Source organism: Trichechus manatus, unplaced genomic scaffold (assembly GCF_000243295.1).
Source record: "Trichechus manatus latirostris isolate Lorelei unplaced genomic scaffold, TriManLat1.0 scaffold00146, whole genome shotgun sequence".
NCBI classification, from domain to species: Eukaryota; Metazoa; Chordata; class Mammalia; order Sirenia; family Trichechidae; genus Trichechus; species Trichechus manatus.
In genome coordinates, this window is record NW_004444082.1 from 2854504 (window position 1) to 2918986 (window position 64483).

Genomic DNA, 64483 nt, shown 5'->3' on the forward strand with positions numbered 1-64483 from the left:
AACCAGGAAACAGAAAGAGAGATCAAGCTGCAATCCTGAAGATGGTACGGAGTGGTGGCAGTAGACACCCAGCAGCAGGAGACAGCGTGGTGGGCTTCCTGGCCCCTGGAGAGAGAAAGCTGAGTGCCTTTGGGCAGAGGTCTAGGGCCAGGGAGAGGCCTGCCTTTGAGCACAGTTGGAAAGAGGCTGTCCTGAAGGAAAAACTGTATCCTGGGTGTTCCTGAGCCTGAATTGTAACTGTTACTTCCGTAATAAACCCGTAATCGTGTGTATCGTCTGTGAGTTCTGTGTGGCCATTGCAATGAATTATCGAACCCAGCAGAGACTAGAGAGTGTTGTGGGAGGGACGGTTGGTGTCAGAATTGGTAAAGATGGCAGAGAGAGAAGGCATGTTTGACCCCTGCCTCATAGGAATCAGCCTTGGGCTGTTGATCTTGATTCTTCTTCCACTTGTTGAAGTTAGAGGAGGTCAGAAACTGACACCATGCTGTTTTTACACTGGGTCTCCTGCATGAAAGGTGAGAGTTTTACAACTGCTTCACCACTGCACTCTAGTGAGCCCATACCAAACTCTGTTGCCATCGAGTTGATTCCAATTCATAGTGACCCTATAGGGCAGAGTAAAACTGCCCCATAGGGTTTCCAAGGAGCTGCTGGTGGATTCAGACTGCTGAGCTTTTGGTTAGCAGCCAAGCTCTTAACCACTGTGCCACCAGGGCCCCCATTAACATCATAGAGTTAGGATTTACAACACATAGGAAAATTATATCAAATCACAAAATGGAGGACAATCACACACTACTGGGAATCATGGCCTAGCCAAGGTGACACACATTTTGTTGTTGTTTTAGGTGTCATCAAATCAGTGCCAACTCGTAGCGACCCTAAATACAACAGAACAAAACCCCGCCCGGTCCTGCGCCATCTTCACAATCATTGTTACGCTTGAGCCCATTGTTGCAGCCGCTGTGTCAATTCATCTCGTTGAGGGTCTTCCTCTTTTCCGCTCGCCCTCTATTTTACCAAGGATGATGTCCTTTTCCAGGGGCTGATCTCTCCTGCTAACATGTGAAAAGTATATAAGATGTAGTCTCGCCATCCTTGCTTCCAAGGAGCATTCTGGTTATACCTCTTCCAAGACAGATTTGTTCGTTCTTTTGGCAGTCCATGGTATATTCAATATTCTTTGCCAACACCACAATTCGAAGGGATCAATTCTTCAGTCTTCCTTATTCATCTTCCAGCTTTCGCATGCATATGAGGCAATTGAAAACATCACGACTTGGTTCAGGCGCACCTTAGTCTTCAAGGTGATATCTTTGCTTTTCGACACTGTAAAGAAGTCTTTTGCAGTAGATTTGCCCACTGCAATGAGTCTTTTGATTTCTTGACTGCTGCTTCCATGGGTGTTGATTATGGATCCCAGTAAAATGAAATCCTTGACAACTTCAATCTTTTCTCCGTTTATCATAACGTTGATTATTGGTCCAGTTGTGAGGATTTTTGTCTGCTTTATGTTGAGGTGTAATCAATAGTGAGGGCTGTGGTCTTTGATCTTCATCAGTAAGTGCTTCAAGTCCTCTTCACTTTCAGCAAGCAAGGTTGTGTCATCTGCATGACACAGGTTGTTAATGAGTCTTCCTCCAATCCTGATGACCCATTCTTCTTCATATAGTCCAGCTTCTTGGATTATTTGTTCAGCATACAGATTGAATAAGTATGGTGAAAGGATACAACCCTGACGCACAGCTTTCCTGACTTCAAACCATGCAGTATCCCCTTATTCTGTTCAAACAACTGCCTCTTGATCCATGTACAGGTTCCTCACAAGCACAATTAAGTGTTCTGTAATTCTTGTTGTTCGCAATGTTATCCGTAATTTGTTATGATCCACACAGTGGAATGCCTTTGCATTGTCAATAAAACACAGGTAAACATCTTTCTGGTATTCTCTACTTTCAGCCAAGATTCATCTGACATCAGCAATGATATCCCTAGTTCCACATCCTCTTCTGAATCCGGCTTGAATTTCTGGCAGTTCCCTGTCAATATGCACACATTTTGGGGAGACACAATTCAATCCGTAATAGGGGGTCACATAGGTCATGAATACCAGAAGGCGGGATCATTGAGGGACATCTTAGATATCTGCCTACCACAACGTCCTTACCACCTGGTTGTAGTAAGTGCTCAGTAATATTTGTTATTTTGAACGTTTATTATTCCTAAAACAGTAGGGCAAGTTGCAAAATTGCACTACAGTAAAAAAGAACAGCAGATTTCAGAGGGGCAGATGACATAATAGGAGAATTTGGGGTTGTGAATTCCATTCTCTTTAGTGGACAGATCCACCAAGGAACACAGTCATGTACTAGTGTCTAGACTGTGATCTCCCTGAAGGCAGCACTATAGGCTTTATGTCAATTTTTTCAACACTTAGTGCACCCTTCCCTGTCACATGAAAAGGAACTTAGCAAACATTGAACAGATTGAGGAATGGTCCAGTGAATGACAGACACATTGAACGATCTGTTATCTCAGTTCTAGAAAGTAGTCATGGAAAGGAGCCCTGGTGATGTTGTTGGTTAAAGTGATCAACTGCTAACCAAAACGTCGGCGGTTCAAAATCACCAGTGGCTCTGTGGGAGACAGATGTGGTAATCTGCTTCTGTAGAGATTTACAGCCTTGGAAACTCTGTGGAGTTGCTATGAGTCGGGTGGTGAGTAATCATGGAAAGGGGAAGTTTACTATTGCAGGAAGAAGGTACTAAATAAACATTTGATTAAATGAATGTAAACAAGGCATTCTCCATGCTGGCTCTGGGTATCTTCCTTTTCCAACAATACACTTTCAGAATGCTAATCTGCAGAAATGTATAATGTGGACAAATAGAAACTGCATTCGGTGAAATCTACACTTGCCGTTACAGGCTAAAGGAGTCTGCTGCATAGTCATGGGGCAAGTGGAATTTAGAATTCAGTTTTATCTAAAGAGGAGCCAGCAAGGTTGAGGGCTGCACAGACTCTGGTGAGCAGCAGCTCACACGGAGGTTTTAGCATTGGTGCTCAGCAGGAGGGTGAGTCCATGTAAAACCTAGTGCCAGCTTTTTTCTGCACAAGGCCAGCTTTACATTTTTGTAAGCCCTTAGAAGTCTAGGATTGCAGTGAGTTGTAAGAAAGTGTCCACTGTTTCATTATTTACATTGGACGAAACACTGATTACAAAAGAGAAAGCTCAATTATTCAGAGAAATTAATCCTTGATCTCAGAACTGATATACATCATTCTCTCTCTCCTCTCTCTCTCTCCATATGCTGTATATATATTTTTTCCTTTATTTCTTTTTCTCTGTCTCTTTCTTCCTTCTTTCCCTGCTTCCCTCTCTCCCTCTTTTTCTTTTTCCCTTTCCTTTCCTTCTATACACATATGTCCTACTTCACTGGAACATGTCATAAAAATAACAGAGCTTTTCTGACCCATTCTCTTATTTTAAGCCAAATCAAATGTTATGCATTGAACTGTGTCCTCCCAAAAGATCTGTTGAAGTCTTAACCCCTATATCTGTGAAAGTGACTTTGTTTAGGGAAATAGGGTTTTTATTTTGTTATCTGTTGGGTCAAATGAGGTCATATAGGAGTAGGGTGGGTCCTAGTCCTAATTCCTTCTTAGTGATGTCTTATAAAAAGGAAGTGACACACACGGGGAAAAGATGCCACGTGATGATGGAGGGAACTGCTTCTATAAGCAGCAAAGGAACGCTAAGGATTGCTGGCAGCCTAGAAGAGAAGGATTGCACAGAAGAAATCAATATAGCTGAGACCCTGATTTGGCCTTTTGGCCTTCAGAACTGTTAGATAACGAATTTCTGTTGTTTAAAGCCACCCACTTGTATTGTTGCTACAGCAGAACTAAATAACCAAGACATTAATATTCACAAAGATATCTTACCACAAATGCAGATTGAGTTTTAGTTGGAGTATATACTTTTTAATAAATTTTTAAATATTGCTTTTCATGACTCTTCTGATTTAAATATATCATGACACTGGTTGTTGCAGATTGAGGCCTTTAGTTGAACTTCAGATTTCTCCAACCACTATTCTTATTTTATTAAATGATGCTCACCCTGTTGTTGGTGGACAGGAGTAGGACTCTTGCCCATGAAGTCCACTCCAACTCATGGTGATCTGATGTACAACAGAATGAAATGTTGCCCAGTCCTGCATCATCCTCACAATCACCAGCATGTTCAAATTCATCACTGTGGCCATTATGCCAATCTATCTCACTGAGCACCTCTCATACTCTCCTTGGCCCTCTGCTTCACCAAACAATGTCTTTCCGTAGTGATTTATCCCTCCCGATGATGTGTCAAAAGCAAGCGAGTAGAACAATGTTCTGTTGTGATCCACAGGCTTTTCATTGGCTAATTTTTTGAAGTAGATCATCAGTCCTTTCTTCCTAGTCTGTCTTAGTCTGGAAGATCTGCCTCCTGTCCACCATGGATGACCCTACTGCTGTTTGAAATACCAGTGTTAAAGCTTCCAGCATCACAGCAACATGCAAGCCACCACAGTTTGACAAACTGACAGACAGGTGGTGGGATGCTAACCCTATCACTTTGCATTCCACTGCTTCACATACTATACTATATGCCTGCAGGGTTACATATAGTCAAACTGGCCTACGTGGTTTTCTTAGGAGGCAGCCTTTTGCACCCTTCTGCAGGTATGGTCCCTGAGAAAGTAAGGGCAGACTTGTGCATCTTTGATTAATTTGTTTATCATTTCCTCTATCTCAAGGAGGAGTTATTTCCTGGCTCTATACACTAAGATATTTATGGAAAGTCACAAACATTATGGTCAATTCAGCCCTCTCACTCTGTTTTGGGTGATTTAAACCACACATATTAATACTAACATTACTTAGATGATGATAGATGATTAAGAATCAGGTTGTGTACTTCGTAATAACCACAGGGGGTTCCCAAGAGCTACAAATTCTCCAAAACAAATCCCTTAAGTAAATAATGGAAAATGATAGTTTATTTTTAAGCCCTCTGAAAAGTTGAAAAATGATGCAAAAGGAAAGAGCTCATCTGTTCTTAGTCAGCTTTTGACCTTTGACTGTATAAACACAAGAAGTGCATGAGCTCGAGCCAGGAAACAGAGCAACCAAAACAAACCTACCCCTTACGTTCCACAGGGTGTCCTGCAGTACCATCCCACAGAGCATTAGGTTTAAAAATGCATTAATGAGGAAGGTAGTTGTTAAGATCTTAGCAATCTCAGCAACATTTTCTTTTATTTTTTTCTTTTTTTTAGTCTTTAAAATGAGGCGATTAGATCTAATGTTTTCTAACCTGTCCTGCTCTAAAATGCTGATGCCAGGACTAATCAAATGAGGTTATCTCAGAATCCGTGTAAAAATTCCTGTCCTTCCACTGCCCTGGTACTGCAGTGACTTTCCACTTGAAAATTCTATCACGCATCATCTTGTCCTTAACACACAATGACTGCGTTAGACAGAAGCACCGTGTTTCTATGAAGGACGAGGAAGGCCGGAGCACCAACATCAACTATGATGCACTGAAATCACCTGGCAGGAAGTAGGCCCCAGAGAAAGGATGGAAATGTCTCCTTCAACCTTTTTTATTAGCAGAAGCAGGTTAGGAGGTTAGTTATTTGCCACCTTGACCTTTTAGCAGCTCTCCAGTAATACATATCTTTTACTTCTTTCAGGTGAAAACTCATCTCCAAGAAATCCTATTTATGACAAATTCCTGCATAGACTTCAAGTGTCAGCACAAGAATCATAAACTCTGTGAAAGTTATTCTGACCACTCCGCCCGCCCAGTGAGACTTTGGCACCCTTTCCTCTAAGTTACCGTTTCGTCTTGCACATATACTCCGTACTGTAATTGTTCCCTGCAAAGCTGTAACGTCTTCCCAAGAAGGAACTACTTTCTTCCACCTTTCTGTCTCCAGTGCCCTCACGTCTGGCACACAGTAGCGGCTGGAAATGTTGCCGGGGTCTTCTGCCCAACCTGGGCAGCTCCTATGAGGTTCTTACCTTCTACCGACCAAGAATGACCAGGAGAGGCTCAAGTTTTCTGCACGAACAAAGCTTTATTGAGCAAAAGTAGCTCATGAGTGGAGACAAAGAGGGACGATGCAATGCTAGCCTTTGTCTCGCCAAATAAAGGATTGGCTAGGGCTTATAAAGATTTTTAGGCGGGAAAAGGCATCATCTTTATTCATGAAAGAGGAGGGGTTATGAAGATTAGGTGCAAGCGCAAGACATAATTCAAGATGGAACCCGTAACAAAGGCTCCTGGGACCGGATGGCAGGACTTATTATGGGGTGCCCCGCCTGCGCAGTGACCTCATGGTGCCGGCTTGATTCCTTTCATGGGTCTGTCGGTCACCTTGCGGATGTCTGCGCATGCTCCAGTGACAAGATCGGGCCGGTTCTTCTGAAAAACATCTTATCAAGGAAGTACATTGAGAGCCGGGTGGGTTGTTCTTTCATTATTGCCTGTTCCAAGAAAATGGGTTTTGTATCATTAGTTAAGTGCATGTTTTTAATTCAGGGTTCTTTGCGTAGGGGCTCAGTCCCTTTTTCCCCTCCCTATCTCAAAATCAGTTACTGACATGGTCCCAGAAATACCTTTTTAAATAAAGATACCCAGAGGAAACTAATAAACCGCTGTAGGTTTCCTTTACTCCTTGGTCTAAAGCAGAACTCCATGCAATTGTAAAGGAATTTCCTAACAGACACACAAAAGTTCACCCAGGAATTTAGCAATTAATAAATAAGCTAGTAAGACCAGAGAGGCTTTGAGATGGATGGAATAGACTATCTGGAAACACCAAGAAAGGTCATTAGCTATAAAAACCAATGCCTCCAGCACAGAACTAACGCATGGATTCTATCCACAAAGTCCCATGCCCCAGGTAAATAGGTTGGACCAAAGGATAATTATAGTGATCACTTGAGCAAACTTTTTTGCTGAACACTCAGACTTAAATCTAACAGAGTCCTGAGCTGAAATAGCTTTCAACTCCATATTTCTAAACAGACTTCCCTGAATTATCTGAGCTAATCAAACATCACAGACTAGACTGGGAAGCTGTTCCCCGCCCTGCTAGGAATTTGATTTGACTCCTGGAGACCAAAGTTTCAATGAATTCTTAACATCTTTAATAAATGAGTGGGGTACTGGTTTGGGGTTTACATTTAAAAACACTGTAAGCTGAATGTACTAGAAGTAATTTGGAATTCCAAATATAGCAATGACTGTGAGGATGACGCCGGACCAGGCAGTGTTTTGTTCTGTTACACATGGGGTTGCTATGAGTCAGAACCAACTCAATAGCACCTAGCAACCCAACAACAATTTGGAATTTCAGTGATCACTTTGGTAAAATGAGCTCCCATCTACTCTGTTCTTTTTTTCTCTTTTTACTTTTGGGAAAATGAGCTCCCATTTGTGTTGTTTTTCCTTTTATCTTTGGGAAACTTTTGTCTGGCACTCAGGTTTGTCAGAGAGTCTGAGAGTCCTTCATTTGAGGCTCTCGAAAGTTAATAAGTGTTATCTAGAACCTGTTTTTTTCCATCGAATTGAGTCAATCTTATCAAAAATTGCTATATAAACTTTAAGAAGAACTAGGTTCCCCATATGCTTGTTTTGTGCAGTATTGTATAAACCTAGTTTTTGAACTGGCCTCACAGACAAGTGAGTTTATGTGGTATTTCTGCCTCATTTTGTTCTAAAAGCTTGCTTCTGGTCTAGAGCATTGTGTCTGATTTTCTGTCTTGTACCAGGTTGGAGACCACAGCTGACAATTGCAGGTTGGAGGCCATGGCTGATAGTTGCTGTTTTTTATGAGGCTCTCTTAAAACCTCAGTTCTTTCCTTGTCCAAGAAAACTGCATCTCGCGTCTGTCTTATGATTTAGATTTTAGTAGCTACTTTGAAAAACTTTAATATAAATTGGTCTATTAGAAAAAGTGAACTTAAGAAAAAATGAATCATTTATTCTATTGGTACAACTGGGCCTTAAAGAGAGAAATTATTCTAAATTTCTTCTCCAAAAGATCCTATAAAGCATACAAAAAATAAGATTATAAAAATATAATATTTTCCTACCTCCAGATGGTATTATTAAAACTAAATTATAATATTCTTTATAAGTACTCTATTCTGGTTGGTTTAGTGATAAATAAGCACTTATATAACCGAATATTTCCAGGAATTAATGAAAGTGAATTCATTCTGACAAAGGTTTTTATATTCTGTACTAGGTCAAGCTTAAAAGCAAAACCTTTCTAAGTAATTTAAGCTAGATATTATATGAAATATGTTTTATTTAAAGAAAAGGGATAATTTTGTCTTAAAGTAAAAATAATAGTTCCAGAGTGGGGAAAAAAGAGGCATAGGACAATCCTAGAGGAGAAAGCAAACAACAAAACCAAAACCAAAAGGGATAACCAAGAACTAAGAGATTCATTTACAAATTTTTTAAAAAGCTTTGGTATTTACTGAGTAGAAAAAAGGTTGTGATAAAGAGAAAGCAAAACTTCTAATTAAGAGAATAATAAAAGGAAAGAATTTAATTATCTTTTCTTTCAAAATACCTAGCCAACTGAAACATATGTAAACAAATTTGAGATGACTAATTCTTGTCTCTAATCATGATAAACAGAGAAAATATTGACATTGTCAAGGATTTCATTTTATTTGGATCCACAATCAACACCCATGGAAACAACAGTCAAGAAAACAAATGCCGTATTGCACTGGGCAACTATTCTGGGCAAATATTGAAAAGCAAAGATGTCACTTTGAGGACTAAGATGTACCTGACCTAAGCCATGATATTGTCAATCTCCTCATATGCATGCAAATGCTGGGCAATGAATAAGGAAGACCAAAGAAGAACTGATGTCTTTGAATTATGATGTTGGTGAAGAATATTGACTATACCATGGACTGCCAGAAGAATGAATAAGTCTGTCTTGGAAGAAGTACAGCCAGAATGCTCCTTAGAAGCAACAATGGCAAGACTTTGTTTCTTATACTTCGGGCATGTTATTAGGGAGGCCAGTCCCTGGAGAAGGACTTCATGCTTGATAAAGTAGAGGGTCAGTAAAAAAGAGGAAGACCCTCCATGAGATGGATTGAAACAATGGCTGCAACAATGGGCTCAGACATAGCAAAGATTGTGAGGATGGCACAGGACCAGGCAGTGTTTCATTCTGTTGTGCATAGGGTCACTATAAGCCAGAACTGACTCGACAGCATCTAACAACAACAGCAAAAATCATGAGCCAAAAACAGGGACAGCAGGACAAGGTCAGTCCTCCTCAGCTCCCAGCTTCTGAGGTTATATAGCTCCAGGGAAGCTTTTTAAAGGCCCTTCCAACTAGATGGAGACTGTTCTAGACAAAAGAAAAATGTTGCCTTACTATAGTTACCATAAATTGGATGGATCCCAATCATAAAAGAACTGTAAACAAGCTCTCTATTGTAGAGGCATTTTAAGAAGCCAAAAGACAGAAATAACAATGAGGCACACCTGAAATGAACTGGGGAACTGTATCCACCACTAGCCAGAGACTTAAGGTTATATCCGTATTAATGAATTGGTCGCTTGAGCAGAGGCTTTCTGATTTCCAAAGTCAGCTGATAAAATCTTAAAAGGTAAAGTCAGATTGGGAAAACTATGGGAAGTGGTAAAAGCTTGAATTATAATTTAGAATATTTAAACACACTTTGTTTCAAGGTTAATTATGATTTGTGGTATCTAGGCTTAAGATAATTTTCAAGACCTTTAGGTAAATTACTAATATTAAGTTAATAGATATTCATAGTAATTTAAGTTTATATAATTTTATTCTTTATGCCACAGAGAAAGGATATATATTTGGGACTGCTAATGAGTGTGTGGAGCCCTAGTGGCACAGTGGTTAAGAGCTCGGCTGCTAACCAAAAGGTTGGCAGTTCAAATCCACCAGCCCCTCCCTGGAAACTCTATGAGGCATTTCTATTCATTCCTATTGGGTTGCTATGAGTTGGAATCGACTCAACAGCGACAGTTTGGCTAGTTGGTAATGAGTGTGTTCATTTCTTTTGCAACTTAAAGAATGGAATACATAGGAATCAAAACAACTACTTCTGTGGAAGGAGATGTTGGGAGAAGCTCAATATCAATCCGAACAAGGATAGGGGCCAACTGGGGAACAAACCATCTATTGCTCATATGCAAGTTCAAGTTGAAGCTGAAGAAAATTAAAACAAGTCCACAAGAGCCAAAATATGACCTTGAGTATATCCCACCTGAATTTACAGACTATCTCAAGAATAGATTTGATATATTGAACGTTAATGACTGAAGACGAGACAAGTTGTGGGATAACATCAAGGACAGCATACATGAAGAAAGCAAGGGGTCATTTAAAAAGACAGGAAAGAAAGAAAACACCAAAATGAATGTCAGAAGAAACTCTGAAATTTGCTCTTGAATGTAGAGCAGCTAAAGCAATGGAAGAAATGATGATGTAAAACAGTCGAACAGAATATTTCAAAGGGCAGCTCGAAAGACAAAGTAAAATATTATAAAGAAATGTGCAAAGACCTGGAGTTAGAAAGTCAAAAGGGAAGAAGATGCTTGCATTTCTCAAGCTGAAAGAACTGAAGAAAAAATTCAAGCCTCAAGTTGCAATTTTGAAGGATTCTATGGGCAAAATATTGAACGACTTGGAAGCATCAAAAGAAAATGGAAGGAATGCACAGTCACTGTAGCAAAAAGAATTGGTCGATGTTCAACCATTTCAGTAGGTACATATGATCAAAAACCAATGGTACTGAAGGAAGAAGTCCAAGCTGCACTGAAGGCATTGGTGAAAAACAAGGCTCCAGGAATTGACAGAATACCAACTGAGATGTTTCAACAAACAGATGCAACAATGGAAGTGTTCATTCATTTATGCCAAGAAATTTGGAAGAGAGCTACCTGGCCAACTGACTGGAAGAGATCTGTATTTGTGCCCATTCCAAAGAAAGGTGATCCAACAGAATGTGGAAATTATTGAACAATATCATTAATATCACACACAAGTAAAATTTTGCTGAAGATAATTTAAAAATGACTGCAGCAGTACATCGACAGAAATTCAAGCTGAATTCAGAAGAGGACGTGGAACAAGGGATATCATTGCTGATGTCAGATGGATCCTGGCTGAAAGCAGAGAATACCAGAAAGATGTTCATCTATGTTTTATTGACTATGCAAAGCATTCGACTACTGGGTCATAACAAATTATGGATAAAATTTCAAAAAATAGGAATTCCAGAATGCTTAATTGTCCTCTTGGGGAATCTGTACATAGACCAACAGACAGTCTTTCAAACAGAATAAGGGGATACTGCGTGGTTTAAAATCAGGAAAGCTATGTGTAAGGGTTGTATCCTTTCACGACACTTATTCAATCTCTATGCTGATCAGATAATCCAAGAAACTGGATTATATGAAGAAGAATGGGGCATCAGGATTGGAAGAAGACTCATTAACAACCTGTAATGTGCAGATGACACAACCTTACTTGCGAAAAGTGAAGAGGACTCGAAGCACTTACTGATGAAGATCAAAGACTATAGCCTTCAGTATGGATTACACTTCATCATAAAGAAAACAAAAATCCTCACAACTGGACCAATAAGCAACATCATGATAAATGGACACAATATTGAAGTTGTCAAGGATTTCATTTTACTTGGACCCACAATCAATGACTATGGAAGCAGCCGTCAAGACGTCAAACAATGCATTGCATTGGGCAAATCTGCTGCAAAAGACCTCTTTAAAGTGTTAAAAAGCAAAGATGTCACTTTAAGTACTAAGGTGTGCCTGACCCTAGCCATAATATTTTCAATCTCCTCACATGCATGGAAAAGCTGGACAATGAATAAGGAAGACCAAGGAAGAACTGATGCATTTGGATTATGGTGTTGGTGAAGAATATTGAATATACCATGGACTGCCAGAAGAAAGAACAAATCTGTCTTGGAAGAAGAACAGCCAGAATGCTCCTTAGACTCGAGGATGGAGAGACTTTTTCTCATGTACTTTGGATATGTTATCAGGAGAGACCAGTCCCTGGAGAAGGACATCATGCTTGGTAAAGTAGAGGGTCAGAGAAAGAGAGAAAGACCTTCAACAAGATGGATTGACACAGTGGCTTCAATGGTGGGCTCAAGCACAGCAACAATTATACGGATGGCGCAGGACCAGGCAGTGTTTCTTCCAGTTTTATTTAGAGTTGCTACGAATCAGAACCAACTCGATGGCACCTAACAACAAGTATAAGAGATATGCAACAAAGACAAAGTTTAAAAGGTTTATTAAAAAGGGAAATTTATTTGATACGGTGAAAGTTTTTATCTGCCTGGCTAAAGTTTGATGGGTGAATTTTTAAGAGATTTAATGTCAAACAGCATATAAAACAAAGAATTGGATTTCTCACTGTTAAAATAACAATATTTTCTTTGATTTCTGGATTGAAGAGTTAATTTTATCCTTTGTTCAATCTGCCTTGAAGGCAAGGATTCAAGAGAAAAAATTCCTAAGTGAAAAACCAAGTCATGTGCCTTTGAAAAAAGCTAAGGATTTTTCCTTTACGACTTTTAGTTTAATAACTTAAGTATTTGTCTTAGTTTCCTGTGATAAATTCTGGACAACTTTGAAACTTCATGGAAAAGCACATTTGTTCGTGTTTTCTTTTTTTTTTTTTAAAGTTTATATAATGTGTTATGAGTTATATGAAATGTGTCATCAAATCAAGAGAAGTGTCTGATTTTCTTTAGGTTAAATTTTGTGTGTTAGTATTTCCACTTATGTTTTTGCATGTAATAGACAACTAGCACATAATATTATATCATAATTTTATTGTATCAATTGCTAACTTAGCTACAAATTTTTTCTCTTGAATCTATCATCATCAAAACCAATGTTTTTAGCTGAGGAATTCACATCATTTACCCTAGGAGGTTTTTTTTTTTTTTTTTTTAATTCAGATGTTTAGAGACTTAATGATCTTGGTATATTCTTGGTATATCCTAACTATGTGGTATTATGTCTCAAGATTATCATGCGTTATACCTGAAACTCTTTGAAAATAAAATTAATCATTGTTTAGGGAGATTTTTGTCTTACTTTTTTAAAAATGGCTTTATTTGGCTTTGCATTACTTTTGTAATTAATTTCATCAGGTCTTTCACTTTTAAAAGTATTATTTTTATAAGTTAATCATGGCCATATTAAGTTTTGTCGTCTGCAGATAAGTTTTTACTTTGTTTACTTGCTGAAAACACTTGAGCAAAATATTTCAATGAAAAGATGGACTATATTGGACTTATGAGAAAGACTGTGATATTTTGAACATGTATACCACAAGACTAAATCAAGATTTCTGGAACTCTTATGTAGAAACTAATGTAGTTTTCAAACTGCTGTTGATCTAGAATTGCATGGAACCAAAGTTAACTACACAGGACTGAGTAAACTAAAAGAATTACTATAAGATTTATATGAGAATATTGCTGATGTTCAATGTTCTATTTTTAGTTATAAGAAATCTTTTTTTCTTTCTCTTTTCCCTCTTTTAATGTAAGAATATTGTTAATGTTGAATCTTAACAATCCTGTTCCTTCCTCAACTGATATTATAAGTAATTGATTTTCTTCTTGAGGCAGATGATGGAAAAAAATTGCTACCTTATTTTGTGATAAAATGCTATATCTGCCATATGTAATTCCCTTTCAAAGAATATTTTTCACACGTTAAAGTAGTCTTTGTCGGTCAGAAGTGAACATCCCAAAATATGTTTAACATTGCCCCAGTCTCTTGAGCCTTGATGGAAAGGCTCTTATTTATTTCTCCCTACCAATCCACGTGATGCTAATTTCAACTGAAGAAGGCCAGCATCAGCTGTAATTGGACTGTTGAACCTATTGATGAACTTAAGCTAGATGTAAACATTACAAATGTAACATGTAACACTTGGTGTAGACTGTTCTTCCTAAGACTCTGGAACAGGCTTGTAGCCAACCCACACCTAACACAAGCTTTTGAAATTGTTGGACATGTTTTAATGCTTATTGCTTTCTATTGACATTTTGCTATCATTTTCTTGCTTGCAGTTACCTTGTGTGTTTTTGTCCTACTGCTCAAATATTGTTGTCATTATCCTCTGTTAGTCATTCTGATTTGATGACCTGGTGAGGATTAGAATCATTGCTATACATTTTTTGTTCTGAGTATTTTGACTATTTTTCTGCTAATCATTTTCCTATGTACTCTGTATTCAGTTAGTCCTATGATGGTAACTGAAGAGGTTTATTTTGCAGTAGCCATCATTTTCTTGGTTTTTACATTCGTGTATTATGTTGGGGAAGTCTTCTTCCATTATGAAGCTTTCCTTAGGTTTTATTCTGCTGCAGTTCACCACTCCTCTTGAGGCTTGGAATGAAAATGCTTTGACCAAATTGTTCCAAGCAGTGGCTTAGGCCAGCAGCTTAACTAATTGTCAGATTTGCTACCCAACCCCTCCATCTAGACATGAGAACTCCGATTCTCTAGTTTATCCAGTTACAAATTAAATTTAGGAGTCCCCTTTGAAATTCATTCCTATTATGATAGCATACATTGGACCTATAACTTAAAATTACTGGAAAAAAGAAGAACCAAAAGAGCTGATGCTCAAGGAAGAATAAGTACCAAGACCTTAGCTAAAAGCCCAGGGAACAGATATTCTTCCTTGGAGAATTTTGCCCTGGTATGGAGTAACAGCTTTAGAACATGCTGTCTGTAACTTGTCTAATACTATGGAAAAGTTAGCAGGAAACATTGCTGATAGCATTGAAGCCCAAAAACTGTCTTTAAATTTCCTGGTTGAGGTTGTGTTGGATAATATAATTGTCCTGGATTTTCTTCTAGCCCAACAAGGAGGGTTATGTGCCATTACTAACACCTCTTTTTCTGCCTGGATAAACACATCAGGGGAAGTAGAACAAAATGTCAAAACAATTTGCCAGATGGCTACCTAGCTCCACATCTCTCCCCAACCTGACTCCCCTTTCTTAGACATATATAGTTCATTACCAAAAAGGAATATATCATGGATTAAGTCTAGCTTACTTGCTGGTTTAATAATACCAAAAAAAGAGAAAAGAAAAACCAAACCCGTTGCCATCGAGTCTATTTCGACTCTTAGCAACCCTATAGGACAGGGTAGAACTGAGGAGTGCCTGGCAGATTAGAACTGCTGACCTTTTGGTTAGCAGCTGTAGCTCTTAACCACTATGCCACCAGGGTTTCTGGTTTAATAATACTCATTGTAATTGCAATTACTGTTGGAACTATGAAATGTTGTCCTAATGAAAAGAATTATGTGCATTAAGAGTACTCATATTTCTGATGAACTCAAGGTCACTCCTTAAACCAGCCCCCTTTAAAGCCAGGTTACTCCTGATTTAGGATATAATATTGGAATTATGATTCCCTGACCTTGAGCATAAAGAATGTGACCCAGCTGGAGCTGGGCTCACAAGGGCTCACCAGGACTCACAAGGACACATCAACTGGGCCCTGAGGTATAAAGACAATAGCTAAGATAATCTTGGAAAATATCTTTTAGAGAAACTGTCACATAAAGCCAATCAAACAGAACACAAAAGACTTTCTACTCTTTTTCTATTAGCATTTAGTGAACAGAAATTTTTTGGACCAGTGAAGACCCTCCTGACTGTCATTACTGAAACCTGTACCAATGATTGTTAAGAAAGACAATTCAATATGTAGGATCACAGTTTCTAGCCAATCTGTGAAAAGGTGAAGCTTTCAATTGTTTTGTCCATTTGTGATGTTAATATATACTGATGACTGTGTAATGGTCTTTGGACTCTGGCAGACGTGGCTGTGGCAGCATGCTTGTCTGTTTTCCCACTCTTGCCTATTCTGTAATATTCTTTGGACTCAGGCACACATGGCTGTGGCAGCATGCTTGTCTGTTTTCCCACTTTTGTCTGTTCTGTGATATTTCCTTGGACTTGGGCAGACATGGCTCTGGCGGCATGGTTGTCCATTTCCCATTTTTGCCTTTTTGAATATATGCCGAATAAAACTTCCTTTTTGCTTTACTTTTTTACCCTACAACACTCGTCAATCTGGCCCACTCTATACATCATTCAAAGATTAACACTGCAGAAGTAGAAGCTCCAGCTATGGCATCGTGAAGATTTTAGATGGAGCCTGGCTATTTATAAATAGCATCTAAGGTCTTAAAGTCTTAGGATAGTAAGCAGCCATCTATAAGAACCTCTGAAAGACAGCAAAATGCTGTCCTACTGGGAGATACCAATCCAAGTCCATGCAGAAGAAAGCACTCTCCCCAAAATGGTGGTTGATAATGTGGTCAGAAACTCTTGATCGAAAGGAAGGAATGAATAAGAACTGCAGAACAGAGGTGCCTGGCATATCTAGGGTGGCTGGCCTAGCAGTAGGCCTGACTCCATTTTGTTTTACACTTCTGTTTTTGCTTTAAAACTATAACTCTTGTACTAATTTCAACAGTTCATTGAAAAGGCAATGTGGTTACGCTTAAACAAGTCCAGGTAAGCCCAGGCTATGCTTAGACAAGTCCAGATAAGCCCAGGGAGGGTCTGAGGAAATAATCCTCACCAGAACGTGGCCATGCCCAGGCAAGTCCAAGCAAGCCCAGGCAAGTCCAGGGAAGTCTGGGGAGGGTCAAGCAGTCAGAATCTTACAGGGAAGTTCTTGGTTCTGTCCTATAACTTTCCCTATGAAGCAGCCACCCTTAGATTCATTGGTTCTCACTTTGTGTGGGCTAACGTCTCCCCATTTGAGTGTTCCTTATGCTTTCAATAAATCGCTTTGTTCTGCTTTAACTGCATCTGAGAGCTTTTGCACTTCGACAGAGGTTATAATTTGGTGGTAATTGGGGTCAGTGTTATGAGATTGGAAGCAGGGAATAATTAGGGAAGGTATAATGAGAACTCATCTAGTCATAGAGTCAACATGAGTCAGAATCAACTGGATGGCAACTGATTAAATTTAGTCTGGAAGAACAGTTGCTGTTAGTTGACATCCAGTGAATTCCAACTCATGCAGACCACATTTGTGCAGAGTTGAACTGCTCCATTGGGTTTTCAAGGCTGTTACCTTTTGGAAGCAGATCACCAGGCCGATTTTCCAATGCATCTCTTGGTGAGTTCAAATCTCAAAACTTTTGATTAGTAGGTGAGCGCTCAACCTTTTGTGCTATACAGGACTCCCTGGGAGGACAGAGAAGGCCCTAACAGAATTCAGCATAGGCATGTATATTCAAGTAAATTTTCAAAAGCAAATTCCAAAAAGAATCCACACTGTAGCAATCAGTATCTTCTGTTTGCAAGTTTGTTTGTATTTAATTTGTGATATGTTTGGTTTTAGCTGTATAAGAGCTATAACTGCGTTATGTGTATAATAGTGTTGGGTGTATGTATATTTAGGTAATAGTATAATAAAATTCTTTAAATCAACATTGAGAGTCAGAATATTTTTCCTTTTTAAAGGGAAATACTGAAGACCATTTAGGCGAAGCAAACTAATATAAAAGATAAAGCAAAGAAATAGGAACCAAGGCATTTGGTGTCGATTCCTAGCTCACTGGGGACAGCCATCTGTGTCTTGAATCCCATAATTTGTAAAATATGATTTACAAGGGGTTGTAACAGAATATTTTAGAGGTTTTGAGCTAACGAAGGATAAAATTTAAAAATCCCCGTACTACTGAGAAAGTTCCAGAAATTATTCACGAGTTTATTATAGTAAAGAAAATGGAGAAAAGAAAGGGGGCAGGTACAGCACGTAACACTCAAGAAAACAAGGCACTGAAAGGAAAAATGAAGAGGCAGAAAGTGTCTGGTAAACTCTCCACAGCAGGAAACAGTACTGTGCATACAGCAGTTACTGAAGAAGTACTTGTTGGAATTTCCAAAGATGACCAAGCAAACATGAAAAAGGAAGTGGCTTTTTAAAAGTTTTATTATGGAAGATTTCTAACATGTACAAAAGTATGGAGAGTAGTATTAAGAACTCCCACGCAACTTCAATAGTCATCATCACACATGACCCGTCTTGCTTCCTTTCTCTCTACCCCTCCCCATTATTCTGAAACAAATTCCAGATACATCATTTCAACCCTAAAAATGTCAGCACACATCCCTAAAAGATTTTTTTTTTTTTAAGTAATCACAATAAAGAAGGAGGTGGTTAAGTTTTTTCACAAAGCTCTCCAGTAGGGAAGCTCGCCCCATAAATCCACACCCCAAGGAGCGAGAGGACCTCCCCCGCCCCCACCACTTCCTTTCAAGGCAGGGACCGCTGGACCTGCCTTTTAAGGCTGTGGCTGATCGTCGCCCCGCCCCTCTCCCCGGGAAGTTCCCGCCCACTGGGCTCCCGCCAACCTCGCGCGCCCCCGTCTACCAGCGCCGCCTCGGCGTAGGGAGGGGCGCGCCGCCTGCAAACGCTGGGCCCGGAGTCGGGAGCGCGCACGCCGTGCGTCTCGGGCGCGCTCTGCATTCTCGCCTGGCTCCGCCTGGGAAAGGCGAACGGTTTGGCCTGCCATGTTGTTCTCCGCGGCGCTGCGGGCCGGAGCGGCTGGCCTCACCGCCCCGTGGGTAAGGAGGCTCGGGATGAGCCCGAGCACTGCCGCCGCCTTTCTTCTTGTCTCCGTGCCTCCCTTTGTTGTGGGCACGGGAGAGCCCTGGGCTCCCGACGGGCGTTGCAGGCGAGGGCAAGGACACTGTGGCCTTCGCCTTGTCCTTAGGGAGGACACTGCCGCCCCATCACGAGTAGGGAGCGCCGAGCGAGGGTCGGCACGTGTGGCTGCGGCCGGCGCCTGGCCTCCCCTACAAAACTGGGGAGTTTACCTTAGTTTGTCAAGGAGAAGGTGAAGGAGGGCCGCTCGGTGGGCTGATTTTTGCCCTTTCGCTCTAGGGCGGGTCTGGCAGATCTGTTCCTCGTCCCCCATGGGCAGGCGTCTTGCATATCCAGCCCAGTGTACTTGTTGCTGTAAGGTCGCAGCATACTGGAGGGAACGCTTCAGGTTGTAGGCTCTGGCTTTCTTGGTGAAGGATTCCTGACAGTTGCCTTAGGCCCAGAGAAAGTGACCATTGTTTCCTTTAGTGCGTTTATGCTTCGTGTATCGGAAATGCTCGGTAAACACTCGTGACAAACTACATTGGTGAAAGACCGTCCGGGAACAGCACCACAGATACAGCACCCAGTTAAGGAGTCTTAGGATTTTAGAGCTTGAAAGGTCTTTGGAGATCAGGTACATCTCCTAATGGGTAAAGATACTGAATCTCAGAGGTTGAAACACTCATTCAAGTTAATTTTAAAAAGCGGATTCCAGAAACCGACGATAATAACAACAGGACGTTTACTGGAAAGAAAAAAGCTTTTTTTCCCCCCCTTGCCCTAGAGGTAAAACAGGGAGTTAGTGTGTGTGAGTATAGAATGACCTTAAGGCTTTAAAGTTAGACCCGAGTTAGGATCATGGCTTCACCACCTTTTCTAGCTGTGTGACCTTCGGCTGTTTATTTTTGTCACTTTTAATTTCTTCTGTTGTAAAATGGGAATGTTCCAGTTTGCAGAGTTTAGCCTTCCAATAAATATTTGAGGCCCTCTGGGGCTCCAGGTCTGCAGGGCCCAGGGAACAATAGAGGTAATATTTGTTGACTTACTTTTAATGTGCCAAGCACTGTGTTAAATATTTACATTCCACATTTCACTTAATCCTAATAACAACTATGAGGTTGGTACTGTTATTTCCCCATTTTGTAGATGAGGAAACATTTAGACAGTCCCTGTTCTTGCGGAGCTGATAGTTTCTTGTAAGAGGGTAGATGTGATACGGTGTAAAAATACAATGTTAGAGATGTAAATTAAAAAAACAAACAACAGTTGCCATGAGTGGGACTCTAGGTGGCCCCGTGTGTTGCAAAGTAGAACTGCTTCATAGGGCTTTCCTTTCTTCCAAGGCACCTCTGGGTGGGTTTGAACCTCCAGCCTTTTGGTTAGTAGCTGAGTGCTTAACTGTTTGCACCATCCAGAGATATGAATAGGGCCATCCAACTTGGTTTGAAGGTGGGATAAGATTTTTCCTGGAGGTGATACTAACATCTTAGTATTGGCTGCGTTGGAGAGGGGATTCTAGGTGGGAAGGACGGCATGAGCAAAGTTTGGTGGGTGTGAAAAGCCTCAAGCCATGTTGCTGGACTCCACTGTTAAGGTAGGGTGTGCTCTGAGAGGAAATAGAGAGGTGGGCAGGGGCAGATGGTGGAGTTCCTTGCTTCCTGAGCTGAAGAATTTGACTGTCTTAGAGGCAGTGAGGAGTTAGCACAGAGTTTGAAGCAGCAGAGGGGCAGGTCAGGTTTCTCTTGTGGATGGATCTCTGGGTGACACCGAAAGTGGGATGGGTTTGATTGGAGCCAGAGACGGGGGTTACAGATAAGAGGCTCTTGCAGAACCCCAGGTGAGAGATGAGACTCAGAACTTGTGTACTAGCAGAAAGGATGGAAAGAAGAGACATTTCTTCTTATTTTCTTTTGTGTTTGAGGTGAAGTGGTTAAAAAACTAGTTGCTGTCAAGTCGATTCCGACTCATAGTGACCCTTTATTAAAAAGCAGTTTTAAGAGTGAAAAAGAACAATAACTTCAGCTAGTGGAGGAAATTTTTAATCAAGGTTCGTGTTAGTTTCTGCAACTTAAAATTTTTTCCTTTTTTACAAACAGTACCTGGTATGCAGTATGTGCATAATTTGTTGAATTGATGAATAATAGTTTTTTTTACTGTACAACTAATGCATTGTTAGGGAAAACAATACATTGTAGGAAAAACAGAATATAGAGAGCAGCAAATAGAATAAACTAAAAAAAAAAAAACAAAAAAACAAAAAAACTCCATAGCCTCATCGACCTGGAAATTACCACTGTTAATATTTTAACATTAAGAGAACTTACTGTTCAGAATTTTTTTTTTTTTTTACAAAAATGGAATGGTATTGTTTGTGCTGTTTTATAGCCTGCTTTTTTCCATAATACATTTGATCAGTCAGCTTCGTATGTCAGTAAACATTACTATCATTTTTTTTGTTTCATGGCATTCCATTGTGAGGCTGTTCCCTAACATATATAATCAGGCCCTTAACTTGATCATCTTCTAGTCTTTGACAAATAGTGGCATATCAGAATGAATCAAGCAAAGATCAGGAGAAGAAGGAATAAAGAGATCTGGCTAAGAATCTTTCTTTCTTAAAAGGGAAACCTTTAAAAAGACCAATTACATTTTCAAAAATAGTGCCTATACTGTTATAATTTCTGTGTTGCTAGCTAACTGCCAGTCTCTTCAGCTACAGGTTTTTCAGCTCATCATTGCTTAAAAAATATCTAGAATTTAGTCCTGTGGCTGGGACTACATGACAAATACACCAATTCTTTTTGGTAGAGAAGCAAGTGTTTGGGATTAAGCTGCAGAATTGCATAGTTATGGTGGTGAGTGAAAACAGTTTAATTTTATCAGTTTAGTAAAAGTATGCATTTTGAGGGGGAAATTAGGAAATTTTGTTCGTATGCTGAGGTTCTAAGCTATGATTTGCAACGCAGAAAAGTGATCTTGTAATTATCAACACCAGTTTAATGTGCTGTTTAGTAAAATAAAGATTTATTAGAATACTTAGAAATGGTGAATAGACTGTTGAAAATATAACAGAACATACTTTTATCCTTGTCTTAACCGATGTATAATGCACATGGAATACTGCATACAGTTTTTAGTCCCCTTCACCTCAAGAATGGCATAATGAAACTAGAAAATATCCAGAAAATGGTAACTAAAATCAATTGAGTGTTTTCAGCTTGTATATGAAGTTAGATTTAAAAAACTGTCTCCCTGAGAAGGGTAAGGTTCAGAAAGGGGAAGTGAAGTATAAATCATGAAGAGGAGAGAAAGGGTAAAAAGACTTGTCACCTCAGTTAACAAAATATTAGCAGTTAATGTTGATAGGAAATACTCTTGAATCAAATAGAAGAATGTCATGCTGTTTTTAGGGGATGTCACGGTAGTATCATGAAAAAATTACACAAGTTGGAAAATACAAATAATGTCATGCCGTGTTTAGATGGTTAAATTTGTTGTGATATGTAGCACATGTCCTTAATTGTTTGAGGTATGGAGAAGTAAGTTCCTTATAATCACTGGCTAAATATTCCTTAATACTTCCAAAGGTAGAATCCTAGTTGGGATGTCTTTTTCTTGGTTTCATTAGCATTTCAAGAAACTTTCATAAAATCCATTAACTGTGAGCTAGGGTCTGGATAAAGTACCCCCCTCCATTGCTGTTGTGTCGATTCTGACTCATAGCGACCCTATAGTACAGTATCCCCTAAAGGAGTAATTCCCAGTCCTGATCAAAGAATCACCTAGTATGCTTTTAAAAATACAGGTAGTGGGGCTCTTCCTGGAGATAGGTTTATTAATTTTTTTTTAGTTGTACATTAGATGAAGGTTTACAGAGCAAACTAGTTTCTCATTGAACAATTAATACACGTATTGTTTTGTGACATTGGTTGCCAACCCCATGACATGTCAACACTCTCCCCTTCTCAACCTTGGGTTCCCCATTACCAGCTTTGCTGTTCCCTCCTGCCTTCTTTCCTTGCCGCTGGACTGGTGTGCCCCATTAGTCTTGCTTTGTTTTATGGGGCTGTCTAATCTTTGGCTGAACGGTGAACCTTGGGAGTGACTTCATTACTTAGCTAAAAGGCCATACTCTCGGGGTTTCTCCAGTTGCTGTCAGGCCAGTAAGTCTGGTCTTTTTTTGTGAGTTAGAATTTTGTTCTGCGTTTTTCTCCACCTCTGTCTGGGCCCGTCTATTGTGATCCCTGTCAGAGCCATCGATGGTGGTAGCAGGGCACCATTTAGTTGTGCTGGACTTAGTCTGGTGGAGGCTGTGGTAGTTGTGGTCCACTCATCCTTTGGACTAATCTTTCCCTTTTGTCTTTGGTTTTCTTCATTCTCCTTTGCTCCAGATGAGGTGAGACCAGTGGAGTATCTTAGATGGCTGCTCACAAGCTTTTAAGACCCCAGACACGACTCACCAAGGTAGAATGTAGAACATTGTCTTTATAAACTATATTATGCCACTTGAGCTAGATGTTCCTCGAGAGGTTTATTAAGTTTTTTAATGAACATGTCTTATCTGAGTATTGGTGTTCAGGACTAGAAAATAAAGCAATTTTAATTTATACAGCATTTGTTTGTGTTTATTTGATTCTCAAGTTAAACTCAAAAGTTTGTCCTTAAATTTTACCAGTTAATTTGTTTAGGCCAAAAACTTTTTTAATCATTTAAAATTTGGAAAATGGAGGTTAGCTTTTACAGTCTGCTCTTAATTATTTAGAGTCTCATCTGTTTATGAGATTATTGAGGCCTATTGTTTGGCCTTTTTCTTTCCCACAGTAGCATTTTAGAGTTTGCTTGTTTTGACCCCTCACCCCATCCTGTCCTGAGGAAAAAAGCTAAGAGAAATTAAAGCATTGCTGCTTAATTAAAGCTGTAATAATAATGCTAACATTGAAGAACTTCCAGTGACACTCTGCTACTTTGTCTCCTTAATCTTCATAATAACACTTGAAGATAGATACTGTTGTTACTTTATAGATGAGGAACCTCAAGTGTAGAGAGGCCGAGCAGGTTGCTAAAGGTTGCAGTAATCGGTGGAGAAGAGACGATCCTGGGCCCGTTGACTAAAGTGATGTTTGGGTATTTCATTTCTATGAATTATTTTTGCCCTTACAATAATTGAGTGTTGCCTGTATCCGTATTGGGTTTTAGATATCTAAAGAATCCCTTATTTAATTTGTGGTCAAGATGACTGAAATTAATCATTAATATAATTGCCATTAATATGGCTATCTTAATCTGTAATGCTTCTGTAATTCCTTGACTGTCATATATCTTTTCTATACTATAAAATTTAACAAAATTTTATTTGTTAATTCTCTTATAGTGCCTGGGAAAAGCCCTTGTGTTTCTTTAACCTGAATTAACGTTTTTAGTTAAAATACTGATGGAGCTTTACTTGGAGAACGTTTGTAAAATCCTTCCTAAGATAAATTTGAAAATTTAACAGAACTTACATTTCAGTGTTTAAAGGCACGTACCCTAGTCAGGAAAGCCTGTGTTTGACTCTGGCTCTTCATTTAGCTAGCCGTGTGGTCTAGGGAAAGGTTTTCCCCTCTTCTTTGAGCCTTTGTTTCCTCATCTGTAAAACAGGGGGTGATAATATTACTTATCTGGCAGGATTGCTGTGAGGAGTAAATGAGTTAAAGTATTTGTAAAGTTTGTAGTGCACTGTCTGATGCAGAGTAAGCATTTGTATTTATTATGCCCATCCTTGAAATAGATTTCACAGTTACTATTAACCCACCAACTACTTTTTTAAAATAAAGTGCATTGAAAACTTATTTTTCAGACTTTTTTAAAATGTAAAAATACCTATTGTGATGTATCATGGACACTATCTTTTTGGAGAGCTTTTAGTTTTTTCTGCCTCCCTTTGCTCTAGACAGTCAAAAGAAGTGGCATTTGCTTGAACTGGTGGTAGAGGAGGCTTTGGGTAATAAGTTAGCAGGTACTGTTGAACAGTGGGAACAAAGTATAGAGGGATCTCACGTCACTTTTGACTCTCCAGGAGGTGTTTCCAGATGTGAGTTGTGACCCCTGTGCAGGTGCACACCTACACCTGTAAGTGTTAGGGAGAGCCTAACCGGGTGAGTTGGCTACCAGTAAAGAAGAAGACTGTTTTTCAGTTGCCTGACCTTAGCCTTGTCTTTCTAATTAGGTTACTGCTTCTGTCAGTTTTGTCTTACACCTTCCTTGTCCCTTATAAAGTTCTTCTGGCTGAATGTGGCCTTTTATTGTGCAGATAAATGTCTGATAGAACTGAAAAGTGAACAGAGTTTGGATACTACTAACGTTTGAGCAGCAGCAGAAATGCTGGGAAAGAGCAGGGTCCATACGAGATCATTAAGGATCCTATTTTTGGGAAGTGGGTGGAAGAATATAAACTATTTATTTTTTGTCATTTTGAGCTATTGGTGTTAGTATTGCAAATGATAAGAGGAAAAGGATAGTAGAAAGAGCATAGGACTTAGATTCAAACGGCTTGAACCAAAATCCATTTCTGTCATTAATTGCATGGTTTGGGGCAAGTTACTGTCACCAAGCCTCACTTTCTTTAAATGTTAAATGTAAATAATAATAACTAACCATATATTTTTAATGAATCAGTGTAAAAGATATGTAGAGGTGCTTAACACAAAGCTGCTCGAGGTTACTTGGATCTAAAGAAAACACTGCCACTATTTGCCTGGCTGTACGTCTTCTCTTGTTCCTTCTGAAACATTCTGCAAAACGAATAAGCTACAGTAGAAACCCATTATTAATTCTGTCCTATATGAGGATATGTTCTTGATTAGAAAAAGCTTCAGTTGGGATTCATTTTTAAAGTATTAAAGAATCTCAGAGTCTAATGGGAAGGGGGGAAAACTCAGCTTACTCTTCAAGTTAGTTCAGCCTAGCTAAGTTTTCTTGCAGTTCTAGCACTGATTAGTTCTAGAGTGCTTCTATTCCTGTATGAAACTGAATCTGAATGGTTCATTAAGTAGTGTAAAGAAACTGATTCAAATTTTTAATATTTATTCCTTTATTGAAAGTGTCTGACATGGATACTACAATGAGTGTAAAAATAGGTGAAGCTCTTAAAGATATATATATAAAAAATAGGGAAGCTTTGAAAATGGCCATGTGCTAACTTGCTGTGGATGAGTAACAGTTTGTGCCCATTAAAAAAAAAAAAAAAAGGGCTAATTTCATCAGTTTACTCTCATTTTGATTGCTTCTTTTGCTTTATATCTAAGCCTTTTGTGTACTGTTTTGAAGAGGCTGACTTCAGGCATTGAAATTAAGTTTTTCAAATAATATGCTAATGTATAATGAAATTCAGGTTTTCTGTAGGAATAGAAGGGTGGCAAAGATTAAAAAAAAAAGTTGTTTTAAATAGAGTACATACATGCCTCCTTTTCTCTACATAGAAGTGTTGTGAACCAAGGGAGGCAGGCCTGTTCGTTTCTTATCTGTCTCCCTGTATGTGCATGCCTGGTTTCCTTCCTGAAACTCCTTGGTCCCTGAGATCTACAGGTAGTCCCTGACTTACGACAGGGTTCCCTTCTGATGACTCCGTCGTAAGTTGGTTCTGACATAAGTAGAATCTCTTTTCTCGTTATTACTGCCTTTTATTTATCAGTATCTTCATAAATCCGATCTTTATTTGTCTTTGGAGGTGGGAAACATTACCTATAAATGTACAGGTATACTTTAATACATACATACATTAAAAAAATGCACAAATGATAAAAATTTACTCCAGTGATGAAGGAAGACTTGGATGATGTTGGCATTTTGTCAGTTGTGGTAAAAACTCCTTTTGTGGAAGGTTCTGGATCGTCTGTATTATCCCTGGAAATGGGGATAGTGTTTCGAGTCAGAACATCAGTGAGGGTCGTCTGTTTGGTTCTTTTCTTTTTCTTCGTATGTTTTGTGGTAACATCTCACTGTTTCCTGAATCTGCCTTTCAACTTTAGTTGTTTTCAAGCAACTAAGGCCCTTGATTTAGTTCAGAAAAATCTTCAGCTGATCCTTTCACTGTAAATTTTTTGACAACTTCTCTCCTTCCTCTTCGTCATTACTTCTTCTTCAGCATTTCTGTCCTTTTCCAAATCCGTTAAATCCTGATCTGTCATTTCCCCTTTGTTGTGAACTATGAGCTGTTCCACAAATGATCGTAAGTGCGGTTCGAATATGTCGTAAGTCAGGGACTGCACGTACTCTGTTCTTCTCGATCTCTGATGCCATCAAGGAAAATAACCATGGTCAAGTAGCCTTTGTAGTCCTAAGATCCAATGTGAGCTCTGTCGCTAATTAGTGATCCAGCCTTTAGGATTTTTCATAACTTGTTTAAAGCTCTGTTTTTCTAGAAATAATACCCACCTTGCAGGAAGGTAGTGAGAAATAATGTTTAAAAAGCTCCGTGCCTGACACATAGTTCCTATAACAATAGCTAATGATTGCTGTTAGCTGCCGTGGGATCGACTCCCACTCACGGTGACCTTATGTACAACAGAACGAAACGCTGGCTAGTTCTGCGTCATTTTCACAATCTCCAGCATGTTCGAGTTGATTGTTTCAACTGTTGTGCTATTCCTTCTCACCGAGGGTTTTTCACGCCCTCGATGGCCCTCTGCTTTACCAAACAAGATGTCCTCCTCTAGCAATTGATCTCTCCTGATGATGTGTCCAAAGCAAGTGAGTTGGGCAGTGTTCTGTTGTGACCTATAAGGTTTTTGTTGACTAATTTTCTAAAGTAGATCACCAGGCCTTTCTTAGTCTGTATTAGTCTGGAAGCTCCACTGAAACCTGTCCACCATGTGTGACCCTGCTGGTATTTGAAATACCAGTGGCATAGCTTCCAGCATCATAGCAACACGAAAGCTGCTGCAGTACAACAAACTGACAGACGGGTGGTGGATGGCTAATGATAGGTAACGCTAATGGAGTGCTGACTACGTGCCAGACAGTGTATTAAGCATTTCGGGTGGATTCTTTCTTTTAATCCTCACAACAACCCTATGAATTATGTACTCTTGTTACAAATGAGGAAACTAGCTCTGCAGCTGGGCTCTTAACCACTTGGTTATATTGTCTCTTTGCATATAGGGTATGTATGGAATATTAGATATCAGTAATACATCCCAATTTCAGAGATGTTAGAATGTGAAAAACGTGTTTTTTAGGAATGATGATACTGACATTTCCTATACCAGAAGATACTTGGTATTGGTCCTCTTTCACACCACCACCAACAGGACAGTATTTTTAGAATTAGTTTGGTGACATTAGACAGGATGATTTAGATTGGGAGAGGGATCAGCTAGAAATCTGTTCCAGTAATGCACAGACATGAAATAGTGTCTGAAATAAAGTGGTGATAGTAGCAACAGAGGAGAAGGTCTAAAGACTTCAGTAGTTTTAAAAAATTGAGATGTAATACATTTACATGGGCAAAAAAATTCAGATGGTATACAAGGATATATATAGGTAGTCCCCGACTTACAACGTATTCCAGTTGTAATGAACCATGTTTACAACCATCTGTTTTTTTTTTTTTTTTTAATTGGCTTACATAACGTGTGTGTATAACTGGAGCAGCCCAAAGCAACGATGTTGAAGCTGTAAGTTTATATGTAATGTTTTCAACCCCCAAAGACAAAGATCGGATTTATAAAGATACTGCTAATAAAAGGCAATAATAGTGAAAACTTAAAAAAAAAAAAGGTATTTGACTTATGTCAGAACCGACTTATGATGAAGTCAACGAAACGGAACCCGGTCGTAAGTCCGGGACTACCTGTATATTATAGTAAGTATGTAATATATATTACATTTATTAAAGTAAAGGATAGGAATACAAGGATATATTCACAGTCTTCAACAAGAAGGTCAATAAATTCTAGAAGTAACACCATCTGTATGTCCTTTTGATTTGTCTGTCAGGATAATTCTATGATATCTGTTTTACAGGTACAGAAATCGGGGCTTAAAAGAAATAAGTGACTTGGGCAGGGGCACATGTTATAAGTGGCAGAGTGGTGATATGAATCTTAAAAAACTCTGAAAGTGTAGTTTTTTTTAATAACTTAGCTGCTTTTTGCTGACCCTTCTCAACCAGCAAGTCTGTCTTCAACTATTTGGACTTTAAAGCACTTTATTTTGCATAGAAGTGTGTGTGTGTGTGTGTGTGTGTGTGTGTGTGTGTGTGTGTGTGTGTGTGTGTGTGTGTGTAAACTCATACTCATATGCTTATCCAGATCTACAGGTCAGCCACCAGGGAGTGCCTCAAAATATATTATTCAGTATGTACTTACATAGCCCTAATGAACAGTGTTCAAGATTTATCTCTAAATTTTTTTTTTTTTTAAAGGGAAGTATGTGGCAAATCCTGGGTTAATGAGGAAGGATGTTATCCTAAAACAGAAGCCAAGAGTTGGTGGTGTTTAATGAGATATACAGGGAAGTTGGAAGGAGTTAAAAGGTTTTACGGTTGAGGTGATGTTTCATTTCATACATGATTAATGTTTTAAATAAGATTTTTTTCAATTTTTCATATTAAAACATGCTAAATAGAAAACTTGGAAAATAGAGGAAAATATAAGAAACAAAATATGAGGCCCTTATACTCTTGTTAACATAATAATAGAGTAAGCACTTTTAATGGTTTATGGCCTTCCAATCTTCTCATTAATTTCTGTATTTGATATAATTGGAATGATACTTTATACTTTTTTGTTGGTTTATTTTATTTTGCTTAACTCTGTTATTTTCCAGTGGTTTCCTATGCTGTTATGTTTAGGAAACGTGATTTTTGTTAGCTACATAATATTCCAGTGTTGAATTATCAATATTTATTTAAAACCACCCTATAATGGGCTTTTGGGTTGCCCGCGTTTTAAAGAACATTACAGAAAACGACATACTTGTATTTAAAACTTTATCCTCATTTTATTCCATTCTGTAGAATAAATTTCTAAAAGTAGAATTATTAGATTAAGAGATGGAAACTTTTTTAGGATCTCCATACTCATGCCAATTTGCTTTTCTAAAAGGCTGTACCAATTTTTAGCTAATGTGTAAGCATGCCAATCTCTCCATGTGCTCAACAGAATTGAATGTTATCTTTTTATAAAAGCTTTGCTAATTTAATAGGTGGAAGTATTATCTTATTTAAAGTTTAATGTTTTTAATTACTGATAAGTTTATTAACTACCACAGGCATACCTCAGATATTGTGGGTTCGGTTCCAGACCACTGCAGTAAACTGAATATCACAATAAAGCGAGTCACACAAAGTTTTTGGTTTCCTAGTATACAAAAAAGTTATGTTTACACTATCTGTAGTCTGTTAGTGTGCAGTCGCATTATGTCTAAAAAAACAATGCACATACCTTAATTCAAAAATACTTTATTACTAAAAACTGCTAACCATCATCTGAGCCTTCAGCGAGTCGTAATCTTTTTGCTGGTGAGGGTCTTGCCTCCATGTTGATGGCTGCTGACTGATCAGGGTGGTGGTTGCTGAAGGCTGGGGTGGCTGTGGCAGTTTCTTAAAGTAAGACAACAGTGAAGTTTACTGCATCAATTGACTGTTCCTTTCACTTAAGATTTCTCTGCAGCATGCAATGCTGTTTGATAGCATTTTCCCCACAGCAGAACTTCTTTTACAATTTGAGTCAATCCTGTCAAACCCTGCTGCTGCTTTATCAGCTAAATTTATGTAATCTAAATCCTTTGTTGTCATTTCAACAATGTTGACAGCATCTTCACCAGGAGTAGATTCCATCTCAAGAAACCACTCTTTGCTCATCCATAAGAAGCAACTCCTCATCCATTAAAGTTTTACATTATGAGATTGCAGCAATTCAGCCACATCGTCAGGCTCCACTTCTAGTTCTCTTGCTGTTTCCACCACGTCTGCAGTTACTTCCTCCACTGAAGTCTTGAACCCCTCAAAGTCATCCATGAGGGTTGGAATCAACTTATTCCAAATTCCTGTTAATTTGATATTTTGAATCACAAGCGTTCTTAATGGCATCTAGAATGGTGAATCCTTTCCAGAATTTTTCAGTTTACTTTGCCCAGATCCATCAGAGGAATTACTATCTATGGCAGCTATAGTCTTGAGAAATGTATTTCTTAATAATAAGACTTGAAAGTTGAAATTACTCCTTGATCCATGGGCTGCAGAATGGATGTTTTCTTAGAAGACATGAAAACAACATTAATCTCCTTATGCATCTCCATCAGAGCTCCTGGATGACCAGGTGCATTGTCAATGAGCAGTAATATTTTGAAAGGAATCTTTTTTTCTGAGCAGTCAGTCTCAACAGTGGGCTTAAATATTCAGTAAACCATGTTGTAAACAGATGTGCTGTCGTCTAGGCTTTTTTGTTTCTTTTATAGAGCAGAGGCAGAGTAGATTTAGCATAATTCTTAACAGCCCTAGGATTTTTGGAATGGTAAATGAGCTTTGGCTTCAACTTAAATCACCAGTTGCATTAGTCCCTAACAAGAGAGTCAGCCTGTTCTTTGAAGCTTTGAAGCCAGGCATTGACTTCTCTGTAGCTATGAAAGTCCTAGATGGCATCTTCTTCCAATACAAGGCTGTTTCATCTACACTGAAAATCTGTTGTTTAGTGCAGCCATCCTTCGTCAATTATTTTAGCTAGTTCTTCTGGATAACTTGCTGCAGCTTCTACATCAGCACTTGCTACTTCTCCTTACACTTTTATGTTATAGCAATGGCTTCTTTCCTTAAACTCATGAATCAACCTCTGTTAACTTCAGACTTTTCTTCTGCAACTTCCTCACCTCTCATAGCCTTCAGAAAATGGAAGAAAGTTAGGACGTTGCTTTGGATTAGGCTTTGGCTTAAGGGAATGTTGTGGCTGCTTTGATCTTCTGTCTAGACCACTAAAGCTTTCTCCGTATCAATAATAAGGCTGTTTTGCTTTCTTATCATTGTTGTGTTCACTGGAGTTGTTGTTAGGTGCCCTTGAGTTGGTTCTGACTCATATAGCATTCACTGGAGTAGCACTTTTAATTTCCTTCAAGAGCTTTTCCTCTGCATTCAAACTTGTCTAACTGTTTGGTGCAAGAGGCCTAACTTTTGGCCTGTCTTGGCTTTTGACATGCCTTCCTTACTAAGCTTAATCTTTTCCAGCTTTTGAGTCAGTGAGAGACATGCAACTCTTCCTTTCACTTGAGCACTGAGAGGCCATTGCAGGGTTATTAACTGGCCTAATTTCTATATTGTCGTGTCTCAGGGAATAGGAAGCCCTGAGGAAAGGAGGCGGGAAATGGTTGGTTGGTGGAGCAGTCAGAACAGACACAACTTTTTTCCATTAAGTTTGCTGTCTTATATGGGTGAATTTTGTGGCACCTCAATGCAATTAACTTACAATAGTAACATCAAAGATCACTGATCACAGATCACTATAACAGATACAATAATAATGAAAAAGTTTGAAATATTGTGAGAATTATCAAAGTGTGACACAAACACGAAGTGAGCACATGCTGTTGGGAAAATGGTGCTGATAGACTTGCTTAATGCAGGGTTGCCACTAACCTTCAGTTTGTGAACAACGCAGTAGCCGCGAAGTGCAATAAAGTAAAGCACAATAAAACAAGGTATACTTGTATTTGAATTCTGTGAAGTTTTTGTTTGTCGTTTACTTCCTTTTCTCATTGATTTATATGAGTTTATGATCTCTTAAGATTGTTAACCTCTTGTCAACAGATGTGTGTTAAGATTCAACAATCATTAGAACAGAGTTAATAGATGAGAATGGTTAACCGCTAAGAGACGAAGCATCATAGGGTTGCGAACTGAGCCTTGAGGAAAACCTACAGGGAGCAGGTACAAAACCTAGCCAGTAAAGTAAACAGAAAAAGTTAGGGTTCAGAAATTAAGAAAAGAGGACTAAATCCCTCCCCCAATCTTAAATGAATGCTTCTTTACTTTATTACAAAATCCTTTGTTTTTTCTTAGAATTTCGTTAAGTAACTCACTAATACTTCTTAATTTTGTTTTTTCTTTCTTCTTTTTAAAAAATATTTTAGCTAACTTTATGACAGGGACTGTCTTCCATATTTTAGTTTTGGTTAGTTTTTTTCAGAGCTTTATGCTGATTTTGTCCTTAAGGTATTATTGATTACGATCTTATTTTTATGTTTGTTTATCTCAGTCCAGGTTCTGGGCAGGCAAATTGGGAAAAATTGAATAAAAGTAAAGGAACACAGAATTTCTTTTTGACTATAAGTTTCCTCTCTTTTTAAAATTTATTGTATAATAAAGACATAAAAAGGCATAAAGAATATAATAAGCACTTGCGTATCCACCTGCTGCCTAAAAAAAGAAAGAACACGGTTAAAGCTCCCTTGTGTACATTTCTGATCGCACCCTCCTCCGTTACCCTGAAATTGGTATTTTTCACTCCCATACTTTTGTACCTATGTCTCACATTCTCTACCGGGGTCTTGTCTTGTTAATTAAAACAAGTGTTCCATGCAGACTTATTTCTGCAACTGAAATATTGTTTGGACCTAGGGAAAGGTTAACGATTGTGTTATAGCACTGCTTTTACCTTCTTCTCTGTTGTTTGCCCTCTTTGAATTGTCCAGCTCTTTGTCAGTTCCACGCTTGGTTTAATCCAGTGTTCTGCCATCTGTGGTTAGTACAACTCAGAAATTGGAGAATTTCAGAACAAGAGTTGAATTGCTTTCTTGGGGGGGAGGGGGTGGAGCAAGATGGCAAGAGAGAAATGAAATCAATAGAGAGAGCAATCCAGTGGATTCCTCCCAACACAATTGAACATGGCCAGTCTGCATTAATCAGCATCACAGCTAGCTACTGAAACTACTTTTAAGGCTGAAGTTTCTGAACTTAAAAATAGGAATTTAAATATAGCTAATTGAATTTAGTTAAGAACTGAAAAGGGGGATACAGTTGACTCATCTGTGCAGAGTTTATGACTCATTTGTACAAATGAAAACATGTTTATGAAGGTCCACGTATAAGAAGAGTTGCCATCCAGCTTGATTCAGACAAAAGGGAAAGGCAGTAAGTTCATGGTACATTAACTTCCTGAATGCCTGCTAGCAGAGTGGAGTAGAAAGGATACAAGGATACACAACTCAGGAGATCTGGGTTGTACTCTTGGTTCTTCCAGTGACTGTTTGATGTAACCTTAGGCAAGTTAAAAAATGTTTGGATCTCTGTTTCCCTACTTCTCTTCAAATAGAGTTGGGCAGGCTGTAGGGTATTAGTTCATTGCTCTTAAGATCTTTTACTCCTAAAAGTTGATTCTATTGTTTTTAATTATGATCTGAAAGTACTTTTTAATGAAAATATTCTTAGGCTTGTGATTTACTGAACTTGAAATTTTGATTTTCAGGGAAGACATATAAGGAATTTGCATAAGACAGTTGTGCAGAATGGAGCTGGAGGAGCCTTATTTGTGGTAAGTAATACTGAGATTTCTTCAGAATAAAAGGACTTGGAAATTTGGGTAAATCCATTATAACAATCTAAACCTTGTTAATTCCAGTGTCTTTGTATATGCTGGCCATTGTAGGAATTTAAATGTAGCTAATTAAATTCAATACTTTTCAAAAGATGTGTGGGTCTAGCTGAACCCCTAAACTTTAAATTGGCACCAAGGCAACTCTGGAAATAAGAATTTAGATTGTTCTTTGGTGAAATTACTGTGAACCCTAACCTGATTTCTAGTCATACTTTGGGTTCTTAAAAATCAGTCATGTTGGGTCACTGAAGATTCTGAGGCTGCGATTTGGGGACTGCAAAATGGCACTAATTTGAAATTCATGGATTTTAGGATACAGTGAAAACATTAGCAGTTGGACTTATGTTTTCTTTTCCATGGTTTAATTACAGGTCGAGAGGTCAGTGAGCAACTCAGCTTAATTGAACAAGTCTCAAAAAACACAGTGTTGTAAATAGTCCTTCTTTTTCTTTTCTTTCTATTTATATCCAAAAAAAGAAAAACCAAACCCATTGCCGTTGAGACAGTGACCTTACAGGACAGAGCAGAACTGTCCTATAGGGTTTCCAAGGAGCGGCTGGTGGATTTGAACTGCTGACTTTTTGGTTAGCAGCCGAGCTCTTAACCACTTCGCTACTAGGGCTCCATTTATATCCAGGAAGGATAAGATAATGTATTCTCTTTTTGACAAACTGCAGTTTTCAGGGATTAATCTAGTGTAGTTTAAAGGCAATTTAGTGGATTTGTATGATGATATAGAGTCAGTGGGATAGTTTTGTAAACTGAATTATTTTCAACCTAATCTGAAGGAATGAGTTGGGGTTCATACTATTGAGAAGTAGACGTCTGTTTTATGTTTTATCATTTTTGTCTGAAAACATATCATATTGGCCACATATTTGAGATCATTGCCCAAAGTTTCCCTTTTCTTTTTTCTTTGGTTTATGTACTTGAAAAAGCAGAACTTTTGAGAGTTAACAAATCGAGAATTCAGTTCTGTATTCAGTACACATACAAAGCATTAATAGATGTAATCTCTGTGACTCATTTGATTTTCTCTTGACATGCAATTTCTTGTCAGATTTTGAAGAGGACCTGCTCTGCTCTTTTAAGGAGGAGAAATAAAGCTTCTTGCTGTTGGCTAGTTTCTGATTATTAGGCCTCTAATAATTGATAGTGTTTGAGTAATTACATTAGAAAACTGTATTCAAGTTGAATAACACTTTTTTTTGTCTTGTTTTTTAGTTTCTACAGCTATTTTTCTTAACTTTTAAATGATGCTTTCTAAAGCTTTTCTAAAATTTTGAAATCTGCTAAAGTTAATTTGGTCTTATCCCACTTCCATATAGTCATCAAATGTGTATTTAGTCATTAGTTTACCTTCTGTTTGTAATGGAAGAATAGATTATTATGTTTCATGTTGGAATTAAAGTGAAGATGTTAACAATCAGTAGTAGTATAGCAATGTACAGAAGTTATTCACACTTTTGAGATAAATTCGAAAAATTTGTTTTCTTTGTGTAGCACAGAGATACTCCTGAGAATAATCCAGATACTCCATTTGATTTTACACCAGAAAACTATAAGGTATGATATTAAGTTAAAATTATAATTAATCTATAAAATATTTAGTATCTTCCAGGTGTATAAAACGGATGCTTTTTTTTTTTAATTATAGAGGATAGAGGCAATTGTAAAGAACTATCCAGAAGGGCATAAAGCAGCAGCTGTGCTTCCAGTCTTGGATTTAGCACAGAGACAGAATGGATGGTTGCCCATCTCTGCTATGAATAAGGTATCGAATTAATTTTTGCCTTAGTTCAAAAAGAGGAGAGACTTTACATGATGATTTCCTTATGTGGAAATTCCTCTTATGAATCATTAATGTCAGAATCTAGGTGTTTGAAGCCCTTTAATCATTCATATGTTTCCTTATAGAAGAATCACGTGTGTTTTTGTTGATTCCCTTAGTAATGCAGAGAACTGAAAAGGTAGACCTTTTTATCCTTGCAGAAAGTACTAACACAGTCACTTTATGGTGAAAGAGGGTTTTTTTGTTTGTTTTTCTTTTTTCTTTTTTAAGGTAAATGGTCATAATAATTATAAAAGTTCAGAAAGTTCACAAATGTGTATAATTTGGCATCAAGTTATTCTGAAAATGCAATATTTAAACACTAGAATTACAAAGAAAAAGTCTACTTAGGCTAGTGGGAGATAGATATAAACATATGTTAATTTCAACTAGTAAGGTAAATGCTGATAAAAAACCAAACAACCCATTGCCATCAAGTTGATTCCAATTCATAGCAACCCTATACAGACATATCTCAGAGATACTGTGGGTTCGGTTTCAGACGACTGCAATAAAGCGAATTTTGCAATCGAGTGAGTCATATGAAGTTTTTGGTTTCCCAGTGCATATAAAAGTTATGTTTACACTATCCTGTAGTCTGTTAAGTGTGCGATAGCATTATGTCTTAAAAAACAATGCACATACCTTAATTCAAAGATACTTTATTGTTAAAAATTGCTAACCATCATCTGAGCCTTCAGCGAGTCGTGATCTTTTTGCTGGTGGAGGGTCTCGCCTCAGTGTTGATGGCTGCTGACTGATCAGGGCGGTGGCTGATGAAGGCTGGGGTGGCTGTGGCAGTTTCTTAAAGTAAGACAACAGTGAAGTTCGCCTCATCGATTGACTGTTCCTTTCACTTAAGATTTCTCTGCAGCATGCGATGCTGTTTGATAGCATTTTACCCACAGTAGAACTTCTTTCAGAATTGGAGTCAGTCCTCTCAACCCCTGCTGCTGCTTTATCAGCTAAGTTTGTGTAATGTCCTAAATCCTTTGTTGTCACTTCAACAACGTTCACAGCATCTTCACCAGTAGATTCATCTCAAGAAACCACTTTCTTTGCTCATCCATAAGAAGCAACTCCTCATCCATTAAAGTTGTATCATGAGATTGCAGCAATTCAGCCACGTTTTCAGGCTTCACTTCTAGTTCTCTGGCTGTTTCCACCACATCTGCAGTTTCTTCCTCCATGGAACTCTTGAACCCCTCAAAGTCATCCATGAGGGTTGGAATCAACTTATTCCAAATTCCTGTTAATGTTGATATTTTGAATCACAGGTGTTCTTAATGGCATCTAGAATGGTGAATCCTTTCCAGAAGTTTTTCAGTTTACTTTGCCCAGATCCATCAGAGGAATTACTATCTATGGCAGCTATAGTCTTGCGAAAAATGGTAAATGAGCATTGGCTTCAACTTAAAGTCACCAGCTGCATTAGTCCCTAACAAGAGAGTCAGCCTGTTCTTTGAAGCTTTGAAGCCAGGCATTGACTTCTCCTCTGTAGCTATGAAAGTCCTAGATGGCATCTGCTTCCAGTACAAGGCTGTTTCATCCACACTGAAGATCTGTTGTTTAGTGCAGCCACCTTCATCCGTTATCTTAGCTAGATCTGGATAACTTGCTGCAGCTTCTACATCAGCACTTGCTACTTCCTCTTACACTTTTATGTTATGGAGATGGCTTCTTTCGTTAATCCTCATGAACCAACCTCTACTAGCTTTTAACTTTTTTTCTGCAGCTTCCTTACCTCTCTCCTTCATAGAACTGAAGAAAGTCAGGGCCTTGTTCTGGATTAGGATTTGGTTTAAGGGAATGTTGTGGCTGTTTTGATCTTCTGTCTAGACCACTAAAGCTTTCTCCCTGTCAGCATATCGCTTTCTTATCATTCGTGTGTTCACTGGAGTAGCACTTACAATTTCCTTCAAGAACTTTTCCTTTGCCCTCAAACTTGGCTAACTGTTTGGCACAACAGGCCTAACTTGCAGCCTATCTCAGCTTTCGACATGCCTTCCTCACTAAGCTTAATCTTTTTTAGCTTTTGATTTAAAGTGAGAGACGTGGGACTCTTCATTTCACTTGAACACTTAGACACCACTGGAGGGTTATTAACTGACCTAATTTCAATATTGTCGAATCTCAGGGAATAGGGAGGCCCAAGGAGAGGGAGAGAGATGGGGGAACGAACAGTTGGTTGGTAGAGCAGTCAGAACACACACATGGATTGATTAAGTTCGCTGTCTTATATGGGCATGGTTCGTGGCACCTCAATACAATTACAGTAGTAAGATCACTGATCACAGATCACTATAACAGATATAAAAATAAGGAAAAAGTTTGAAATATTGGAAGAATTATCAAAACGTGACACAGAGACACAAAGTGAGCACATGCTGTTGGGAAAATGGCACCAATGGACTTGATTGATGGAGGGTTGCCACAAACCTTCAATTTGTTAAAAAAAAAAAAAGCGGTATCTGCGATGTGCGAAGCCTAATAAAATGAGGTCTGCCTGTATAGAGATGTATAAAAAGAGCTTTAGGGGGGTAGGTTATGCCTACCTGAGGGGCAAGATCATTGTTAAGGAAGGCTTTGCAGAAAATGAGAGAGTGATGGGTAGAGACCTGAAGAAAAACCAAAGGTTTGCTGAGAACAGAAAATGTAAAGGCATTCAGAAACCAAAACCAAACCAAATCCGTTGCCGTCTAGTCAATTTTGACTCATAGCGACCCTATAGGATAGAGTAAAACTGCCCCATGTGGTTTCCAAGGAGCGACTGGTAGATTTGAACTGCTGACCTTTCGGTTAGCAGCCATATCTCTTAACCCTGGTGCCGCCAGGGCTCCAGAGGAATTCAGAGAGAGGAGAAAAGAGCTTAAGTACTCTAAATATAAAAAGAGATAAAAATAGAAAATGTCACTTTCTGAATATTTGAAATTTCATAAATCATTTACAAAGTACATGAATCTTTTTAGTATATTAAGTCTTTAGCCATAGGCTTTAATAAAAATCCATCAATATATGTTATTTAAGCTACTTGATTATGACAGCTTGGAATCATCAGCCTACACCCTGCAATGGGTGACCCGTTTTATATGAAGTTAGTCTATTTAGATATATTTTAAGACTCATTTTTTTCTAACAGTGTTTTTATCAACAGTCTACATTTCAGCTTTATTCACATCCTAGTAATATACAGTGAACCTGTGTGAGCCGGGATTTCACGAGATTGCCTTGTTTTTCCGGGTCTTTCAGGTTTCCCACCTTTGACAGGGTGCAAGTCTTACCGCTTTTCTACTGCACACTTTACTGGAAAATATCTGATTTCCTTCTCTGACAGGTTTTTGCCTTACATAGGTTCTGGCTTTTGTAGGTTTTACTATAATAAATTTATATTACAGTTTATAGTTACAAAGTGCCATACAAAATCACATTTTTTGATTCTTACCAGAACCACACAACTGATAAGCGAGCATGATATAATGGAAAACATATTTGACTTAGCGCTAAGAGACCTGAAATTTAGTCTCGGTCATGCCGCACACTAGTTTTGTGACTGAGGGTCTTAAACGCTCTGGACTTATTTCCTCACCTGCAGAATGAAGGTTCTGAACTAGGTAGGACTCTTCAATTACTAAGTTATGATTTCTAAGTGAGCAAGAGTTGGGACTGTATCCAGGTCGTCTGACTTCCAATTCAGTGCATTTTCTACTTGACTACCATTGGGATTCTGTTATACTTCATTCTTCTTATCCCTTTCTGAACTTTATTTTGTTGTAACTATTAAGCTAGAGAGCGGGAGAAAGATGTGGCAGTTGGCTTCGGGAAAGATAACAGCTTTGGAAACCCTATAGGTCAGTTCTACTCTGTCCTATAGGGTGGCTATGAGTCAGCATCAACTCGACAGCCATGGGTTTTTTTAAATTTTTTTTTTTTTTTTTTTAATTAAGCTAGATGATTGGCACTTTTCTTGGAGAATAGAAGTGTTGTCATTTTTTTCTCTAATGGAATCCCAAATGCAATTTCAGATTTAGTTCATTGATCTCTTATCGTGGGCCCTTAGCATCTTCTTGGCTATGAAAAACATTATAAAGCAAGCTTAGTAGTGAGGTACTACAGTATATACTTAGTAGGAGTCCCTCGGTAGCACAATGGTTAAGTGCTCAACTGCTAACTAAGAGGTTGGTGGTCAAACCCATCCAGGGTTGCTTTGGAAGGTCTGGTGATCTGGTTCTGAAAGGTCACAGCTTTGAAAACCCTGTGGAGCACACAGGGGCACCATGAGTCTGAATCAACATCACCAAAACCAGAATATACATAGTAAGCAGAGACAGGTGGTTATTTTGTTTTCAGTAAATGGCATGTTTCTTGGGAGTTTTCTAAATTATGTTTTTTTTTTTTAATATTACAATAGCCAACTTTCTAAATAATACTTAGGCATATGTTCTTAATCATAGGTATGGTTTTTTTTTAATTCACAATTTTAATAATGACAGGCCTGTTGGAAGTCTTGCTGAGGGGTAGGCTTAGCAGAAAAAAATAAATAAGAAACTAAGGTGAGAACATTTCAGAAATACTGTTCTGTTCTAGAATTGGATATGTGTGGAGGAGAGGAGAGAAACAGAAAATATAATCGGTCTTTCTGCTTTACATTTGGGACTTTATTTTCATGTTACTGCTTGTTGGTCTCCCCCAAAGCCCAACTGTACAACAAAAACAAACTCCAGAAGCTCATGTGTTAGTTCAGTAACCATCACTCAGGCGTGTGTGGCAGAATCCTATGGGAACTTTTTCAAGTTAAACATCAGGGCCTCACTCCAGATTTATTCAGTTATGATCGCCAGGGCCCCTGGGTGGTGCAAATGACTTGCACTTGGCTACTAACTGAAAGGCTGGCAGTTTGAATCCACATAGTGGTGCCATGGAAGAAAGTCCTGGCAATCTACTGTAAGACTACAGCCATTCAAAACCCTGTGGAGTGCAGTACTACTATGACACACATGGGGTCATCATGAATTGAAATCGACTCTATAGCAATGGGTTTAACACTAGTTCATTGTTCAAAAAGTAATCAATGTAACCTACCATATTAACAGGAGAAAAAAGAAAAATCACATGATCATATCAGATACAGAAATTAAAATCTTCAATGGTAGGGCTCCAACATGTTTATTTTGAGAGCTCCCTAGATTCAGGGGTACCTGCCGAGTTTGGATCACTGAATTAAATAGTACAGTTACTTATGTTTCACAAATGGGCAAAGATTCGATACCTTTTAGGAATATATTTCCTTTGGAATTCCTGATATGAGGAAGTTCAGCATATTTATCATCTCAAATGCCATTTAATGAGCTCTTATGTCATGTTAAGACATAGATAAATGTATCATTTTTAGGAATGCTAGATATGAAATCTTAAAATCTGATAAATGATAATAGATCACCTAGAAAGTTGTAGCCAGGATCATAGTGATGATTGACTGTATGTAGACCAGCTGTAGCAGACAGTTAAAATCCTTGTTTCCCACAGCTGACTTACCCTGAGCAAGAGAGGTATGCTGAGATAGCGATTCCCTTGGTCCTTAACTCCAGTATGTCAAAACAAGTATTTTCAATAAATGCCTTGATGTGAAGAGGTGGGAAGTACTAGACTCTAAGATCCAGCTTTTGTAAAGAATATTGCAGTATGAAATTGAAGTAGTGTTTTGATTATTCTGGAGAGCTTGCGTGTGTGTGTGTGTGCGCGCGCGCATGCACGGCATGCGCATGTCTGTGTGTCTGTAGGCAGAGATATAAAATTTTATGTTTACATATCTAAATGTAGATGGATGTATAAAAAAATATAGATGAACAGGTAAGCTTTGATTCTCAACCTTTTTTCTGTCTCCATACCATTTGTTTGCTGTATACACCACCAGTAACATCAAGAGTTTTTTGAAGAAAATCGGTGAATGGTTTAAAAAATGTAATTGTTTCATGTATTGGGGTTTGGCCACAAAATTTTTGCCATTTGGAAAATTTAAATTATGAAATATAAAAGTTGAAATGATGTAAGCAGAAATTCTTAATAGTGCAAGATTTAAAGATTTAGAGAAAAAGAATAGCCTTTGTGAGGCGAGCAGTGGGGTAAAGGGAGGAGGAAGTGCTGTAGCGTTCGCCTCGGGCTCTGTGTGGTTTAACTGTAAGGTGTCTGCAAAAATTGAAGGGCTTGCTTCTAACTCACAGCTGTCTGATACAGGTACGTACTCTGCTTTTAAAGAAAACTGATAGAATATTAAAATTACATATTTTAAGACACACCTAAGGCTCATTTAATAAACATTGTAATTATATAATTTAAAATTTTCCGGAATGTTTCAGGTTGCAGAAATTTTACAAGTACCTCCAATGAGAGTATATGAAGTAGCAACTTTTTATACAATGTATAATCGGAAGCCAGTTGGAAAGTATCACATTCAGGTCTGCACGACCACACCTTGCATGCTTCGAGATTCTGACAGCATATTGGAGGCCATTCAGAGAAAGCTTGGTATGGGATACATTACATTTGTAACTTTTAGGAAAAACAGAATTATCTTTTCTAGAGTTGACCTGTTTCTACCTAAATTTTCCAACTCTACCATTTTATTGGATCTGTACTTTCCCAGTACGTTTTTGTCTTCCTGTGTTTTGCTAGGAGTCGGAAGCGACTCGATGGCAGTGGGTTTTGGTGTTTGCCCACTTTATTTCTTCCTGTTTTTATGTTCATCCTTAGTTCTCAGCCTCAAAACTGAGTTTTCACCTTTTCTTTCCCAATCATTAAGTATGTTTGAAAAGTTTCTAGTTTTAAAAGTTTCATTGTTTAGAAAATTAAGTTTGACTTCTTACATAATAACACGTGGTACATAAAAAACTGGCTATATCTTGTATGTGTTTCCTTCCAAAGGAGCCATGGAACAAGTAAGCGTGTAGTAAGAATGCTTCAGTGAGGGAAATAGGAAATAGATGTTATTATAGTAGCATTTGTAAAATAAAATGGCATTTTTTTCCATACAAAATGGCGATTACTGCATTTATAACTATGTTAAGTGAAGTAAAAGGAGGAGGTATCTTTTAATTTTGTGGTTGTTGGATATAACATACTTGCATGTGGTAAAAATAGTTAGGCAGTATGGAAGTATATAAAACAGCTAAAGTCTGCTTAAAATCCCCTACCCTCCACAAGATATAAATTCTGATAATAGTTGGGTATATTTGTTTTAGATTTCATGTCATTTTAATTGACTTTCTTTGTAACTATTAAATATACTAATGTAATATGTCTAACATTATGTTACAGTATAATTATAGTTTTTTAAAAATTTAATTTCTTAAACACTTTTTATATATGTCTGTAATACGTTCATTGTTTTCTGTTTTTTTTTTTCCTTAAAATCACTATTAAAATACAACTTGGTCCTTACAGTGATCATTTATATTTTTAGGAATAAAGGCTGGGGAGACTACACCTGACAAACTTTTCACTCTTATAGAGGTGGAATGTTTAGGTGCCTGTGTAAACGCACCAATGGTTCAAATAAATGACAACTACTATGTGAGTATTTCACTTAATATAAATTAAAGTTGTGTGATGTCTTTTAAAAAAATTTTTTAAGATATTTGGGTCCCTATCCTATATAGGTTGTTTTTAGTTACTCATTTAGAAGAAACAATTAGGATAAATATCCAGAAGTTTTAAAAAAATTACTATCCTTTAATATTTTTTGCATTTAACTCCAGGAAATGATAATTTTTTAAAACTTTTAAATTATGAAAAATTTAATAATTTACATACAGATACAGAAAATAACCCTGGTATACCAACCACCAAGACTTCCAGGCATGAACATTTTGGCACATTTACTTCAGATATTATTATTTAGAAATAAGCTACAAGACACAGATGAAGCCCTCCTAACTTCACTCAAAATTGCATTCCCTTCCTTTCCTCCCCAGAGATAACCACTATCTAAATTTAGTGTATACGATTCCCGTACATGTATTTAAACTTTTTCTGACATATATGCAACCATACTGCTATATATTATATTGCAGAGATGGTATCATGCCACTCTCTTAAGTAGTTTTACCCAGATCTCACAAGTTTTGATAAGTAATATTTTTATTATTTAGTTTCTAAATATTTTTTAATTTGTATTTTGATTTCTTCTGTGACTTGTGAATTTTTTTTAGAAGTGTTCTTAGTATCCAAGTGTAAAGAGTTTTCCAGTTTTTTTTTTTTTTAAGTTGCTTGCTACCCTAATTATATCATGGTTTTCAATCTATATCCCTTTCTAACTCATATTTCTTAGAATTTTGTTTATGGAAATTCTTTGAGGCCTGTGTGGAGGGTAGATTCTTTAAGAAGGGATTTGCTTTGTTTGTTTCTTGTTCCTGGAAGTACTACTAGCCCAGGATCACTTTAAATTAAATTCTATGCTAGAAGTTTATTAGACAGTCCTGGGGAGTTCTCAAAAGAAAACCCTTCTCCTTATCGCTACCCCCACATGCTCAAGGTTCCAGATGAGCAGTTTTCTTTGAGGAACAGTTTATTTCTAGTTCACCCTTATATGGAGGGTGTAGCTTTTTGGGTCTTAACTTCGTGTTATTTGGATGGTCTTTTGTTAGACTCTCTTGGGCTGGCCTGGGGCTTTACCCCCTGCCATTCTAGGCTGGCCATGAGACCCTGAGCCCTGGTGTGTTGAAACGAGTTCCTTTATGTGGCCTTTTGCCTCGGTTCTTTGGAAAAACAGCTTGAGAGAATGTTCCTCTAAGCCTTGAGTTACCTTTGTCCTAGTTTTCTACCTTAGAGGGTTTGTTTTGTTCAGGTTGATGGCCATTTCCTGGGTAAGCTGTAAACAAGGATGGTTTGATACTTTTTTGCTTGGCCCTGGGCTGCAGCCTGCCCTGTGATTGATAGGCACCTTGTAGGGATTGGTCAATAGACTATGCAAATGAAGTGTCTGTGGCCTGCCAAGAGGGGATTGGTCAGTTCATGGCCCTACTGTGAGGGCCATGCCTTGAAATTGTCAAGGAGTTGTAGATGTAAGCAGCCAACCCCACAGAGATTTCAGACAGAAGAAGACAGGAAGCAGGAAGAAGCAGAAAGGAGAAAAGGCAAGAGAAAAGCAGCAGAGAGAAAGGAGTCAAGGGACATCCTCAAAGATCTGTAACATGGGTCAAGGGTTGTAACACTGGCAACAGGTCCAGAAGGGGTTCAGTGGCAGAGCTGGTGGCAGCAGGTCCAGAATGGGCCCTGCGGCAGAGGGAGTGGTGACAGACAGCAGGGCCAAGAGAATCCTGTCCTGAAGGGGCCGAAAGGAACCTGTCCTGAGGGCCTGGGAGGAGGCTTTCCTGAGGGGGGCTGAAAGGAGCCTATCCTGAAGGGCCCAAGAGGAGGCCTGTCTTTAGGGGCCCGAGAGTAGGCCTGTCCTCAAGGGGCTGAGAGGAGGCCTGCCCAGCCGAGAGGAGGTGAGAGAGCTGCCCTTCACTGAACAAGGGAGACTATGCCTACATGCTTCCTGATCCTGAGTTGTACCCTGTCACTTCCTTAATAAACCATTTATCTGTAAGTATGGTCTATGAGGTCTGTGTGGCCACTGCAATGGGTTATTGAACCCAGAAGAGAAGTAGAGAGGGCTGTGGGAGGGATGGCTGGTGTCAGAATTGGTAAAAAGGTTGGAGAGTGGAGGTATGTCTGACCTCCACCTCCTAGGGATCAGCCTTGGGCTCATCTTGATTCGCATTATCCTCCCTGAAGTTAGGCAAGCTTTGAGACTGTTATTACCATTACTACCCTTTTGTAGCTGGCGTCAGAATGTAGAAATTATCAAACAATATCATTAATACCACACTCAAGTAAAATTTTGCTGACGATCATTCAGAAGCAGCTGCCAGCAGTATATCGACAGGGAACTGCCAGAAATTCAAGCCAGATTCAGAAGAAGATGTGAACAGGGGATATCATTGCTGATGTCACATGGATCTTGGCTGAAAGCAGAGAATACTAGAAAGATGTTTACCTGTGTTTTATTTACTATTCAAAGGCATTTGACTGTGTGGATCATAACAAATCGTGGATAACATTGTGAAGAATGGGAATTCCAGAACACTTAATTGTGCTCATGTGGAACCTGTACATAGACCAAGACAATCGTTTGAACAAAACAAGGGGATACTGCGTGGTTTAAAATGAGGAAAGGTATGGGTCAGGGTTGTATCCTTTCATCATAGTTACTCAATCTGTATGCTGAGCAAATAAACTGATAAGCTCGACTGTGTGAAGAAGAATGGGGCATCAGGATTGGAGGAAGACTCATTAACAGCTTGCGATATGCAGATGACACAATCTTTCTTCCTCAAAGTGAAGAGGACTTGAAGCACTTACTGATGAAGATCAAAGACTGCAGCCTTCAGTGTGGATTACACCTCAACTTAAAGAAAACAAAAATCTTCACAACTGGACCAATAAATAACATCATGATAAATGGAGAAAAGATTGCAATTGTCAAGGATTTCATTTTACTTGGATCCACAGTCAACACCCATGGAAGCAGCAGTCAAGAAATCAAAAGATGCATTGCATTGGGCAGATCTGCTGCAAAAGACCTCTTTAAAGTGTTAAAAAGCAAAAGATGTTACTCTGAGGACTAAGGTGCGCTTGACCAAAGCCATGGTGTTTTCAATTACCTCATATGCATGTGAAAGCTAGACAATGAATAAGGAAGACCGAAGAAGAACTGATGCTTTTGAGTTAATGGTGTTGGTGAAGAAGACTGAATATACCATGGACTGCGAGAAGAACAAACAAGTCTGTCTTGGAAGTAACACAGCCAGAGTGCTCCTTAGTGAGACTTCGTCTCACGTACTTTGGACATGTTATCAGAAGGGACCAGTCCTTGGAGAAGGACATCATACTTGATACAGGGTCAGTGAAAACGAGGAAGACCCGCAACAAGATGGATGGACACAGTGGCTGCAACAATGGGTTCAAACATAACCACAATTGTGAGGATGCAGGACCGGGCAGTGTTTTGTTCTGTTGCATGAAGGGTCGCTATGAGTTGGAACTGACTCGATGGCACCTGACAACAACATTTGGCATCACATCAAGTTTACTTGATGTTTCACTTATGTCTCTGGGTTTTCATTGAGTTTTTGGTCCCTGGCTGTTTCTGACTTTCTTGTAGCTTACTGATGAATTTTTAAAGGCCTTTTTTTTAATCTGGTATTTTTAGTTGTTACAACAGGAGGTTTTCAATCAGGATAGCCAGTCTGTCTTAATGCCTGAAATGGAAATCTGTTATTTTTTTTTTTAAATGAAGATGAAATTTGATTTCTTTGAACTTTTTGTGTCTAGGGTGCTTTGGAGCCCTGGTGGCATAGTGGTTAAGAGCTCGGCTGCTAACCAAAAGGTCGGCAGTTCGAATCCACCAGCTGCTCCTTGGAAACCCTTTGGGGCAGTTCTGCTCTGCCCTATAAGGTCGCTATGAGTTGGAAAATCGACTCATCAGCAACGGGTTTGGTTTGGTTTTGGTTTCATTCCCTAGAGTGATTTTCTTCATTTTCATAACGAATGATTCAAACTTCTTAACATCTCTCTTTTATTTCCCGTACTTAACAAACCAAAAAAACCCTTTAAAGATATGGCAGCAACTTTTCCCTTTTCTCACACTTGGGCAGTTTACTCATATTTTAACGGGAATTAGTAAAGACTTTGTGTGAAGCACTGTAAATCTACTGAATGTAGTCGTGTATTTATTTGTCTAAGAGATAGAGGTTCTTCCAGTTAATAGCAGTATGATCTTGGGCAAGACAGTTAACTTTATGGAGCTTAGTTTATCAGTAGAGAAAATGAGACAGTTACGTATACCGTGATAGCTTTGAGAGCTGGAACTTGACAGGACTGCCTTGCTTTTCCGGGTCTTGCAAGCTTTCTGCCTTTGACAGGGTGCAGTCTTACCACTTTTCTATCACTCTGTTAGTGGAAAATATGTGCGTTTACCTTCTCTGACAGGTGTCTGCCTTACGCAGGTTCTGGCTTTCTCAGGTTTTACTGTACTTTGATTGGATCCTGCTTAGAAAAAAATAGCTATCAGATCCATTTTGAATGGTTGGGAAGACTTGAATACGGACTTGGACTTGGCATGGACGGTGTTAAGGAGCTAGTTAGTTTTCTTAGGTGTGGTGATGGCATTGTGGTTATTTAAGAGAATATTCTGACTAGGCGATGCCTGCTGAAATAATAGCGAAGTGTCATGACGTCTGCAACTTGCTTTCAGATTGTACAGCAAAAAAAAAAAGTACAAATGCAAATATAGTAAAATTAAAAAATTATTGGACCCAGGTGACAGAGATACAGGTATTCATGTAGTTTTAAAATTTTCATAATAAAAACTTATGTGTGGGGGGATGAGATCATGAGATGAACTTAAGGATTCTTTCTAGCTGTTAGGTTCTAAGCATCTCATTGAAACCTAAGTGGTTTAAATAGAGCTTCTTACTTCTATAACTGTTTAATCATTCAGCATATATTAATAGCCTTGTATGTGCTAAGCACAGTTCTAGGCACTTGTAATACAGTATTGAATTGTGATTTCTCTAGCATAGTTAGTACCAGGAGCAATTGTTCAGGGCCTTCCAATGAAAAATTTATTAAATATTTAACAGTTGTGGATGGGGGAGGAGGGGTTAAGATGTTGTGTGGCTGTGATTTTTCTCTTAGTTTCATCTCGCTCATTGTGTTTTGACTGTTCCCCTTTTGATTAAACCCAGACTGCAGGTAGGCTTGTGTGTGTGTGTATGTATGTGTGTCTGTGCACGCATGTTCACAGGTGCTTTAATGGTATTTTTTTATTTTAAGTAATAGAACTCTTTCTTGAAATAAAATGTTGCACGGTATACAAAATATAGAGCTGCTCTGGTTGAAATAGAGGGAGTAGGATTGGAGGTTCGGGATCATTAAAGAAAATCAAGGGTGTTAGAACTTTAGGTTCGGGATAGATATTAGGCATCTGCTTCTAAGTTACTGCCACTGCTGTACTACTAGTACTGGCACTATTTGTGTCTCGTGTTTCTTCAAGAATATAACATTTACTGAGCACGTGCTTTTGCACTGTTCTACTTTATATATTTTCTCATTTAATTCTCAGAAGCACTGAGGTAGGTTTATAAACGAAGAAACAAAGTTAGGGAGGCTGAGTAACACGGCCAAGATGATTCTTTATTATGCGGTAGAGCCAGGACTCAAACACAGACCTCTTTTCCTCAGAGTACTGCTCTGCGTTGCCTCTTCACCGACAGCTCTTACTGCCTGTTGCCTTTAGCAGTATATGTTATAAACCAAGTATTCATTCATACTTGTTGCTACCTTGGTAACTGTCTTGTGATCTAAGAGGGACAGACACAGTAAACTAACTGGTGTCAGGGGCTTATACATATTCTAGCAGTAGGAAGTAATTTTAATATGACTATTGTAATTTCTGTTTTCTAGGAGGATCTGACACCTAAGGATATTGAAGAAATTATTGATGAGCTCAAAGCTGGCAAAATTCCAAAACCTGGGCCAAGGTATGCTTTTATTTATATGTAATAAATTTTAATGGGCTAACCTAAATTAGTCTTTCATGTAATATTTAATTTCAAAAATTGTATACCCCAGGTTTATAGGAGTTGGAAAGAGCCATTATAAAAAAAACCTAAAGAAAAATTTTTGTTTCTAAAATCTTATCAGATGATCATCTATCTGCTTAAATATTTGTGGAGAAGGGAAATGGACTACACGTAGAAATCAATTCCATTGTTTAAGTTTATACTGTTAGAAGATTGACCCAAAGTCTGTCTCCTTTAATTTCCACCTAATGGTCCAGCTCTGACCTTTGAACAGAAGGTAATTTTAATGCCTCTTCCAAATGACAGCTCTTCAGTTAGCTGAAACAGCTATCTTGTCTTCCCATATCTTCTTCAGCTTGAATATCAATAGGTCTTTCAGTGTTTTTCCTTATATGACATAGTTCTGGTCTCCCTCCTCTACAGGCTTTTTAGTTGGCTAGTGAATTTCTCAATGTGATACTTAAACTAATTACAGTTAATATGAACTGAGCAGTGCAGAGCATTGTGGTATTGCTTATTTTGTTTCCGACCCTAAAAACCACCAGCTGCCATGGAGTCAGTTCTGACTTACAGTGACTCCATGTGTCAGAGTAAAACTGGGCTCCATAGGGTTTTAAATGGCCAATTTTTCAGAAGTAAACTGCCAGGCCTGTCTTCCAAGGTGCCTCTGAGTGGAATTGAATGTACGGCTTTTCAGTTAGCAGCCGAGGGCGTTAACTATTAGAGTAGCATGAAGTTACTTAAAAACTCTCTGAGGGCCTAAAAATGAGCTGAAAGTTTGTGAAAATATTGTGGACTTTTTGGGGGGCCTACACTTGGAGGAAGAGTAAGTAAGGGATAGGACCACTGTCTAAGAACTATTGTTACGTTAACAAGTGACAAGAGGTTCCACTTCATTCACCTCTGTAAAGAGAATGATCTTCTCAATGGAAATGTTCTACCTCCCCAGAAAGCAAGTGTAGCCCAAGAGAGTAACTAGGAACAGGATGCCAACTTCTTTAAGCCAATTGAATTCTCTAGGCTCTGGGTGCTGGAAGAAGTATATGTTTCTACGACAAGTAGTCAATAGGGGCCAGCTTGCATTTACTAAATTTCAGTTATCCTGAATTGACCTCATTTTCTCATTAGCTTGGATTATTAGTCTGCCAAAAGAATGGATGAATTTCTAGAGCACAAATTACAGAACCACCTATGCCCTCTGAACTAGTAATTTAACATCAGAGAATAGTTATTTATAGCAAAAATTAGGAAAAATATACATAAATAGGGGCATAAAAAACACACTGTAGATTTTTGACCCATTGGAATATTATATAGCCATTTAAACCTAGAAGTATGTTGAGAGAAGGAAAATTTTATATGACTTAGCAGGAAAAAATACATACAAAGGGATTACAACTATTTAAGACTACACGGACATTTACTTCCATGAGAGATAATTTGGAGATATGTGAATGCTTAGATCTGGAATTAGGGTTTGGTAAAAGTTGCTCAAGTTATAATTAAAACAAAAGCAATTAATACAACTACATGATAGGAGCAACCTGGCAGAACAGAAGATAAGATGAAAAGATCTGGACATTTTCACGGACTATAAATTAAATTGTGTAACGTATCCGAAATGACAATTGATGTAATTAGGCTGCGTTATTACAAGTGTCCACCAGCTGTTTGTCATTGTGGTGGCTTGCGTGTTGCTCTGATGCTGCAAGCTATGCCACCGGCATTTCAAATACCAGCAAGGTCATTCATGGTGGACAGGTTTCAGCGGAGCTTCTAGACTTATGACAGACTAGGAAGAAAGGCCTGATGATCTGCTTCCGAAAACTGGCCAATGAAGATCCTATGGATCACAACAGATACTGTCTGACATAGTGGCTGGAAGATGAGCTTTGAGGTTGGCAGGCACTCAAAGTATACAGTGGCTACGACAATGAACTCAATCATACCAACAGTCGTGAAGATGGCACACAACTGGACATTTCGTTCTGTTGTATGGGAGGTTACCATGAGTCGAAATCAACTCGATGGCAACTGGTTAGTTAGTACTTTTATATTTGGACTTAAACCCATAATTTGAAACTGTCAGCATTTGGGTACTTTTAATATCTCTAGTACAGATTTCCTTGTGGAATCAACTTGGTTTCTTTAGATGTCCTGCTTTCTTCTGATTACATCTTTATAATTCTGTAGTCTTAATTTGTAGGTTAGAACCTCCTACTACCCTTCTTTTGAACTGTGATGATTTAAGGATGACAACATTAATCTGCTGCCCCTCAAATAGACAATAATTTCTTTGCCCACTTTTATTACATTCTCTCACCATTTCTTTTCACAAACATGAGTGCCTGCTGTGTGCCAGCACCATTTTGGACTGGGGATACAATTGTGAACAGGATAAACTATTCATATACCTTATATTCTAGTAATGGAGATAGAAAGCTCGTGTAATGTCTCATAGTGATAAGTGATATGAAGGAAAATGGAGCAGAGTTAGAGGATAGATAATGATAGGGGTTAGATTTAGTCAGGTCTCTCTGAGGTGGTAACCTTTGAGCCATGGTCTGAATGAGGTGGGAAGAACCATGTGAAGAGCTAGAGGAAGAATGTTCTAGGGAGAGGGAAGAGCATCTATAAAGGTCTTGGAGGAAAGAAAATGATAGTTTGGTTGCAGTGAGGTGATTGAGGGGGAAAGTGGTGGAAGGGGTCAAAGAGGTTGATAGGGGCCCAGATAAGTAGTTTCGGCTGGACTGTTTTAAGCTGATAGCAGTGATTTTGTTAAAATATTGCCGTAGTTGCTATGTGGAGAATAGAATTTAGTGGATGTTGCAGAGTGAAGAAATTATGTGTAATTCCTAGCTTTTTGGCCTGACCACCTGGATGAGTCCTTTAATTAAAATAGAGAAGATTTGGGGTAGAACAGGTTTGGAGAAGAAATTCAAGAATTTTGTTTCGGGCATGTTAAATTTCAGATGCCTATTAGACATCGTGGTGGCACAGTGGTAACTTTGAATCCACCAGCCGCTCCTTAGAAACCCTATGGGGCAGTTCTACTCTGTCCTATAGGGTCGCTGTGAGTTGGAATTGACTCAATGGACATGGGTTTGTTTTTTGTTTTTTTTTTTGGTATTAGACGTCTGTGGTAGAATGCTAAAAGGTAGATAAAAGCCTGGAACTTAAAGAATTGATTAGGGCTGGAAATAGGAACTGGAAATTCATCAACTATTAGAGGTATTTAAAACCAAAGGAATGGAAGAGATTACCAGTGGAAATTAGAGTTGTTTTTGTTGTTTTAAATCTAGGAAAACTGTAACATAATTGTATTTTAACATTAAATAGGAAGAACTAAGTATCACAGTTAAGCACTCTCTACATGTAACAGGGATGTTACTTATCAGTAATTGTAAACAGTTCTTCTCTGGGATTTTGTTGACACTGTTCTGGATTTCAGCCAAAGACTTTATAATTATTGGTCTCTGAAACTAATTTTATTTTCTACTTATCACTTCTTATTTAAAAAGCAGAAATAAATCTACTTATTTTTCAGTAACTACAGAGAGTTCATCAATAGTCTCTACGGCTTATTTATTTGGACATGGTAATATTAGGATGTCTTACCAGCCTATGAAAACAGGAACTTTCCCAAGTTAATTTCTTCAATATACAGGATGATGAGAGACTACAATGATAGTAATAACCAAAATAGTTATAGTAATTCTTTAAATTAATCAAAGCTGGTTCACTCTTTTTCTAATATTTTAATAATAAAGCTCTTTTCTCACATATTTGAGAGATGCTAATTATGAATCTTTAAGTAATGAAGAAATGAGAGAAATTAAACTGGTTCAACAGCAACTGATTTTCTGAGGTACCATCCATTAGGTCTGCCTTGACCAAAATTAGTAAAAAACTGATGTTTTCTATGTGGTTAAAAAGCTGCTGGTTTATCATTTTTGGTAAATGACAGTTAAAAAGAAACTATTAAACTAATGGTAAGAAAATATTAGCTTAATTTTGGCATCAATAAATACTTGTGTGCTAAGATTTTACTTTAAAGTGCTACAAATAATTTCTAAAGCTACTTTCAAATAATTACTATATATATTTTAGTGTAGATTAGTTAAAACTAATACTAAAACCAATTTGATTTCTTTATATTTAGTTTTACAAAGATATCTTAAATTTTGCAGAATTCTGTGGGGTACAGGTAGTATCTGAGATGTAAAAAGACATAGCTAGGCTACAGTTCCAGTATGATTGTTGATAGATGACTAGACAATAAAATCACTTCTGTTTTTAATACTAAAAATAGGGGCAGTGGTTGATATATCTCAGCAATATTAAAAAGATCAGCACTAATTTTTTATAAAGTAGCTTGTCTATATAAAGTCCTTTTTTAGCCACTAAAAATTTACAGAAAAGCCAAGTTTTCTAGAATGCCAATGAGTTAAAATGATGAATGTACATTTAGTGTTGGAATGGCTCAATAACCACATTTACTTTTTGAATTGTAATGAAGAAGGCAAAGTGTAATAGATGACATTTTAAACATACCAGGGAAAAATTTTTTGCTTTTTGGTAAGTGAAAACCCCTAGTGTAAATTGTGGCTGCCAGGAGAATGGATAGGGTTAGATCACTGCTTCTCAAGTGTTTTTTTTGGGGGGGAAAGAAGTTACATAATTAGTAGATTAAATGAATTTGTAGGCTTTATTGTAGGATTTTGTAGCCTTTCTAATTCTCTAATGTGGATTGTATGAATGGCAGGGGAAGGAGAAGGTTTGCAGTCAGGCACACTGAACCATAGAATCCCTTTTTCCCCCTGAAGAATGTCCTGGGACTGTAATTTCATGTAACAAATTTTAGGAAAGTCTGGACCAGATTATTCCTAAAATTATTTCCATATAGAAAATTCCATAATGCTGTGAGGAGCTCAGGCAATATACATGATTAATTCTCCTCTTTAATGTTATTAGTTATTTGTATTGGTAAAGATGGTATTAGTACTAAGTAAGGAGCTTATTAAGGAGCCCTCGTGGCACAGTGGTTAAGTACTCGGCTGCTAACTGAAAGGTCAGCGGTTCAAACCCACCAGCCACTCCATGGGAGAAAGATGTGGTAGGTAGTCTGCTTCTGTAAATATTACAGCCTTGGAAACCCTATGGGACAGTTCTACTCTGTCTTACAGTGTCGCTGTAAGTCAGAATCTACTCGAAGGAAACGGGTTTGGGTGTTTTTTTTTTTTTTTTTTTGTAAGGAGCTTATTGATTTGAAAATATTCATGTACCTATCCAAGTGGACCCCAGTGTGTTTGTCAGTTTGTCGTACTGCGGGGGCTTGCGTGTTGCTGTGATGCTGGAAGCTATGCCCACTGGTATTCAAATATCAGCAAAGTCACCCATGGCAGACAGGTTTCAACTGAGCTTCCAGACTGAGACAGACTAGGAAGAAGGACTAAGTGGTCTACTGAAAAAATTAACCAGTGAAAACCTTACGAATAGCAGTGGAACACTGATCCAGTGCCGGAAGATGAGCCCTTCAGCTTGGAAGGCACTCAGAATACACAGTAGCTGCAACAGTGGGCTCAATTCTAGCAGTGATTGTGAGGATGGCGCAGGACTGGGCTGTGTTTCTTTCTTTTGTGCATAGGGTTGTTATGGGTCGGAACCGACTTGACGGCACCTAACAACAGCAACAATACCCAATTGGACGATAAGAGCGTTCAAGATACCCTCTGAATGCTCAGCTTTCAAGATACATCTAAAAGAAAACATTTAATCACATTCCATTCTGACATTTGATCAAGAAACAAGTTTTAAGCAGAGAAATTTGATGGAAGAAGTAGCTGAGATTAAACCACTAGCTGATACAAAAAAAAAATTTACAAATCCAACTGCTTTTTTTTAAATATAATTTTGCCACTTGCCCTACAAAGTTATTGTTAGGCTCTGACAGTACACAGTGACTGCTTTTTGGTCTGCTTTTTAGCGTGAACAAAAAGACCTGTAAGAAAAAAAACCAACTGCCGTGGAGTTGACTCCGACTCATAGCAACCCCGCAGGACAGAGTAGAACTGCCTCACAGGGTTTCCCAGGCTGCATTCTTTACGGGGTCCCTGGTGGTGCAGTGGTTAAGAGCTCAGCTGCTAACCAAAAGGTCAGCAGTTCAAATCCACCAGCCTCTCCTGGGAAACCCCATGGGGCAGTTCTACTCTGTCCTGTAGGGTCGCTGTGAGTCGGCATGGACCCCGTGGCAGCAGATTTTTGGTTTAATCTTCATGGATGCAGACTGCTGTATCTGTCTACCGTGGAGCGGCTAGTGGATTTGAACCATAGAGCTTTTGGTTAGCAGCGGAGTTCTTAACCACTGTGCAACCAGGGCTCCGAGAAAAACAAACCCTATAATGCAAACATATTAACTGATTTCTGACTTCGTTGGCATTCTTCATTAGAGTACATTACTAAGTTGTATCATGTACTATGCTAGCTTGAAAGACTTATAAATGATTAAGTGGTATCACCCTCCTGTCTCCTCAAAAAATGATTTGCTAGGGCTCAAAAGAACAGACTTCTAGGACTGATGGCAGAATGTGAAGCGCAAAGCCAGATGGGGTTAAAAAGATACGAACTGAACAAATTCTTCAGCTAAACTCTGTGGCAGGAACAAGGTAAATTAACAAAGCCAGGGAGTAGGAGGGATGAAAATGATAGGAAATAGGTGCTGGACTGTGCTCCAGCAACACAAGTCATACAGGCCAGAAGGTGAATGATTACCTGGGAGAATCTGTGTGTGGGTGAAGGAGGACAGACAGGTTCTTGTACTTGTGTGCTGCCTCTCTTCATGGATTTCTTTATCAGGACCTGTTCTTGTTTTATTTTCTTCATGTTTATAGTAGTCACTCTGATCACAAACTTTTATTTTGGGGGCAGGAGGCAGTATAAAATTAATACCACTAATATAGCTGTTAAAAACTATATAAATATAGACTTTGACTTCACTACTTCTAAGGGACATCCTCTCAAATCGTCAAATTCCTCAAGGAATCCAGTTAGTGTTTACTTCTAAATACAGTGTACAATAATGAATTACAACTGTGTGTATTCCCTTCTCTGCACTGAGACAGTGGATCTCAATTTAAATAAAATACAAACATGAAAAGAATAAACGTAGTACTCTAGTTTATTAAAACATGACTTTAAAAGACATCCTCCACGGTTGGGTTATTTTTGCCATTGCTCGTAGCGGTAATCATCAGTCAGATGCTTAATCTCCTAAGCCTTGGTTTCTGTATCTGTAAAATAAAGCCAGTATTACTTGTCTCATAATTGTTGTAAAGATTAAGTGAGCTAGTGTATGTACACTGCTCAATAAAGGAGAACTATTATTAGTGTTGTTTTATAGTTTTCATATTCACGACGAGTTTTGGTGTGTCTGTTTTCTTATTTAACTTTAGGAAGAGAAAATCTTGCAGCAGTTGAAATGTTTCAATTAAGTAATCCATGCTAGTTACTGGGGAAAAAATAGTACTTAACTGAGCTATTATGAAGTAATAATTAAAATTTTTTAAAGTAAAAGTTGTTAAATGTTACTTGATAAAATTATTAGTCAATAAAATGTTAATTTGCTTTTCTTTTCAGGAGTGGACGCTTCTCTTGTGAGCCAGCTGGTGGTCTTACCTCTTTGACTGAACCACCCAAAGGACCTGGTTTTGGTATACAAGCAGGCCTTTAATTTATATTCAACTGTACATATGTCATATGTCACTGGAGAAATAAAATATGCCTCTCCTGCCTACATAAATTTATTTTATATTAGTTAATTCCAGTTTGGGTATACCTGGTGGTAACCTTAAGTACCATGTTAAACCCACGAAGCACCATTTTAAATCTGTGGCTGACTATGAAGACTTTTATTATATAACCTAGTTATCAGTTACTCCAACATCACCCATTTTCAACTGCCAGGTCACTTTTGTCAAAGATAATAGTATTAGGTTACTATGAAGTAAAAATTCTACCAAATTTCAAATGTTTTGCTTTCCCATCTTTATCCACAGGCAAGTCTTAAGTTAATGTGATCTTTAATGTGATCTTTCTATATATAAATCCTATTTATGTCAATATGTACTCCAAACATATTATGGAGGGAAGGCAAGAATATAATATACAGCACAGAGTTGTCATTGTATTTCCAACTGGTAAGTGACATCTCAAGTCACTTTAGATGTAATTAGGATAAGGTAGTTGTCTCTAGGAGCATCGTTTATCATTTTTAAGGAAGAAAGATACAAAACACCTTGACATTACCTTTGGCTGTTCTGGCACTACAAGTGCAGGTTTCACCTGTATCTGAAAGTACAGCGTTCCTGTGAAACCTTCCGTAAGCCAAAATGGTGTAAAGCAAAGAAGCAACTACCCTTAATTTATATGGGAAAAATTTTTGAGCATTCCCAGACCCAAAAATTAACCTACCAAATCATACCACATACCACGTAAGACTCTGACGCGCTCTCTTAGGGTTTTCTGATACCTTAGGATGCATCTTGCTAACAGATGTGCAAAATAAATTGAGATAAAGCACAGATGCTCAGACAGTTAAAAGCTATGGTGGCTTGATGAGCTGGGATGCTGAGGGTGTTTCCCGGGGAAGGAGCGTGGCGAGGCCACTCTCACTGCTCGGGGTTCGTGCTTCCTCTTTAATGGCTCACGACAAAACAAATGCTGAATGCTAATTTCCACCTTTCACCAAAGCAAAAATCTCCAGATTTCTTTCGGTTAGCGAAAACAGGTACTAACGTAGATTTTTCATAAAAGCAAAGTGGTGTAAAATGAACTTTTGAAAAGCGGGGATACTTGTATACAAAAACATTCGGGAAGAAATTGGAAGTATAACCTGAATTGGATTAATCAGTGAGTATGAAAAATATACTCTTCAGTTGTGTGGATATTACCATTTAGAAGAAAGCATAAAACCTCTTGCTATAGTAGTTTTGAAAATTGGAAAAAAATGAATAGCTTGGATAAATCTAAACTAATCCAGTTGTTTCAGGGTTTCTCAAAGTCACTGTGACCCTGCTTTTGAGGTACATTCATTACTAATTATGATGCCTGAAAACAAGGATTAAAATATTTTTTAAACTAGTTTTTGTCTTATAATTGAGAAGGTAAACATAATTTTTAAAATGGCAAGAAAGGTAACACAATGAAAATGTCCCCCTTCTACCCTAGAGTCCTCCTGACCTCAGAGGTAGCCACTTTTGCAGTTACTTTTATTCCTTAAAAAAAAAGTCTATACATATTGACTTCTTATCCTATTTGCTAACTCTGTTAAACCTTTTATTTAAAATTATGGAAAAATACAGGTATTGCTTTAAATTAATGCCACTATGTCCTTTTTAAATAGGAGTGGGGAGGTTTCACATAATGAAGGAAAAAGCAAAACCATGAATGTAAGGATATGCACTGGTTATCAACCTTTATATAGTGTTCTAGAAGTAGAAAATTGATTTTAGATCATTATAATTATAGGCACACTATTAAACCATTATAAAAAATTCTGTGTTCTTAGGTTATCACTTACATTGTACTATAGTATATGTTAAGATTCTGAGTTGGGCCTTGCTTAATTTTTTTTTTTTTCCCATTTTTTGGAGGGGATCATACCAATTTTAATAGAGAGCACTGGTTTTAAAGATGGTTTTCTCATTAGCTTTTTTAAAAAATACTTGGCAGGTAAAATTCCATTACAGTAATCCAAGATAGTTTCAGAATGTATATCAGCACACTGATTAAAATTTCCTTGTCAGTTTTTTGGAGCTGGAGATGACAGCTGTATCCCCGCCTATTTCTCAAACCAGTGGGGAGGAGAGGCATCATTTACATATTACCACCACCCACTTCCCCCTTTCCTCTTCTCAGCTCCTAACTTTGTAATCTTATGCTGTTATAAAAGGGGCATTTCGGGAGGAGAGGTTACTTATTGCTGTTGGATGGCAGAAATAAACCAACAAACAATAACAATTCACTTTATTTTCATTCTTATGGTTGGCAAAAAATCAAATATCTATGTTTTGTTTTTGGAGTGGCTACTAAGTTCTAAGGAAAGCTACTAATTGTTTAGAATTACTATAATCTGATGGGGGTCATTGTTCCAGAAAATCCTATAGCATATGAAAACAGTTATCTGCAAAGGCAAGATACGACCTAAAATTCTGTTTCATTTATTAAATTCACCTTTCTGAAATATGGCAGCATTTTTAGAATCATCTGATTGAACTGGACTTAATAGGGGAAAACATAATAGTAGTTTACGATTCTAAAGATGTACAGAACTAAACAAGATGGAAAGAAATGAAATTTAGCAGAATGGTTTCTAATCAGGTATCAAATACACACATTTTAAGTGTTTGCTAGTGATAATCCTAGATAAATGTGATAAAACTTTGGCTACAACTGTAAAAGAAAATCTTGTAATATCTTTCCAATAAATCTAGTGGTTACCTCTTCGAGTCAGAGTCTACTAATATTTAATACAAATAATCTGATTTCTGACATACAGAAGACAAATCTGAAATTGATGTTTGATGCTTGGGGTCCTTGACTTCCTGGTACATTGTGCCATAATAAAGAACTGATAATGACTATTAAGAAAACTAGGAGCCCTGGTGGTGGAGCGGTTAAAGCACTTGACTGCTAACTGAAAGGTTGGCGTTTCGAACCCACCAGCTGCTTTTAGGTAGAAAGATGTGAAAGTCTGCTTCCGTAAAAATTTACAGCCTTGGAAACCCTATGGGGCAGTTCTATCCTATTGGAATCAATAAGACAGCAGTGGGTTTTTGGGTATTAAGAAAACAAATTTTTATCTGCTTGCTGAAGAATGGATTCCATGACCTGAGACAGGGCTAGATCACAGTTAAAAGCCTTAGCAGCTTACTAATCAGCTAGCACAAGGATATAAGGTAGTTTTCTTCAAGCTCCTTTTGAGATCTTTATCCAGAGTACAAAGTCTTTGGCCTTGGCTTTAATTTTTTTGTAAAATAAGAATATATTTCTTGATTTATACTTCTAATTTCACACTGAAAAGGAAAATTAGCTCCTCTTTGGACATTTTGAATAACAAAATGTAGCTGATTTATAATTTGCCACTTTTAATACGTAAGACTGGCAACTATAATCTTATAAAAATATGAGCTTAAATTTTTAAATTTTTTTTAACTGATAAATTCTACAATGAACTTTCCTTTTACAGACAGCATTCTATTGAGCATGGTCAATACAGTCCTTTGGATCACACTTGCTTATGAATCTTTAATGTACTCAGTAATTTCAAGTAATAAGGAACATCATAGATATAGCTGTTACCATAAATTTATGCTTAAATTATTTCAGCAATTTTAAAATCTAGATTAGCTACCTTTCAGTTTTGAAAGCATTACTCTTTTGGGAGTACTGGTGGCTCAGTGGTTAAGAGCTTGGCTGCTAACGAAAAGGTCCACAGTTCGAATCCACCAGCCTCTCCTTGGAAACCCTATGGGGCAGTTATACTCTGTCCTATAGGGTTCCTGTGAGTTGGAATTGACTTGACAGCAATGGGTTTGGTTTTTTGGTACTGTTATAGAAATAGCTGATTTCCACTGCCATCAGTACTAAATGACCTACTCCTGATGACTATAGGCTAAAGGAGAATCAACTCAGGAGATGTCAGCAAACAAGTTGGTTAAATTTTCAGTGGATTTCTTTTTTTCTTTGTATTTCACACCATAAATAATCAAATTAAATGTAACACTACTCCACCTCTAGACGTAAGTTTCTCTCTGCTATTCTATGGAACCCAGTGATGTAGAGGTGGGAGAAATCAGGAACTGAGCAAAGGAAAAACGGTGATCTTTCATGCAAGTTTACACTTTGTGTAACAACCTGCGATAATGCAGATGACACAGCCTTGCTTGTTGAAAGCAAGAGGGCTTGAAGCACCTAACTGATGAAGATCAAAGATTACAGCCTTCAGTATGGATTGCACCGCAACATAAAATCCTTACAACTGGACCAATAAGCACCGTCATGAGAAACAGAAAATACTGAAGTTGTCACGGGTTTCATTTTACTTGGATCCACAATCAACGCCCATGGAAGCAGCAGTCAAATCAAAGGATTCATTGCATTGGGCAAATCTGGTGTAAACGACTTCTTTAAAGTGTTAAAAAGCAAGGATGTCACTGAGGACTAAGGTGCGCCTGACCCAAGCCGAGATGTTTTCAATTGCTTCGTGCATGGGAAAGCTGGACAGTGAATAAGCAAGACCAAAGAAGAATTGATGCCTTTGAATTATGGTGTCGGTGAAGAATATTGAATATACCACAGACTGCCAGAACGAACAAATTTGTCTTGGAAGAAGTACAGCTAAATTGCTCTTTGGAAGTGAGAATGGCAAGATTTCACGTACTTTGGACATGTTATCAGGAGGGACCAGTCCCTGGAGAAGGACATCATGCTTGGTAAGGTAGAGGGTTGGCGAAAAAGAGGAAGATCCTAGACAAGATGGACTGACACAGTGGCTGCAACAATGGGTCAAACATCATAATGATTGTGGGGATGGCACAGGACCAGGCAGTGTTTCTTTCTGTTGCATATAGGGTTGCTATTAGTCGGAACTGACTCCATGGCACCTAACAACATAGTAACTTGTTGGGACTTAGCTTTCCTCGTCAAATGTGAAATGTCACATTATCTGTGATCACTACACATCTGAGCCCTCAGCTTCTATTTGTATTTTTGACAAGAGTCTTACATAAGAAATTTCTAACTGCACTCATTGTCACAAATGGATGTTGCAATAGTTGAGGCTACAACCCACCCAAAAGGGCCTGGGAAGACAGGCTTGATGATCTGCTTCTGAAAGGTCACAGCCTTGAAAACCCTATGGAGCTGTTCCAGTCTGCACACATGTGGTTGCCATGAGTCACAATCCACTCAACGGCAACTAACAACGTTAAAGAGGGAGAAGAGGTTTCCCTCCAATTGCACAACCCCTTCAGTGGTTAAATTACCAAACCAGTTGTCTTCTGACGCATGGTGACTGAGGTCAGAGTACAACTGTGCTCCACAGGGTTTTCAATGGCTGATTTTTCAGAAATAGATAGCCAGGCTTTTCTTGCGAGGTGCCTTTGGGTGGACTCAAACCTCGAACCTCTAGTGGTTACATTAAGGCACATACAAATTATTGCAGATTAACCTAGATGTAAAAGGTATCCAGGAGGAAGTCAGAATACACGCTACTGCGACACCCTTATTAAATGAAGAGCCGGTAAGTGTTCCTCATGCACTCATCCCCAGTACCTGCGTACCCCTCCCCCCGGAACTCATACAATCTCTTCAAGTGCAGAGCATAGTCTCCGCCAGTCCACCGTCACCCCAGCAGGTGCACGTGTGGCGCTTTCGGGCCAGACAACCGGGGCCCCAAGGGGCAGGCCGGCGCGGGCCAGCATCTCCACCCGAGCGGCGTCCCGCGCTCCAGATCCGCGGCAGGGCCGCGGGCTCCGGAGTAGCCCAGCCGCCTCAGCGGCGACGCCCCGCCGCGCGGCGCAGGCGCACGGCAGCGCGGAACTGGGGGCCGCCGCCCCGCCCCCTCCTTGAACGCCCTCAGCCAGCTGCTGGCAGCCGGAGCTGGGTGGAGAAATCATACACCTCCGCCTCAAACCGCAGTCGCTTCAACGTGTGGCCCGGGTCCGAGCTCACAAACTGGCCCAGCTACCCCCCTGCATAAATAACTTATGAATACCCTTCGTGTGGAGGCGCTTCTTCGTCGCCGCCACCACAATTTCCAGAAGTTTCCAGTCACAGCCACTGCCATGGTCGCCACGAAAAGCCACTACAGAGCCGTTTGCCCGGCAGCGTCAGGGGCGCCTGCGCCGCCTCCTCGCTTACCCTTTGGTTACCCCCTCCCAGCTAATGCCGGTGACAGGAGTGGAGGGGAGGGGGGGAGACACTGCTGGTTCCCCGGAGAGGAGAGGGCACAGAGGGTGGAGTTCAGACCTCCACCCCCCATGCCGTCTCAGGCTTGGTACATTCCGACTCCCTCCTCCCCTCGCCCCCCGGCGGCGCGGCGTATCTCTCTACTGAGCTGAAAGAACACGCCGGGGGGAGTAGGGCGGGCCGGGCGGAAGGCCGCGGGGCGGGGCCGGCACGCCGCTCGTCCCGTGCTGCTGGGGGTCACGTGCAGCGCTCCAGCCAATCGCCGGGCGGCGCTGGTCCTGGGAGCGAGGAGGCTGTGGTGAGAGACGGACAGACTGGAGATGTTTTCAAACCCGACCCTGGCGGCGTTAGTGGCGGTTGCAGCGGCGACGAAGACATCGACAGCGACGGCAGCGCCAGGTCCCTAGTTCCGGGGTTAAACCCTCCTGCACAGACCGTGCCTCGCATCTGAGAGGGCTAGGGGGGCGTGGCGAGACAACAGGAAGGGGGCTCGGTCTCGGCTCTCCGGCGCTGGAGAGGAGACCCCCGTCCGCACCGCGCCAGCCCCTCCCCAGAGCCAGGTGAGAGCCGCGCCCCCGTCCCCCGCCGGCGCTGACAGACCGTTGACGGGTCCACAGCCGCCCGCCCCTCACCACGGTCTCGGCCGCCCGCGGGCTGGTGGCAGGTGGGAGGACGCGGGTGGCGGGCGGGCGTTGTCACGGCGAGGGCGGCGCCGGGCCCCGGGGACCGGGCGGAG

The 64483-nt window shown here is 39.0% G+C and overlaps 2 protein-coding genes across 6 annotated transcripts in view; both read left to right on the forward strand.

Moving 5' to 3' along the window:
* The first annotated feature begins 18596 nt into the window (after positions 1 to 18596).
* Positions 18597 to 60107, forward strand: NDUFV2 (NADH:ubiquinone oxidoreductase core subunit V2). Of its 4 annotated transcripts, XM_023740050.1 has the most exons (9): positions 18603 to 18741; positions 34198 to 34263; positions 35830 to 35892; positions 35984 to 36100; positions 42511 to 42679; positions 43614 to 43723; positions 49661 to 49737; positions 56329 to 56444; positions 57415 to 60107. In XM_023740050.1, the coding sequence occupies exons 1-8, from the start codon at positions 18688 to 18690 to the stop codon at positions 56423 to 56425; spliced, it is 753 nt and encodes a 250-aa protein (XP_023595818.1). In that variant the 5' UTR covers positions 18603 to 18687; the 3' UTR covers positions 56426 to 56444; positions 57415 to 60107. The 4 variants fall into 4 exon arrangements, with proteins under 4 accessions (XP_004385845.1, XP_023595818.1, XP_023595820.1 ...); XM_004385788.2 differs by lacking the exon at positions 56329 to 56444 and having other exon boundaries at positions 18597 to 18741; XM_023740052.1 differs by lacking the exons at positions 56329 to 56444; positions 57415 to 60107 and adding an exon at positions 49901 to 51566.
* Positions 60108 to 64088: 3981 nt separating this feature from the next.
* Positions 64089 to 64483, forward strand: part of ANKRD12 (ankyrin repeat domain 12) — a 196752-nt gene continuing 196357 nt past the window's right edge. For both annotated transcript variants that reach the window (XM_023740044.1, XM_023740045.1), the window contains exon 1: positions 64089 to 64307. The gene's annotated coding sequence lies outside the window, so the exon portion shown is untranslated. The remainder of the gene's footprint in view (positions 64308 to 64483) is intronic.

What these genes read in the sequence shown, in the direction of transcription:
- NDUFV2 (XM_023740050.1), top strand. Translation starts at nt 18,688, where the DNA reads ATGTTGTTCTCCGCGGCGCTGCGGGCCGGAGCGGCTGGCCTCACCGCC. An exon ending in CTGGAGGAGCCTTATTTGTG is followed by an intron (nt 34,264 to 35,829) that starts GTAAGTAATACT and finishes TTCTTTGTGTAG; the next exon opens with CACAGAGATACTCCTGAGAA. An exon ending in ATTCCAAAACCTGGGCCAAG is followed by an intron (nt 49,738 to 56,328) that starts GTATGCTTTTAT and finishes ATGATTTGCTAG; the next exon opens with GGCTCAAAAGAACAGACTTC.